The sequence below is a fragment of the Cololabis saira genome, chromosome 11, assembly GCF_033807715.1.
Source record: "Cololabis saira isolate AMF1-May2022 chromosome 11, fColSai1.1, whole genome shotgun sequence".
NCBI classification, from domain to species: domain Eukaryota; kingdom Metazoa; phylum Chordata; class Actinopteri; order Beloniformes; family Belonidae; genus Cololabis; species Cololabis saira.
In genome coordinates, this window is record NC_084597.1 from 45,427,696 (window position 1) to 45,499,784 (window position 72,089).

The following is a 72,089-nucleotide window of genomic DNA, read 5'->3' on the forward strand; positions in this document are numbered from 1 at the left end:
ATTTCCAGTGCTTGACGTGTGTCTCCATGTGTTCCTGCCATTTTCGAAGCATGCAAGTTTCCGTAGTGTAAAGTTATCAAGTTCGCCTAACACGCGAAAGGTCCCCTGTTCGAAACTGGGCGGAAACATGTATGACTTTGCAATAATATTATTTGGATCTTGGAAAACCACTCTAGTCCTCTTCTTGGTGCTCAGGACAGGAAGGTCGACCATCTCTTTCTCGCTTTGGGTCTTATGCAGAAATGAATTTCGTTGCAGTTCCACAACTGACCAAAAGCCAGTAGTTCTCCATTTACCTACACTTTAAAATGTCTAACTTTACAGGAAAAAAAGAAACATATTAGAGAGATTTTTTACAGGATTGTTCTCGTCATGCCCACCGTTTTCAAAACATGTCAGTCACTAGCTCCACGACCAGACCCCAGCAGCATTACCACCAGACCCCAGGAGCTTCCACCACCAGACCCCAGGAGCTTCCACCACCAGACCCCACTAGCTCCACCACCAGACCCCAGCAGCATCACCACCAGACGATTCAATTCAATTCAATTTTATTTATATAGCGTCTAATACAACAGAGTTGTCTCTAGACGCTTTCCAGAGACCCATACCCAGAACATGACCCCCGAGCAGTTATTACATAAACAATGGCAGGTAAAAACTCCCCTAGTGGGAGAAAAACCTTAAGCCAAACAGTGGCGAGGAAAAACACCCCTTTAGGAGGGAAGAAACCTTGAGCAGGACCAGGCTCATACGGGGGGACCCTCCTGCCGAGGGCCAGACTGGTGGGTCAGGGACGGCAACAGCACAGCAGGCAGGTGGAAGCAGCAACGGGATGACCAGGGGTGGGGACCGCAGGCCAGCACGCAGCTCCCGAAGCTCCGGCCCAATCAGCAAGTCCCAGGTTGGGGTGCAGGGTCAGGGAAAGACTTGTGCTCCGTAATGCAAGCTACAAGCCACCCACGACCACCTGCAGAGAGAGAAAAGGGAGGAGAAGGGGGGCCAGCAACGGGATGACCAGGGGTGGGGACCGCAGACCAGCACGCAGCTCCCGAAGCTCCGGCCCAATCAGCAAGTCCCAGGTTGGGGTGCAGGGTCAGGGAAAGACTTGTGCTCCGTAATGCAAGCTACAAGCCACCCACGACCACCTGCAGAGAGAGAAAAGGGAGGAGAAGGGGGGCCAGCAACGGGATGACCAGGGGTGGGGACCGCAGGCCAGCACGCAGCTCCCGAAGCTCCGGCCCAATCAGCAAGTCCCAGGTTGGGGTGCAGGGTCAGGGAAAGACTTGTGCTCCGTAATGCAAGCTACAAGCCACCCACGACCACCTGCAGGTTCCGGTGTCCGGCAAAGGATGCTGCAACATGGACAAAAGAGAGAAAAGGGAGGAGAAGGGGGGGGCAGCACAAGAAACTACAGGAGCGACTCTGACACACTAAAGTTTACACTACCTAGAGATTTACCAACACCAGCTAGAGGTTTACTAAACACTAACTATAGGCTTTACTAAACAGAAATGTTTTAAGTTTAGTTTTAAAGGTGGAGGTGGTGTCAGCCTCCTTAACCCAGATTGGAAGTTGGTTCCATAGTAGTGGTGCCTGATAGCAGAACGCCCGCCCTCCAAATCTACATTTAGATACTCTAGGAACTACGAGTAAACCTGCACTCTGAGAACGGAGAGCTCTGACAGGAACATAAGGCACTATCAGGTCTTGCAAATAATGCGGAGCTAAGCCGTTTTGGGCTTTATACGCAAGTAATACAATTTTAAATTGGATTCTGAATTTTACGGGTAACCAATGGAGCGACGCTAACACTGGAGAGACGTGGTCTCTCCTGCTAATTCCTGTCAGTACTCGTGCTGCTGCATTTTGGATCAGCTGGAGCCTATTCACCAAATTACTTGGACATCCTGCCAACAACACATTACAGTAATCTAGTCTAGAAGATACAAACGCATGAACTAGTTTTTCTGCATCACTCTGCGAGAGGATTTTCCTAATCTTTGCAATATTACGGAGATGGAAAAAGGCTATTTTACAAACCTGATTGACATATGGTTTAAACGACAAATCCTGATCGAAAATAACACCAAGGTTTCTCACAGTTGCACTGGAAGCCATCGCAACACCATCTAATCCCTTCCTAAGATGCTCTGGACCAAGAATGATAACCTCTGTTTTATCTGAATTTAGAAGCAGGAAATTTCTGGACATCTAGTCCTTGATGTCCCTAAGACATGTCTGAAGTTTAACTAACGGTTCTATTTCATCCGGCTTCATAGACAAGTAGAGCTGCGTATCATCAGCATAACAATGAAAGTGTATGCCGTGATTCTGGATTATACTTCCCAACGGCGGCATGTATAAACTGAACAAGATTGGCCCTAGCACTGAACCCTGCGGAACACCATAACAGACCCTTGACTGTTCTGAAGAAACCTCATGTACATGAACAAACTGGAACCTGTCAGATAGGTATGATTTAAACCAACATAGAGCTGTCCCTTTAATCCCAACAACATGCTCTAACCTGTGCAGTAAAATGCCATGATCTATAGTGTCAAAAGCAGCACTGAGGTCCAGTAGAACCAGTATGGACACTAATCCCTTATCTGAGGCCATAAGGAGGTCATTCGTGACTCGAACCAGTGCTGTCTCTGTGCTATGATGCATTCTGAACCCTGACTGAAAGACTTCAAACAGATCATTTCTATACAAATAGTCACATAACTGGCTTGAAACTGCCTTTTCCAGAATTTTAGACACAAATGGAAGGTTGGAAATTGGTCTATAATTAGCTAAGGTGTCTGGGTCAAGAGAAGGTTTTTTAAGTAAAGGTTTAATTACTGCGACTTTGAAAACCTGTGGTACATATCTAAACTTAGGGATAGGTTAATTTGGTCCAGTATTGTCGTACCAATAAGAGAAAAAATATGTTTGAATAGTCGAGTCGGGATGGGGTCTAACATACATGTGGTTGACTTAGCTCTATTGACGAGTGAGGTCATCTCAGGGAGGTCTATAGGATCAAAACAGTCTAGAGATAAGTCAGAGCGTAGGGAAGTCGCTAAAGCTGAAGAAACACCTACAACCGGCTGGTTGATTTCTTCTCTAATTCTCGCGATTTTACTGTTGAAGAAGCTCATAAAGTCCTCACTACTGAGAGCTGCAGGAATGCACGGCTCAACAGAGTTGTGACTCTTTGTCAGCCTGGCTACAGTGCTGAACAGAAAACGTGGGTTACTTTTGTTATCCTCTATCAACGTTGAATAATAAGCTGTTCTGGCTTTGCGAATGGCTTTTTTATATACTATTAGAATATCTTTCCATTCACGATAAGAGTCTACAGACCTACAAGAGTACCACTTCCTTTCCATTTTACGCACGTTTTGTTTCAACATGCGGATATCTGAATTATACCAGGGAGTTAAGCTCCTGTGGCTAGAAACCCTCCTTTTCAAAGGAGCAACTTCATCTAAAGCTGAATGCAACAAATCAGCAGTGTTACTAGCAAGGAAATCAACATCTGCAGAGGTAGAACCCAGGTCACTGGCCTCGACTACATCATTATTTCGCACTGTCGTAAGATAAGCAATGGCCTCCCTAAATTTAACAATAACTTCATCAGACAAACATCTGCTAAAATAATACCTCCTATTTTGCACTTCAACATCAACAAAATTAAATTCAAACGTTATTAAGTAATGGTCGGATAAAAGGGAGTTTACAGGTGACACCAACAGACCATCAGTTTCAACACCGTAGGTGAGAACGAGATCGAGAGTATGATTAAAACAGTGCGTCGGTTTATCCACTTTTTGTGAGATACCCATTGATTCTAGAAGAGAATCGAAGGCTAATTTAAGATTATCGCTTTCAACATCCATATGAATGTTAAAATCACCCACTATGATGAATTTATCTGTGCTGATCAATAATCCAGAAAGGAAATCTGAAAATTCAGACAAAAACTCTAGATAAGCACCAGCAGGGGGCCGAAACACTACCACTAACACAACTGGCTTCTCTGATTTCCAGCTCGGAAATTTCAGACCAAGCATGAGGCTTTCAAATGTATTATAGTTGCACTTAGGTTCAATTTTTGTTTGGAGACCGGAGTTATAAATTGCTGCGACTCAGACGACAGCAGCATCACCACCAGACCCCAGGAGCTTCCACCACCAGACCCCAGCAGCATCAGCTACAGACCCCAGCAACATCACCACCAGACCCCAGCAGCATCAGCAACAGACCCCAGCAACATCACCACCAGACCCCAGGAGCTTCCACCACCAGACCCCAGCAGCATCAGCTACAGATCCCAGCAACATCACCACCAGACCCCAGGAGCTTCCACCACCAGACCCCAGCAGCATCACCACCAAACTCCAGGAGCTTCCACCACCAGACTTCAGGAGCTTCCACCACCAGACCCCAGGAGCTTCCACCACCAGACCCCAGGAGCTTCCACCACCAGACCCCACTAGCTGCACCACCAGACCCCAGCAGCATCACAACCACACCTCAGGAGCTTCCACCACCAGACCCCAACAACAACTCAACAAACTCAACAACGCGGCTCACCTGGAGCCACCCAAAGACCCGGCTCACCGTCCGAACCCGGGCACCCGCTTTTAACAAGTTGTTGTGGCCGAGCGGTTAAGGCGATGGACTAGAGATCCATTGGGGATTCCCCGCGCAGGTTTGAGTCCTGCCAACAACGGGTAATGTTTGAATGTCCAAGATGACTGCCTAATTTACTGTTATTAAACATATCCAGTACTGTATTTCAAAAGTAATCAGTTGGATTCCCTTGTAGTACATTTTGTATTTTCTACCCAGCATGGTAATAACTATGGATGATTTTTAATTTTACCACAACAGGACAACTTATATGAAGTCATACATTTATTTCTAACATGAATGATTTGAAGATAGGATTTTTTTTTTCATTACGCCCGCCATTTTCAAAGCATGCAATTTTCCGTAGTGTAGTGGTTATCACGTTCGCCTAACACGGAAAAAGGTCCCCTGTTCGAAACTGGGCGGAAAACTGTATGACTTTGCAATAATATTATTTGCATCTTGGAAAACCACTCTAGTCCTCTTCTTGGTGCTCAGGACAGGAAGGTCGACCATCTCTTTCTCGCTTTGGGTCTCATGCAGAAATGAATTTCGTTGCAGTTCCACAACTGACCAAAAGCCAGTCATTCTCCATTTACCTACACTTTAAAATGTCCAACTTTACAGGAAAAAAAGAAACATATTAGAGAGATTTTTTACAGGATTTTTCTCAGCAGCATCACCACCAGACCCCAGGAGCTTCCACCACCAGACCCCAGCAGCATCAGCAACAGACCCCAGCAGCATCACCACCAGACCCCAGCAGCATCACCACCAGACCCCAGGAGCTTCCACCACCAGACCCCAGCAGCATCAGCAACAGACCCAAGCAGCATCATCACCAGGCCCCAGGAGCATCCACCACCAGACCCCAGCAGCATCACCACCAGACCCCAGGAGCTTCCACCACCAGACCCCAGGAGCTTCCCCCACCAGACCCCAGCAGCATCAGCAACAGACCCCAGCAGCATCACCACCAGACCCCAGGAGCTTCCACCACCAGACCCCAGGAGCTTCCACCACCAGACCCCAGCAGCATCCATCACCAGACCCCAGGAGCATCACCACCAGACCCCAGGAGCTTACATCACCAAACCCCAGGAGCTTCCACCACCAGACCCCAGCAGCATCACCACCACACCTCAGAAGCCTCCACCACCAGACCCCAACAACAACTCAACAACCTCAACAACGCGGCTCACCTGGAGTCACCCAAAGACCCGGCTCACCGTACGGACCCGGGCACCAGCTTTTAACAGGTTGTTGTGGCCGAGTGTTTAAGGCGATGGACTTGAAATCCGTTGGGGATTCCCCGCGCAGGTTCGAATCCTGCCAACAACGAGTAATGTTTGAATGTCCAAGACGACTGCCTAATTTGCACTTATTAACCACATCCAGTACTGTCTTTCAAAAGTAATCAGTTGGATTCCCTTGTGGTAAATTTTGTATTTTCTACCCAGCATGGTAATACCCATGGATGATTTTTAATTTCACCACAACAGGACAACTTATATGAAGTCATACATTTATTTCTAACATGAATGATTTGAAGATAGGATTTTTTTTTCATTACGCCCGCCATTTTAGAAGCATGCAAGTTTCCGTAGTGTAGTGGTTATCACGTTCGCCTAACACGGAAAAAGGTCCCCTGTTTGAAACTGGGCGGAAAAATGTATGACTTTGCAATAATATAATTTGGATCTTGGAAAACCACTCTAGTCCTCTTCTTGGTGCTCAGGACAGGAAGGTCGACCATCTCTTTCTCGCTTTGGGTCTTATGCAGAAATGAATTTCGTTGCAGTTCCACAACTGACCAAAAGCCAGTCATTCTCCATTTACCTACACTTTAAAATGTCCAACTTTATAGGAAAAAAAGAAACATATTAGAGAGATTTTTTACAGGATTTTTCTCAGCAGCATCACCACCAGACCGCAGGAGCTTCCACCACAAGACCCCAGGAGCTTCCCCCACCAGACCCCAGCAGCATCACCACCAGACCCCAGGAGCTTCCACCACCAGACCCCAGGAGCTTCCACCACCAGACCCCAGGAGTTTCCACCACCAGACCCCAGGAGCATCACCACCAGACCCCAGGAGCTTCCACCACAAGACCCCAGCAGCATCACCACCAGACCCCAGGAGCTTCCACCACAAGACCCCAGGAGCTTCCCCCACCAGACCCCAGCAGCATCACCACCAGACCCCAGGAGCTTCCACCACCAGACCCCAGGAGCTTCCACCACCAGACCCCACTAGCTCCACCACCAGACCCCAGCAGCATCACCACCAGAACCCACTAGCTCCACCACCAGACCCCAGGAGCTTCCACCACCAGACCCCAGGAGCTTCCACCACCAGACCCCAGCAGTATCACCACCAGACCCCAGGAGCTTCCACCACTTTACCTACACTTTAAAATGTCCAACTTTATAGGAAAAAAAGAAACATATTAGAGAGATTTTTTACAGGATTTTTCTCAGCAGCATCACCACCAGACCGCAGGAGCTTCCACCACAAGACCCCAGGAGCTTCCACCACCAGACCACAGGAGCTTCCACCACCAGACCCCAGGAGTTTCCACCACCAGACCCCAGGAGCATCACCACCAGACCCCAGGAGCTTCCACCACAAGACCCCAGCAGCATCACCACCAGACCCCAGCAGCATCACCACCAGACCCCAGGAGCTTCCACCACAAGACCCCAGGAGCTTCCCCCACCAGACCCCAGCAGCATCACCACCAGACCCCAGGATCTTCCACCACCAGACTCCAGGAGCTTCCACCACCAGACCCCACTAGCTCCACCACCAGACCCCAGCAGCATCACCACCAGAACCCACTAGCTCCACCACCAGACCCCAGGAGCTTCCACCACCAGACCCCAGCAGCATTACCACCAGACCCCAGGAGCTTCCAACACCAGACCCCAGCAGCATCACCACCAGACCCCAGAAGCTTCCACCACCAGACCCCACTAGCTCCACCACCAGACCCCAGCAGCATCACCACCACACCTCAGGAGCCTCCACCACCAGACCCCAACAACAACTCAACAACCTCAACAACGCGGCTCACCTGGAGTCACCCAAAGACCCGGCTCACCGTCCGAACCCGGGCACCCGCTTTTAACAGGTTGTTGTGGCCGAGTGGTTAAGGCGATGGACTTGAAATCCATTGGGGATTCCCCGCGCAGGTTCGAATCCTGACAACAACGAGTAATGTTTGAATGTCCCAGACGACTGCCTAATTTGCAGTGATTAACCATATCCAGTCCTGTCTTTCAAAAGTAATCAGTTGGATTCCCTTGTGGTACATTTTGTATTTTCTACCCTGCATGGTAATAACCATGGATGATTTTTAATTTTACCACAACAGGACAACTTATACGAAGTCATACATATATTTCTAACATGAATGATTTGAAGATAGGATTTTGTTTCTCGTTACGCCCGCCATTTTCAAAGCATGCAAGTTTCCGTAGTGTAGTGGTTATCACGTTTGCCTAACACGCAAAAGGTCCCCTGTTCGAAACTGGGCGGAAACATGTATGACTTTGCAATAATATTATTCGCATCTTGGAAAACCACTCTAGTCCACTTCTTGGTGCTCAGGACAGGAAGGCTGACCATCTCTTTCTCGCTCTGGGTCTTATGCAGAAATTAATTTCGTTGCAGTTCCACAACTGACCAAAAGCCAGTCATTCTCCATTTACCTACACTTTAAAATGTCCAACTTTATAGGAAAAAAAAAACATATTAGAGAGATTTTTTACAGGATTTTTCTCGTCACGCCTGCCGTTTTCAAAACATGTCAGTCACTAGCTCCACCACCAGACCCCAGCAGCATTACCACCAGACCCCAGGAGCTTCCAACACCAGACCCCAGCAGCATCACCACCAGACCCCAGCAGCATCACCACCAGACCCCAGGAGCTTCCACCACCAGACCCCATTAGCTGCACCACCAGAACCCAGGAACTTAGCCCCCGGGAGCTTCCACCACCAGACGACAGCAGCATCACCACCAGACCCCAGCAGAATCACCACCACACCTCAATTCAATTCAATTCAATTTTATTTATATAGCGTCTAATACAACAGAGTTGCCTCTAGACGCTTTCCAGAGACCCATACCCAGAACATGACCCCCGAGCAGTTATTACATAAACAATGGCAGGTAAAAACTCCCATAGTGGGAGAAAAACCTTAAGCCAAACAGTGGCAAGGAAAAACTCCCCTTTAGGAGGGAAGAAACCTTGAGCAGGACCAGGCTCGTAGGGGGGGACCCTCCTGCCGAGGGCCAGACTGGTGGGTCAGGGACGGCAACAGCACAGCAGGCAGGTGGAAGCAGCAACGGGATGACCAGGGGTGGGGACCGCAGGCCAGCACGCAGCTCCCGAAGCTCCGGCCCAATCATCAAGCCCCAGGTTGGGGTGCAGGGTCGGGGAAGGGTTGAAAAGGGGCAGGGCCAAGGAGAGGAGTCTTGAGGGACGAACCTTCTCCCCCGCCCAAAAGGGGCCGTTACCCTGCCCCCCTCACTCCCACACTGCAGGTTCCGGTGTCCGGCAAAGTCCGACCTCGGGAGCTTCCACCACCAGAACCCAACAACAACTCAACAACCTCAACAACCCGGCTCACCTGGAGCCACCCAAAGACCCGGCTCACCGTCCAAACCCGGGGACCCGCTTTTAAGCCCCCCAACGGCCGGCCACTGGAGGGAAAGATCCAGCCCAGTACCAGGGCCTGGAGGACCAGGGCCCTGGTACCCTAAACACCCAGATGCTCCTAGCACCATGGACAGCACTCTGTCAGATGCGCAGGCGCATATAACTTTTCACTTTTCAGGACCACAATAAAACCACAATAAAAGCTGAACAGGGTTCCATGGTGTAATGGTTAGCACTCTGGACTTTGACTCCAGTAATCTGAGTTCAAATCTCAGTGGAACCTGTCAGTCTTCCACACAACCAGGTACAAAGTTATCAAGGTTTTACCCACATGATGTTGTAGTATCAATCCACGAGGCTCCACCTCAAAAAACAACACGGGGAAATGGAAACATGGACGCCATTAGACCTGCTTTAGGGGGCTGGAGTTTCCCTAAGAACCCTTAAATATGTGATGAATGTATCTAATGTCATTAGTATGTTCTTGAATGATGTTTATACAGTTGTTTTCAGCTAGTGATGCTAATGATGTTCACTGATCAACACAAAGCCCTCCCACCCACTTTGTGGCGGAGTCACATCCTGGTTATACAGCAGAGTGGCGCAGCGGAAGCATGCTGGGCCCATAACCCAGAGGTCGATGGATCGAAACCATCCTCTGCTACTTAAGACTTCCTCTCATACATGAGATTCCTGTGAGAGATTAACTGAAATCTATCCAGAGCTTTTTGCAAACAAGAAAGTGGATGTATGAACATACTGCACTGACTGTTGATGAAAATGCATTGCATCAAAATGTTTTTAAGAAATTAGGAAAAAAATATGTCTCAAACTGATAAATTAAAACCAACCATTTTCAAATAAAGGCTCTAAATTGTCTTGTTCTGAAGATTCACACACACACACACACACACACACACACACACACACACACACACACACACACACACACACACACACAGCTGACAGGTTGTTGTGGCCGAGTGGTTAAGGCGATGGACTAGAAATCCATTGGGGATTCCCCGCGCAGGTTTGAATCCTGCCAACAACGAGTAATGTTTCAATGTGCAAGAGGACTGCCTAATCTTCAATTATTAACCATATCCAGTACTGTCTTTCTAAAGTAATCAGTTGGATTCCCTTGTGGTACATTGTGTATTTTCTACCCAGCATGGTAATACCCCCCCCCTAGTTCTCCTTGGATCGCCACCTTGTCATGGTGGAGAACCTTGCGTGTTCCAATGAACCTGAGAGCGATGCCGTCTGGAGCTCAGGCTCCTGGTAGGTCCAACCATGGTTGAAGGGGAGGTTCCAGACCAAGGGCGATCCAACCACTGTGCTCGGGGGCACACATAGGCAGCCTCTGGGTAACAGAGACACTGGCAGCGCCCTGCAACCTCACTCATCTGAAGGTCGTCTCGAGCTACTTGGAATGTCTGCACCCTCCTTGATGCTCAAGACGGGACGGAGAGACCTCGAAGACGGACTGCTCTCATTGCACATGAACTCAGGAGGTATAACATAGACATTGCGGCACTGAGTGAGACTCGGTTTTCTGGTGAAGACTCACTCACAGAAGTCGGTGAAGGCTACACCTTCTTCTGGAAGGGTCTCCCAGAGGGCGAACGTAGACTCCGCAGAGTTGGCTTTGCCGTGAAAAGCAAGCTACTCACTAACATCCCTGAGTCCCCTCAAGGCATCAGCGAACGGCTTATGACTTGGCGTATCCTCCTAGTGAAAGGTTGCTTTGCTTCCTTAATCAGTGCCTATGCCCCCACATTGGATGCTGACGAAAACACCAAAGATGCCTTCTATGAGTCCCTTGATGCCACACTGTCTAAAATCCCTGGCTCCGACAAACTTGTCCTAATGGGCGATTTCAATGCCCGTGTAGGCACTGACGACAAATTGTGGAAACAAGTCATCGGAAGACATGGGACGGGGAAAATAAATAGCAATGGTCTCCGACTCCTTTCTCTGTGCTCTGAGCATCAGCTGATCCTAACCAACACCATATTTCAGCTGAAACAGAAGTACATCACATCATGGATGCACCCCCGGTCAAAACATTGGCACTTACTGGATTACATCATCACTCGGCAACAGGACCAGAATGATGTCTGTATAACTCGGGCCATGCGTGGGGCTGAATGCTGGACTGATCACTGGCTGATTAGATCCAGTGTAAAGCTGAAAATTCGACCACCACACAAAAAACAGCAGCCCCAGAAGCGTCTCAACTGCAGGGCTCTCGACTCTTCACAGTGCGTTGACCGCTACCGCAGTAAGCTGGCAGAGAGGCTTGCCACCCTGGAGGAGGATGACAGTGTCCTTGATATTGAAAGCGAGTGGGCGAAACTGAAGTCAGCAATACATCAAGCTGCCTCAGAGACCATCGGTTTCACGCAAAAACAACATCAAGACTGGTTCGACAATAGCTCCACTGATATACAGGAGCTTCTTGGAGCCAAGCATAAAGCCCATGCTGCACTGCTCTCCAAGCCCCACTCTCCATTTCTCCTCTCTCACTACAAAGCCATCCGCAGTGAGACTCAGAAACAACTTTGAAGCATGGAGAATGAGTGGTGGCTCAGAAAAGCCCAAGAAATCCAAAGGCATGCAGACAATAACAACTCATTCGCTTTTTATGATGCTGTTAAGTCCCTGTATGGTCCACAAAGGCAAAATATCGCGCCAGTAAGATCCGCAGACGGTTCTGTTCTGCTCAAGGAGAAACAGCAGATCCTTGAACGATGGGCCGAACATTTCAACTCCCTGCTGAACAAAATAAATCCTTCGGATCCCTCTGTCCTCAATGCTCTCCCAGAACTTCCATCAGTTCCCTCTCTTGATGAACCACCCAAGTTCACTGAGATTCTCTCCGCAGTCAGGAGTCTCAAAAACAAGAAAAGCCCTGGCCCTGATGGACTTCCCGACAAGGTCCTCAAGAAAGGAGGTTACCTCTTACTGCGACAGCTCTACCATCTTATCTGCAAGATCTGGCAAAGTGAGACACTTCCCCAGGAATGGAAAGACAGCAACATCATCACCATTTATAAAAAGAAGGGAGACAGGTCATCCTGTGGTAACAGTCGTGGCATCTCTTTGCTCTCTATTGCTGGCAAGATCCTTGCAAAACTAATGCTGCTTCGCCTAACAACACATATCACAGAGGACATCCTCCCGGAGACCCAGTGTGGCTTCCGAAAGAACCGAAGCACACTGGATATGATTTTAACTGCACGTCAAGTCCAGGAGAAATGTAGGGAGCAGAACAAGGACCTCTTCATCACCTTCATAGACCTCACTAAGGCCTTTGATCCTCTGGACTATACTGCAGAAGTTTGGTGTTCCTCCCAAATTCCTCAGCATCCTGAAGCAGTTAAGATAAGATAAGATAAACCTTTAATAGTCCCACAGAGGGGAAATTTGCAGTTTACAGCAGCAAAGGGGATAGTGCAAAAACAAGAGGCAACAATAGAAAAAAGTAGTAACACAGTAATAATAATAACACACTATAAACACTATAAACAGTAAACTGGTATACAATAATAATAATAATAATAAGAAGAAGAATAAAGATAAATAATAAGATATTAGTATATGAAAAAGATAACAGACGGATATTTACAGATGGATATATATATACATAATTGCACGTTGCAGTGAGTGAAAGATTGCACATTATTTCCCTTATGTACATTTATTGTCAGGTTTGTATGTGGTCTACTGTGAGCAGTGCTGGTTGTGTAGTCTCACAGCTGCAGGGAGGAAGGACCTTCTGTAGCGCTCCTTCACACACCTAGGGTGAAGGAGCCTGTCGCTGAAGGAGCTCTCCAGTTCCACAGTGGCATGCAGGCATCTGTGCTTGTTGGCGGCCAGCAATCTCTCTCCTTCCCTGTAAACGTTGGAGTGAAGCAGGGCTGTGTGCTGGCCCCAGTGATTTTCAATCTCTTCCTGACGACAGCCACACTCCTCTTCCACAAATCCATCCAGGAAGAGGGTGGTGTGAAAATTCAGTTCCGCCTTGATGGTAGCCTGTTGTAAGACGAGACGCCTACAGGCCAAGACCAAGACCCTGGTTAGCAACATCTATGAGCTTCAATATGCAGACGATTGTGCTCTCCTGGCCCACAGCCCGGCTGCTATGCAACAAGCCCTGGACACCATGTCCTCTGTTTACGGCTCGCTTGGCCTTGTGATTAAGATCCACAAAACAGAGATCATGACACAAGACCGACCTCCACCCCCCGTATTTAACATCTACGGCACACCCCTCAAGACTGTCCAGCAGTTCTGCTACCTCGGAAGCATGCTGACCCCTTCCTGCCAAATAGATGATGACATCCAAGCACGCATCAACCAAGCCTCCAACTCCTGGCAGACTGCGCTCTCGCGTGTTTGAAAATAACCATCTACGAACACAGACGAAAGTTGCTGTCTACAGGGCAGTGTGTGTGTCTACACTGCTATATGGGTCAGAAGCTTGGACTGTTTACCGACGCCACGTCAGGCGCCTTGATGCATTCAACATTAGATGCCTACAGCGCATCCATGGCATCACTTGGCAGGACCGTGTCCCGCACACTGACATCCTCCACCGCACGGAGTCCATCAGTATAGAGGCAGCACTAGCCCTGAGGCAACTCCGATGGGTTGGTCATGTCATCCGGATGCCTGGATGCTGCTTGCCTCGTCAGGTGCTTTATGGACAGATTTTGTCAGCAAACAGGAAGCCCGGTGGCCCAAAGCTGCGGTACAAAGACCAGCTGAAACAGACCCTGAAGAGATGCAACATCAAACCCAGTGATCTGGAGTCAGTTGCAGCTCATCGGCCATTTTGGCGTTCTTTATGCCACGAAGGGGTCTCACAGCTTGAGGAGAGACTGACTGAAATGGGCATGACCAGTAAACCTGCCTGGCCTTGCCTTGCTGGGAGCTCCAGTTGGTCCGGCCTCTCGGCTCTCTTCCACTTCTCTCCTGCATCCAATCTCTGGATACAACATCCTGAGAAAACCACCTAATCTGCCTCCCGTATTCCTCCTCTGACTCCTGGGATGTATTTCCCCACAGTTTAACCTTGAGCTGATAAACCTTAGATTCTCTAGTGCAGATATAAAACTACTGCATTGAAATTTGCTTTGCCTCCCTCTCGTCCAGATTTTCCATTCTATTTTAACTTTTTAACTTTTAACTTTAACCTCTGGTGGATAAATAAAGCATTACATTTGAATTGATCTGGGCCCCTCTGGTGGCCAGTGAAACAAATTTAACAAAAATTGATCAAGAGCTTCCCTCTAGTGGAAGACTAAGGGCATTGCATGTTTGACACTGAGATAATAAAGGTGAATGGCCAGGGATCCCATTGAATGAATGTAACATCACAACTAAATACCAAAGGACCAGGTACCATTCAGAATGATATTAATAAACATAAAATAATAAATCTATAATATACAATAAAATAATAATTAAATAAATAATAAAAGAGATAATTGTAATAGCAAAGTGTAGTGCCTTTATCATTCATAGTGATGTGTACATAATTCACCTGCATAGAGATGTTAGTCACAGCATTACCATACAGCGTTTATTCAGGTTATGTTGTTACTAGTGTTTTGGTCTATGTGTTTAATGTGTTACGGTCCCTCTAAGTACGGTGACGTTTTTGGAGTCAGTTAGTTCTGTGATGGGAAGTGCAAGCTTCTTAACGTTTAGTTTCAGTTAACTGGTGGATTTAATAAAGGGACACACACTTCTGTGTCCGTAACGTGAGAAGTTGTCGGCTCGTCTATTTTCACGACTTCCACACCTTCATTTATAACTCCTTTGGCTTTGGTTATAATCTTAATTGGAAATTTCTCCGTGGATACTGTACATTAATGTTTTTATTTTTAATAACTATGTTTGTTTTTTGTTGCAGTTATTTTCAATAATCATTTTTAAAAACCTACAACAATGGCAGAGGACACATGAATGGAAAACAGAATAAAAAACATCTCACTGTACGACTTGGATCTGCTTCATTCTGGGTGAGATGTCAATAATGTTGTACACCTCATATATGACCTTATACTATATATACTATTGCACATGATTGGACGTTTTCATCCTGCCATCATTGTCACATGACTGTACACATCAATGATCAATACATGACTGTGACATCACTGTTGTCTGCGGCAGTTTCCAGACTTATCAGGTGAAATCACAGCTAAAAACCCTGTAAGATGTGTTTTATTACAGTCATCATTCTCTTATTCACTATTTTGTAATTTAAAGTAATTAAAAATCTGCTTTCTTTTTTTTCTATGACATCATCACTGTTATGAAGTAAAAACTAAACCAAAAAACCCCAAATAATATGGTCATTAATTCCATTGAAGAAGATATAATGTCATCAAGTTATGATGTCATTAATTCCATTGAAGAATATATGATGTCATCAAGTTATGATGTCATTAATTCCATTGAAGAATATATGATGTCATCAATTCCATTAACATTCCATTCCATCAACAAGCTTGTAACAGAGTTTATAAATAGAACTCCTTCTTACTAGTTCTCATCACATCTTTTGACAATGCCACGCAGACGCAGACAGAGCTCTCGCCCCGTCCGCAGGCGCCGGAGAGTCCGTAGGACCCGCGTCGCCCGCAGACGCAGGAGAGTTGTCCGACGCAGACGCTGAAGGTCAACAGATGATGGAGGGAATCCTGAATGAATCATTTGAAAAAGGAAAGAAATAACACAAAAACAAACCCAAACCCTGATCTTAGTCCCATTATTGACTAACATGACCTTCCAGTACGTAAATATGTGTAGCAGGTATATAAGACGGTAGCTAAACTGAAGTGACCTGTAAAGAGTGAATGTGAGGTAGGACACTAGAACTTACTGTCTCTAGTCTCTTTAACCACAGAGGGACTAAAACTCTCAACCTTCTTATCCAAAGTCAGATGCCTTGTCCTTTAGGACGTGTGGTCCACCAATGGTTCTGTTTCTCATTCCAGCATGTCACACCTCTAAAGGTCTTACTGTTTTGATGTCTGAGACGAGGTAAGTGAGAGGTTGTGGAGGCCCTGTGGCTTAGTTGGTCAAAGCACCTGTCTAGTAAACAGGAGATCCTGGGTTCAAATCCCAGCAGAGCCTCTAGACTCATCTGTCTTTGGATGAGAAAAAGATGATAGATGTCTCATTCATTCATGGTTCAACCATGGTGGTGAAATGGAAAAATGACATGTAGCTTAAAAATAAGAAAGGCACATTGAATGTTTCTAAACCAAAGTTAATTCACACATTCAAGTTCTTCTAAGAGATGTGGACTGCTTGAGAGGGAGGTAATGTCTGGTTCTTCTCCTTTTAGTCACTTTAATGCTTTGCTGTTCTTCACTTGTGCCACAAGGTGGGGTATTCCTCCAATTCTTCTTGACCAAATGTGTATTTCTTTACGTGTTGTTTCTGACAGTCAGTTACTTTCCAAGTTTGACCTCACTTAAAAAGGTCTCTACTTGGTTTGGGAGACTGTGCATGTAATTCAAGATGTTGTAAACCAGGCCTGGATCAAACATGCACATACATACATACGTACATACGTACATGCAAAAAAGAAACACTCACCACGAAGGCCGGTTAGCTCAGAATGTCAGATTCTGGTGCTAATAACCCCAAGGTCATGGGGTCAGTCCCCATACTGGCCAAACTGTTTACCACTGAAACTCTGGTTATTGTTGAAAGTTTCAGATTATAAAAATTGTATTTTGACCTGTCCAGGGGTCTGTCTCTCACCTGAAAATTAGCTGGGATAGGCTCCAGCAGACCCCTGTGACCCTGCAAAGAATGTAGCGGGTAAAGATAATGGATGGATGTACCATCAAGTACTTTCAGTACGAATCAGTTAGCTGGGCTAGAGCTGTGGTGGTTGAATGAAACTCTCTGTATGCATGCTGTGAACTTGTGATCAGATTATTTATGATCAAATAATTTTGGATTGGATTAAAAACTATCTTTTCTAATCATTTGCTTAAGACAGGAAGTATGCTTATTGGACGGCTGTTAGCATCTGTGAAGTTAGATTTATTGTCCTTTGGTATTGGAATTATCTTAGCCTCTTTCCAAATTCTTGATCAAACCCCGTTAGTAAAACATCTATTAAAGATGTGACAAATGGGAGTTGATATGTAAGCTGCAGCAAGTCGTAGCAGTTTACCATCTAGGTTGTCTGTTCCAGCAGGTTTTTCAATTGGCAGAGATAGTAATAGTTTATTTATGTCAGGGATAGCAAACAAAGTCAAACTTACAGTTCTTATGTGGTAACCGTGACCACTCAGATCTTACAGGTTTTTGAACGCGCTTATGGCACTCTAACAAATAAGCGCTTTTACAGTATTGTCATCAACAAATCAATCGCTTGCATTCAACTCTCACGCACAACGTTCTATACCGATTCTACAAATTAAACCTTTTGCAATTTTTCCTTATTGTTTTTTAAATCCAGCAGGTGTGCCTGATGCCTTTTACTCCAACAAAGCCACCTCCCACGCCTGTGCTCCAGGAAGACTCTCACTGACACTGAGTCCAGTTGAATAAAGCTTTTGTTGCACATCATCAGCTGTTGTGCCAACGACAGTCCAGTCAGTGATCCAGTCAGATTTCACAGTTTCAAGCTTCCTCCTTCAGACCGGGATGCAATGAAGACGGCAGACATCTGAGAGCACCAGGGCAGATCTTGTAACAGAGTCAGACAGTATGCATCATCTTTTACACTCAGTAGAATTACATGCAGCTCAACAAGCAGTATGCTAGTTATTGCATATTGGGCTGGCAGTGTGAACACAGCTATAGAGACCAATGCATGTGTAAGGGACTCAGAAAATGTGTTTTAATATAAAACAGTTGCCCCCCCCCATTTTTGTTTTTGGTTTTGGTTGTTTTGTTGAGAGCTGAACTGGCTGGACGGACTCGCATATGGCGGGAAGTTACCCTTCCAAGTCAGTAGATGGCGCTCGAGCGCTGCTGTGGGTCATACCGAGAGAAGAATTCCACAAGCCAACGGAGCGCCAGAAATAAAATGGCGTTGGCTTTGTGAAGAAGTTAACCCGTTGTTTCTCTCATTATTAATCCACAGGTACGTAAAGTTACAGTTTAGTTGGTTATCTTTCACATTGAATGGTTTATTCATTTGGAAACGGGAGCTTATATTGTTTAAATGTGAGCTTATATGGTTTAAATGTGAGTTTATATTGAAACGTGAGATTATATTGTTTAAATGTGAGCTTATATTCTTTAAATGTGAGTTTATATTGAAACGTGAGATTATATTGTTTAAATGTGAGTTTATATTCTTTAAATGTGAGTTTATATTGAAACGTGAGCTTATATTGTTTAAATGTGAGCTTATATCCTTTAAATGTGAGTTTATATTGTGTAAATGTGAGTTTATATTGTTTAAATGTGAGTTTATATTGTTTAAATGTGAGTTTATATTGTTTAAATATGTGTTTTAGTCATGGGACAAAGCCAGTTTATTACTTTTTGTGAATTATTTATTTTATTTTGCACATTTTCATTTAATTTACTTTTGATGAACATTATTTACTGATTGAATAAGAGAAATAAAATGGCGTTGGCTTTGTGAAGACGTTAACCCGTTGTTTCTCTCATTATTAATCCACAGTGATATCCATCCTGTGAATTACATGAACCGGTCCAGATACCCCTAGATCTGGAGCCGGTTACATTTGGGGGCTCGTCCGGGATTGGATTCTGATACTACATCACTGCGAGTGTGTGCTTATTGTGACAACGTGATTCTGCGCTGAACGCTTCAGGGAAGGCTGCTGTGAGTGCGTCATCCAGAGAGCAAGAACAGCAGGTGTTACATCACGATGACCACGGTACCTCCACGGCGAGTGCTGATCGTCCAGATCCAAAAAAGACTTTCTGATTTGAGTCTCACCCAGTTGCAGACTGTTGCCAGTTCGATTGATGACGGCACACAGACTGAAAATGTCGAAAACCTAACTGAACCAGAACTTTATGACCTGATAGTCGAGTACATTCGAGGTGACAAGTTGAGAGCGCTCGAAGATCAAGGCTTGAGTCAACTCCTCCATTTGGAAGACCTGCTCACTGACCTGCGATACAACCCAGATGCTGGTGGAACTGCAGGAGGTGACACAGCGCCTCGTTGGGTAGAGAAATCACCAGCCCAGCAGCTTGAAGACACTTCACCAACTGCCGATTTGGACAAACAATCAACAGCAACCACCCGAGGTAAAGACATTGTTGCCCACCCACACACCACCTACAGTGACCTTTCCACCAAAACTTTCATGGAGGACAGAGACACCTACGCACCAGCCAACGACCTTACCACATCGATGCCGGCCAAATCCAGCCTCGCGGCCACAGGTGGTGCACCTTCGGGTAGGATGAGTACTTCCTCCACTGATCAAGTGATGAAATTGACTGATGTAGCTGCTCTGTTGCCACGTAGAGAGTTTAAGTTGCATGGAGGTCAAATCTCTGATGTTGGTTCAGATATGTCATACAGTTGTCTTTGTAGACAGATTGATGATGGGTTACAAGAGGGTTACAGTGAATCTGAGGTTATGAGAACAGTACTTAAAATCACTAAACCTGGTACATTCAGGGATATGTTAACGAGTAGAGATGATCTTACAGTTGATGGTTTAAAGAGGTTTCTCCGCTCCCACATTAGGGACAAAAATGCCACTGAGCTCTTCCAAGAGTTGAGCAGCGCCAGACAGCAAGACAGAGAGAGCCCGCAGCAGTTTCTCTACAGAGTTATGGGTTTAAAGCAGAGAGTTCTTTTTGAGTCACAACAATCTGATGCAGGTTTTACTTATGAAAGGAAGCTGGTCCAGGGTACTTTTCTTCACACCCTCTACCAAGGGTTAAATGAAAGAAATAGTCATGTTAGACGCGACCTTAAGCCCTTCCTCGCAGACAAACAGGTCAGTGATGATCTCCTCTTAGAACAGATCACTAAATCCACGAGTGAGGAGGAAGGGAGGTTAAAGCGTCTGAGCACAGGAGTTAAAAGCAGACCAGTAACTGTGAGTGCAGCCCAACATGACGGTACTGACCAGTCTAACCTGACCATACAGACTAAAGTTGACAGTGAGTTACAAGCCAATCGTGCTGCTATTAACGAGCTGACTGCACAAGTGTCCTCGCTAACGAAGCACCTGGCCCAGATGGTAAAACCTAGTGAAAGCACGACAGCTGGAGGTCTTAAGGCGCCCATCACTCATCCCCAGCCACCATCCACTCAGATAAGGGGCAGGTGTAATGACTGTGTACAAAGTGGCAATGTGAATTGCCCCCACTGCTTTAATTGCGGCCAGGCGGGACACAGAGCCATTGGCTGCCTGCAGAAAAAGTTGTCGGGAAACGGGAAGAGGTTACTGGAAAGGGGCAGCCAGTGACCTCCCACAGTGAGAAGCCCTGTGTGAAGACCAAAGCCGTAAAGGACTTTCAGTCCAACACACCACGTCATCCAATTACAAAAACACGGGTGGCCCAGCTTATTGGGAAGCGTTGTATGGTTTCCTGCTCAGTCAATGGCGTTCCGCACCGAATGCTGCTAGATTCAGGGGCAATGGTGACGATGGTGGGTAGAGCGTGGCTTGAGGAAGCACTACCTAATGTTGAAATTCAGCCGCTTGATTCTTTACTTGATCAACGCTTCCTTGAAATATCTGCAGCTAATGGTACTGAAGTCCCGTATGATGGATGGGCTGAATTAGATCTCCAGATCGGTAGCACTAATCAGGGACAGGTGACTATTAAAGTGCCAGCTCTGGTCAGTCAAAGTTGTACTTGTTCTTTACTAGGTAGTAATGTCATTGTAGAGATCATTAAAGAAAATAAAGAACAGGGTGGTTTACATCAGTGATTCTTAACCATAGGGCCGCGGCCCAAGTGTGGGCCATCTAGTGGGCCGCGAAAAAAATTCAGTTTTGTACATGTGGGCCGCGGGGGCCGCGGGACTGCATAGCAACTCCCAACCAAATGAGGAGAAGAAGACCCTCAGCTAGCTCTAGGTGTAATAGTAAGAGAAATGGTGTGTATTTACAGAGTAAATCCTTCATTTTGCACAGAGGAGGTTTAGATCCGCCAGGATCAGGGATCGATTACTTGGGTCTGCGCCCAGAGCGAGCGAGCGCGGCGTGATCATTTATCCTGACGCGTCCCCGCGGCCGGGGAGGTCGGTGCCGCTCGGGCGGTGGGCTCCATCGTTACTGCTGAAGGATTGTACATGTAGATGTGTCTGCTGGACTGGACTGTTGTTGGGCTCGCAAAAGCATCGGAAAGTGACTCTGCTGCAGCGGCCAGAGAGCTGCGGGTTCTGCCCGGCCGTCTCAGCTGATCAGGCTCGGATGAAATCCGACACGCGCAGTCCTGACAACTTATTAATGTAAATAAAACTTAGTAAGTAATTAGCTTGACTCTTACAGAGATGAGAAGCCTAACAAGTGGAAAGGGAAGTTCAACCCGGAATGGACAGATTCATCCTGTTCAGTCTTCCCACTGGGACAAAACCAGTGTCTCATACGTTCAGAGACCGTGGCGTTCAAAGTGCGAAAGTGAAACGCCACTGAAACAAAACACAAAGTTTTTCATCAAACATATCCACTCAAGTCTGAACTGAAGTCACAGACAATAAGCTGACCATCTTAAACATGTTTGGGTCCACATACAGCTGTGAAGCAGCTTTCTCCACAATGAACATAATTAAAACTAAATATCGTTCCAGGTTCATCAATGAGCACCTTCTCATGTGCATGAGAACCTGACACCATCCAGCCCAGATTTAAAGTCCTGGCAGGAGAAATTAGAGCTCAGTTCTCTCACTGAACGACAGAAAGTGAGGGCATAAGATTAAGGGGAAGAAAGAAAAACTGCAAAACTTTTAAATTGCTAAAATGTGTTTATATTAATTTATTATAAAAATGTGTTGAGACAATTAACAAAGAAAAGGGGAAATTCAAACTGCTGGTAAAGAAATAAAATAAGATAGCATTTGAAAAATAAAATAAAATCTTATTTATTTATTTTATTTTTAAGAGAAAAAAATGTGTAATTGAAGTTACACATGTTAATGGGCAAATATGTACTTTTTTAATATAACAGTCAGATGCAGATGTTGATACAACTATGAGGCTACTTGAATATATATATATATATATATATATATATATATATATATATATATATATATATATATATATATATATATACTTATTATGATGTTCTGGACCTTCGCTGCTATACAGTGTTAATATTTAACGGGCCTCGGGCCACTCTGTACTGAAAAAATTGGGCCCCAAGGTCAGAAAGGTTAAGAACCCCTGGTTTACATGATATTACTGCAATCTTAAAAGAGGCTTTGAGTGTTTCAGAGAGCACAGTAGAAACACTAGTTTCAGTCCTCACGATAATGTCAGCTGATGAGACATCATCCCAGTGCAAGGTGAAAGTTGGAAAGAAAGGCATAACCATCCCTGCGGGACAAATTTGTGAAGTTAGGTGCATGGTCAGGGGTTGGCCAGGGGGTGGTACATTGTTGTTTGAGCCCAGTCCAGAGAATAAGTGCCCAGAGGGGTTAGAGCTCTTTTCAGCACTTGTAGACGTTCCTAGTGGGTCATCAAAATGTGCTAAAATTCCTATCCAAAACCCCACCAAACATGATATCTATCTAACACAGCGAACAGTTCTTGGCACCGTGGTGGAGGTTATGGAGGTAAAACCAGTTAAGTGTCCTCCTTGGAGACCTGATTCTACGTCCCCACCATCTGCCCAAGCATGCTCAGTTCAGTTAAGTACAGACAAACAGACTGATGCAGAAAAAAGGAAAGATGGGGACACAGAACCACAAACAGCAAAATGTAAATGGCATCCCCCTGTTGACTTATCACATCTCAGTGAAGACGAACAGCAGATAGCCAAAGACATGTTGTTCAGTGAGTCAGAGGTGTTTGCAAAGGATGACACAGACATAGGTTGCATCCCAAACCTGCAACTAAAGATCCACTTAACAGACGAAATACCAGTTCAAAAGTCCTACATTGCCATTCCGAAGCCTCTTTACAGAGAAGTAAAGGAATATGTGCAAAAACTGCTCGACCATGGATGGATCAGAAAATCCACATCACCATATTCGTCCTCTGTGGTCTGTGTTAGAAAAAAAGACATGAGTTTACGATTATGTGTTGACTTTCGTGGAGTGAACAGTAAAACAGTCCCTGATCGCCACCCCCTTCCCCGCATACAGAACCTGCTGGATAATCTTGGGGGCTACTCATGGTTCTCCATACTCGACCAAGGTAGTGCATACCACCAGGGCTTTGTCGATGAGTCTTCCAGACATCTGACGGCTTTTAGCACTCCTTGGGGGCTGTATGAGTGGAACCGCCTCCCATTTGGCCTGACCAACGCCCCAGCAGCCTTTCAGAGATGCATGGAGGGTGTCCTTGATGGTCTGAGGGATGAATGTTGTTCCCCATATTTGGACGACATACTCTGTTTTTCCAAAACATTCCAGGAACATGTTGCAGATCTTAGAAGGGTTTTCCGTCGCTTGCAGGAGCATGGTGTTAAGCTACGCCCAAAAAAGTGTGAGCTATTCAGGCGTCAAGTTAGATATGTTGGGCGCCTAGTCACAAGTGAGGGGGTTCGGATAGATCCTAAAGATCTAGAGGCAGTGCTCCAGTTGAAGGAGAGACAACCAAAAAATGTTGGGGAGGTTCGTGCTCTTCTAGGGTTCTTGGGGTACTATCGATCGTTCATTCAGGACTTCTCCCGGATAGCCCGACCGTTGTTTAAACTCCAAGAGAGTCCTGTGGCGTGCGATGAAAAACCTATGACACCTCGGACCACCAAAACCACTCAAAAAAACAATAAATCTGGCCAGGTGCCATCTCGGACACCCGTCCAATGGACTCCCGAACATAGTGCTATAGTATCTCGCCTTGTTGACATGTTGACCAACCCACCCATTTTGGCCTACCCTAACTTTAATTTGCCGTTCACATTACACACCGACGCATCTAAAGATGGCCTAGGGGCGGTGCTTTATCAGGAACAGGGGAGTAAGCTACGTGTTATCGCTTACGGTTCGAGGACGCTCACGCCGGCTGAAAAAAATTATCACCTTCATTCAAGCAAGCTTGAATTCCTCGCATTAAAATGGGCAATTTGCGATAAGTTTAGGGATTATCTTTACTATGCGCCCACGTTTACTGTTTATACAGACAATAATCCCTTGACTTATGTTTTGTCCACGGCCAAATTGAATGCAGTCGGCCACCGCTGGGTTGGCGAGTTAGCTGATTTTCATTTCAATATCAGATACCGGCCAGGCAAGGCGAATATTGATGCTGACCACCTGTCGCGTTATCCAATGAGGCTCCATGAGCACATTCAGGAGTATACGGAGGTTATGCCCCCCGATGTTGTCTCCGCCATATGGCAGGGGGACAAGGCGATGAGAGATGAAGATGTGCCATGGTTGGCAGCATTGCAGCTGGGTACCAGTGACGACAACTCACCTTCCATTAGTACACCTCTGTTCACTCCAGAGGACATACAGTCCGCCCAGGAAGGGGATACATCTATCTGTGAGGTGATGAAACTGAAACGGGAGGGATGGAAACCTAATAATAAAGACAAGAGACAAATGGGACCAGAAACACGGAGACTGATACATGAGTGGAGCAGACTCAGGTTGGACAAGGACATTCTGTACAGGCAGACAGGACAACATAAACAACTTGTTCTCCCCAGCACACTTAAGTCGACTGTGCTCAAACATCTGCATAATGACATGGGGCATTAGGGGGCAGATAAAGTAATTCACCTGGCGAGACAGAGGTTTTACTGGCCCTTCATGCAGCGAGAAATTGAAGACTATGTTATTAGTCAGTGCGCGTGCATTAAGCAGAAACGACCCACCATCTCAGAGAAAGCACCGATGGGTTCGATTACAACAAGTGCCCCTTTTGAACTCATCTCTGTGGACTACTTGCACCTCGAACCGAGTAAAGGAGGTTACGAATACATTTTAGTACTTGTAGATCACTTTACTTGTTTCGCGCAAGCTTATCCAACTAAGAACAAATCAGGCAAAACAGCAGCTGAGAAAATTTTCTCTGACTTTATCCCGCGCTTCGGGTACCCCCAAAAATTACATCATGATCAGGGCCGGGAGTTTGAAAACACCTTATTCCAACGACTCCAACAGCTGGCGGGGATTAGCCATTCTCGAACAACCCCCTATCATCCACAGGGGAACCCTGTTGAGCGCCTGAACAGAACCCTTCTCCAGATGCTCCGCACACTGCAGGAGGAGAAGAAAGTAGAATGGAAAGACCACCTTCCCCATATAGTCCATGCTTATAATGTTACCAAACACGAAGCAACAGGCTATTCACCTTTCTTCCTCCTTTTTGGCAGAGCCCCGCGGTTGCCTATCGATTTGTTGTTTAATCTGGAACCTGAGCAGCAGTCGCAGACTGGACAGGAATATGCTAGAAAATGGGCTTCTCGGATGCAGGAGGCATATAAGATTGCCTCAGACAATAGCAAAAACAGCTCCCTGAAAGGAAAAGAACGCTATGATCGAGGTGTTAAGGGGATCGCGTTGCAACCTGGTGATCATGTTCTCATCAGAAACTTGTCTGAGAGGGGTGGCCCGGGAAAACTTTGCGCGTACTGGGAAAACAAGATTCACCGTGTTATCGAGAGACTGGGAGATGGGCCTGTATACAGAGTTCAAGCTGATACAGGAGACCGAACCCTTCGAGTACTGCACCGTAATCTCCTCCTACCTGTGAACGACCTACCATTGGAACATAATGAAAAGACCAGTCATACACACAAGACACGAACTAGACAGAGGAACCCTCACACACACACACAAATGGCTGAACAAGATGCCAGTGACTCTGCTGAGGAGGAGGAGGAGAATTATTCATATAGCTTCCGACACTTACCTGTGTATGGCAGGGGAGCAGTCAAACCGCGACCACCTCCACTGGAGCCACACAGTCGGCTGAGTGCTGTGGCACCTGAATACCAACCCAGGGGTCAAGACCCCAACCAGCAACAAAATGAACCTGTTGTGATGCCAGAATTGGTACATGCACCGACAGAAGCTCAGGTGCCCTCATTGGAGGAATCTCAGGAACTATTACAGCAAAATGATGCTGGGGCTTATGAGAGTATGGAGGAGTGCAGGGCTACTGAACAGATCTCAGAGTCAGAGGAGGAACTGTCGTTGAGACGGTCTACTCGAGCAGCAAAACCCAGAGCTGTGTTCACATATGAACATTTAGGGCAGCCCACTTACCAACCATGGGTCCCGGGAGCACATGGGATGTTTGCATGTGTGCCTTACCCCATCCCGGCTTATCCAGCAACCCCTGGAGCCTGTTACTTCCCCCCCCCAAGCAGTGTGGACGCGTTAGGTACATGACATAGACTGGACTGGCCAAACGACTTTTCGAGTTTTTTATGAGGCAGTTCCCAGACTATGTTGCTTTTTCTCATTTGACTATTGGACATTCTGTTAGTTTCGCTGTTGATGTCCGGAGACATCTTTTGAAGCGGGGGAGAGTGTAAGGGACTCAGAAAATGTGTTTTAATATAAAACAGTTGCCCCCCCCCCCATTTTTGTTTTTGGTTTTGGTTGTTTTGTTGAGAGCTGAACTGGCTGGACGGACTCGCATATGGCGGGAAGTTACCCTTCCAAGTCAGTAGATGGCGCTCGAGCGCTGCTGTGGGTCATACCGAGAGAAGAATTCCACAAGCCAACGGAGCGCCAGAAATAAAATGGCGTTGGCTTTGTGAAGACGTTAACCCGTTGTTTCTCTCATTATTAATCCACAGGTACGTAAAGTTACAGTTTAGTTGGTTATCTTTCACATTGAATGGTTTATTCATTTGGAAACAGGAGCTTATATTGTTTAAATGTGAGCTTATATGGTTTAAATGTGAGTTTATATTGAAACGTGAGATTATATTGTTTAAATGTGAGTTTATATTCTTTAAATGTGAGTTTATATTGAAACGTGAGCTTATATTGTTTAAATGTGAGCTTATATCCTTTAAATGTGAGTTTATATTGTGTAAATGTGAGTTTATATTGTTTAAATGTGAGTTTATATTGTTTAAATGTGAGTTTATATTGTTTAAATATGTGTTTTAGTCATGGGACAAAGCCAGTTTATTACTTTTTGTGAATTATTTATTTTATTTTGCACATTTTCATTTAATTTACTTTTGATGAACATTATTTACTGATTGAATAAGAGAAATAAAATGGCGTTGGCTTTGTGAAGACGTTAACCCGTTGTTTCTCTCATTATTAATCCACAGTGATATCCATCCTGTGAATTACATGAACCGGTCCAGATACCCCTAGATCTGGAGCCGGTTACACATGTGTTAAATCAATATCACTGAAAGTAATTGGAACTCATTCGTACAAGAAGAAAAGCTGGCGTTTGTTTTTTTTGGTCATGACAAAACTTTAAATACAGTGTCATCCACGACAACTTCTGTGTGCTAAAATGTAATGATTAGATAGCAAGATCATGTGTTATTGGATTGGTATTAGAGTCTTAAAATCAGTGGGAATAACTCATAAGAATGCTTGGTAAAATGTTTCTTCCTGAGCTGGAAGACATCTTCACATCAACTCAATGCATAATGTGTTGTTTTTGATAATACACAAGCTTGTTTTTTAACCTCTCATTCAGCACCCGGGTATTGTAAGTGTTGTTTTTTGAAGCTTTGCACATGTAAAATAAAGTGTTGAACGCAGCTCCCTGTCGGACCACTTTTTTTGGAACCAGCATGAGTTGGAAATGTCTTCAAATTCCCTCACATGGCCTTTTTTGTTGTTAGATTGCCATTACAGTTATAATATGTTCATGGTCCTGTGGCAAAATAATTCCACTACTTCTGCTGTGCTTTTAAACAGCTGTGTGTGTCTGGTTTTCTGGTGTTTATAATAACAAGAAAAGAAATACATCTTCACTCTAATGTGTGCTATTACGTGTGCTTCCTCTTCCACTATTCTTCGTGACGTCATCAAAGACATCACATTCTTTGATGACGTTCCAAGGCTCCATGAAAGAGCATTTGAACGCTACGCGTCTGAAGCTGGAGCTGATTTGCTGCAAACGAGGATGAATGTGCACATGTTCCCAAACGTAGCAACAGCGCCCTCTGCTGGTTCATGGCGGTATGGTCGTAAGCGGCAGCTGCGGCTTCACAACTGTCTTCTATACGCACTTACCGAGTGTACTGTCACGTTTGTGTTTGTTTCATCATAACTGAACAACACAAACATCCGTATGCTGTCCTTTGACGACCGAGTTACTCCTTCAAATAAATGGATGGCGCTCCTATACTTTATTTCTTTAGTTCAGCCACTTATAGGCTCTGCAAAGCGATTTAGTCTTTTTCCTATTCACCCGTTCACAGCCTCTTATTTTAGACACTCACAATGTGACAACAACCCCCGGTGAACATGTGGGAGTGAAGTGGGGCGTCTCTAATATGACGTAGGTTTGATATGACGTAGGTTGATATGGCGGTGGAATTCTTGCCTCCTTTGATCCTTTATGACGTCACCAGCAGTATATTTATCTGTAAATATTCCTCTGGACCGAGTCAGTTAGTTATTCACCTTCAGCTTGGTATCTTCTCACTAAGGATGTGGTGGAAACAGTTCTCATTGAGGTTGGTCGTGTTTCTTTTGGTTATTTGCTGGTATTTGGTGGTTTGTCCAGCGCAACATCAGTCCGTCTCCCTGTGTTTGAGTTTTATGTAAAAGTTCTGTCAAATTAGCTTTTTTTTTTTTGTTTCTTTTCTTGTTTTTTTTGTCAATAGTCATTTAAAAAAGTACATGGCATAATTACTGCAACTGGTAGATTTAACAACAGCGGCTGGATATATTTTTTTCCTTTTTTTATAAAGTCATTTAAAATATGATTTAAATTTTACATGAATTCAATCTTGTAATTATTATTTAGTATTGTTTCCCCCATAAGAGCCACTTGTTTAGCTTCGGCTGCAGTGGTTTGCAGGTGGAAGATGAAATGTGTTATTGTGGACAGATTAGTTTGGTGATTTTAGGTTGGAAGCGCTGACTTAAAACCTTTGTAGTGTATATCATTGTTACATAATTGGCACATATATGTCATTATTTGATGTGAATATTTGCCACCTGCATGCTTTTGTTCAGAAGTATTTACTGCTAATAACTGCCCAAGGCATCACAGGAAGATGTGTCTTTCTGTTTAACTCCTTTAGCTGTGTGCTTTTTTTTATGGCTCACTTGAAAGTAGAGATCAGAGTTTTCATAATCTTCACTTCTGATTGAGGGTCATTATAGATCGTTATTCATGAGTGTGACTGCAATAAGTTACTGAATTTCTAAATGTTTTCTTAGCAATGTCTTTGCTCTGTGATAATAACCTTCTGCAGCATTCATACGTAGACAGCTGTGAATTAGTTTCCCAGGAAAGTCAGTCTTGTTTGTGCATTTTAACTGTTGTTCTTTGTCTAATTGTTGCGGGTGAAAGGTTAGTCCAGCATGTAACATCATCTTGTTTTTTTCTAAAGTAGGGGGCATGAAGTTATGATTGAAAAACTCTGGCACCCTGGGGGAAATATTGATATCCAGATCTATTATTGATATGAATTGGGAGTGTTAGGTAGAAGAATCACATGAATCTTCAGACTGTGATATTATTCTGGATTTGTTCCAGCTTGGTGTTATACTTAATGTCCTTTCTTGATATTGAAAGTTACCTGTAGAATTACTAGTAAGTTATGAGGATGGACGGATCAATAGCAAAGTATCAATATTTCAGGCCTTATTTTTCAGTTTTAAGGATCTATTTTTGTGTAAAAAAAAACAACCCAAAACAAACAACAATGCTTTAAATGTTTGGTTTCTTTGATTTTAATTCCTACCCAAACCCTGATCTCAGTCGGTTACAAACCTTGTATGTGAATGTTTTCCATCAAACGTTTACTGACTGAAATGGGCTTGACCAGTAAACCTGCCTGGCCTTGCCTTGCTGGGAGCTCCACTTGGTCCGGCCTCTCGGCTCTCTTCCACTTCTCTCCTGCATCCAATCTCTGGATACAACATCCTGAGAAAACCACCTAATCTGCCTCCCGTATTCCTCCTCTGACTCCTGGGATGTATTTCCCCACAGTTTCACCTTGAGCTGATAAACCTTAGATTCTCTAGTGGCAAGTCTATAATTTGTATATAGTTTGTTTTTATTTTGTATATAAATGTATATATTTGTTTATCATGTGTGTATAGTTTGTCTTTTTGTATGAATAAATGTGGCTTGTTTCTCTTTCAACTTTGAAGCTTTGTCTCGTTGTTAAATTATACATAGTTTGATTATCCACTTGAAATGATTGTTAAATATATGACTGGAACAGATAAGAACAGATACGATTGATAAAAACCTCAGGGAATACCTTTAATTATAAATAACAAGAAGAACTGGAGTAAGTAGCCAAAACCAAATGAGCAGAATGACTGAGTGGAAGCAGGATCTGGTTTATTTTTGGGGCTTTAAGTATCCAGAGAGGACAGATTCTTGGCAGGTACGTCGTCTAGTTCTCCGGGTCCACGTATCTGAAAGAGAAACACATTTAATATGGTTTCTGGTTTGATCTGACTGGAACGTGTTTCCTCCTCTCCGTTTGTTGTTGCAGTGCGCCTGTTCGTCCAGCAGATGGCGACATTTCCCGGATCGTCCGCCGCTCTCCAACCTGTAGCGGTATCAAATCTGAAAATGGTTGTATTTGGAACATTTGCATTTTAAAATGAAACAGAGCAAAGTTAACAGACAACACACCTCTCAAATGTCATGGAGATGAACTCTATCTGTGGAGTCCAAAACTATTTTTTGGACCAGACTGTAAATATGTTCATCTCTGCTGTAAAGTTGGACATTTTTAACATGTGAGTCAGTGAATATTGACACGTTACTAGATTCAGCCTCCAGCCGTCAGCCAAAGAACTTCAACTTCTTTTTAGTTGCACGTGCAAAGTAGTCCGAAACGACAATTTAAAATAACGAAAATTAAACTTTATAACCTGTTTCTTGGAGTGTCAGTAGAAAAAAATAAGACTTCATTATATCTGTTGCAATAGTACATTTGATATATGACGTAGCTTGATATGACGTAGGTTGATGTGGCGGTGGAATTCTTGCCTCCTTTGATCCTTTATGACGTCACCAGCAGTATATTTATCTGTAAATATTCCTCTGGACCGAGTCAGTTAGTTCTTCACCTTCAGCTTGGTATCTTCTCACTAAGGATGTGGTGGAAACAGTTCTCATTGAGGTTGCTCGTGTTTCTTTTGGTTATTTGCTGGTATTTGGTGGTTTGTCCAGCGCAACATCAGTCCGTCTCCCTGTGTTTGAGTTTTATGTAAAAGTCCGGTTAATGTAGCTTTTTTTTTCGTTTCTTTTTCTTCTTTATTGTCAATAATAATTTAAAAAAGTACATGGCATACTGTAACTGGTCGATTTAACAACAGCGGCTGGATATATTTTTCCAGTTTTTCCTCCATCCAGTTTCATCTCATTTTTCCGAATATTCGTCAGTCCACGTCCTCCTCCGAGAGGCCTCCGCACCAGGAACCGGCGCGTCCAGAACCGCCGCTTATTCCACTTTATCATCAATCGACGCTTCATTTTATTTGGCCGAATTTGTCGTCCAACCAAGCCTCATGTCATTTTTACACTTCACCATCAATCGACACTTTGTTTAATTTCGCTGATTTTCACAATCCAGGTTTTATATTACTTTTTCATTTCTGCGTCAATTAATTACGGTGCAGCTTCAGTGATGCAAATTTCAATGCAGTAGTTTTATTAGATTTAGATGTGATGAGAACTAGTAAGAAGGAGTTCTGGTTATAAACTCTGTTACAAGCTTGTTGATGGAATGGAATGGTTAATGGAATTGATGACATCATATCTTCTTCAATGGAATTAATGACATCATAACTTGATGACATCATATCTTCTTCAATGGAATTAATGACCATATTATTTGGGGTTTTTTGGTTTAGTTTTTACTTCATAACAATGATGGTGTCATAGAAAAAAAAGAAAGCAGACTTTTAATTACTTTAAATTACAAAGTAGTGAATAAGAGAATGATGACTGTAATAAAACACATCTTACAGGGTTTTTAGCTGTGATTTCACCTGATAAGTCTGGAAACCGCCGCAGACAACAGTGATGTCACAGTCATGTATTGATCATTGATGTGTACAGTCATCTGACAATGATGGCAGGATGAAAACGTCCAATCATGTGCTAACAGTGGAATGATGATCTTCAGCAGTTTCTATTCTGGCTCAGAGGCCAGGGCTTTATGCTCTTATACACTTTCTAAACCCACGCTGACATTTGTGGAAATGCCTGTAAAACCCTTCGTGAAGCTTCCTTAAAACAAGTCCAGAAAAAGCCATTAAAGGTAAAACAGAGACTTGCTTGGGTAAATGAAATCAGACTTAACTCTAGCAGTTAAATATAAAAACACACCAGCTCAGGAGAGCAGTATTATATATGTAGTGGATAGGGCTGAGCGATATATCGAGATTTTAATATATATCGATATATTTTCAAACGCGATATGCTACGAGACAATATCGTTTATATCGATTTCTAAAAAAAAAAAAAAAAAAAAAAATTTAAACGATTTTGATATAGCTTATTTTGTGACAAATTGACTTGAATGTTTTATTTGAGATTTGCACAACTGTCAACCTCAGTGGAAAAGTCTGCCTGTTACTGTCTACATTGTATTAATTGCACAGTGTGTTTTAATTTAATTGTTATGCAGGAAAGGGATATTTGTTTTATTTTATTCAAGAAGCATTTTTGTTAATAAAGGAACCAGTGTGACATTTGGCACGAGGCTTTGTATTAAAACTGAAGGTTTTTTTAACGGTTTGCCTCAGAAAAAAATGAAGCTAACAGAGATGCTAACAGAGATGCTATGCTATAATGCTTTGGGGGAAACCCCAATTAAGGCACAGAAAAAATATCGAGATATATATCGAGTATCAACATTCAGCTAGAAAATATCGAGATATGACTTTTGGTCCATATCGCCCAGCCCTAGTAGTGGATATGGGTAAATGAAACAGTATGTATGGATATGAATGAAAAGAAAAAAGTATATATGGTATTATAATAGTATATATAGTATAAGGTCATATATGAGGTGTACAACATTATTGACATCTCACCCAGAATGAAGCAGATCCAAGTCGTACAGTGAGATGTTTTTTATTCTGTTTTCCATTCATGTGTCCTCTGCCATTGTTGTAGGTTTTTAAAAATGATTATTGAAAATAACTGCAACAAAAAACAAACATAGTTATTAAAAATAAAAACATTAATGTACAGTATCCAGGGAGAAATGTCCAATTAAGATTATAACCAAAGCACAAAGGAGTTATAAATGAAGGTTTAATTTAGCCTCATGGATAGTGTTTGGCAGGGTATTATCTGTGGATCAGTGTGATGCAGGTGATACCCTCTGATTTAGAATTTAATTCTTAGATAAACTAGTTTCAACATCTGGGAGCTAATTTGGGGTTAATGGTATTTGGCTGTGAATTATTACTTGCTATTACAATTATCTCTTTTAATATTTATTTAATTATTATTTTATTGTATTCATTCCTTTATAATCCATATTTTTAAATTACAAATGTTTGCCATTGTATATTGTTACAAATCATTCTGAGTCACTAGTCTTTAAAAATGATCAAAGTAATTCATCTATTCATCTATATCACACTTTTCACTAAAAGATCAGTTAAATTTGACTAAAAGTCTTTAAATGATAATCTAACACCAGCAGAAATTGATATAAATGGATTCAGAAAACTCTGCACCAGTGAAACGTCCTGTACATTTGTGAATATTGACATTATTCTAGCTCCACGGACAGGGATCAGTAATTACGGTGCAGCTTCAGTGATGCCTTCAGGTCGCCTCGGAAAACAAAAGTCCAACATCGTGACTTCTCCAGTCCCAGTGTGCTCTTACACTGAATAAAGATTTATCAGTAAAAACATGTTCTGCTGGTGACTGGTTACTCTCAGCTAAGAATTTCCATCACAGTTGTTAATTTAACATGAATTTCTGGTCAACAGAGTTGATATTTATACAGGTTTTAACCCCTGCAAGACCAACTATCTATCTGACTCTAAAAGCAACTTAAAATTGAGCTTTTCAAAATCGAGACTGTAACATCAGAGACAAACACAGATTACAGAGTTCTGCTTTATTCAGGAGAAAATTCAACAATCCAGCAGTTTTCACTCGTTCCATCATCAGATATTGTAGGATCATTCAGACTTTAGATAGATGTTACAATTAGATCACATGATGTTACATTTGACTGGAAAATCTCAAACGTTCCTTTAAAAAGAGGAGGAACAAAAAACAGGTAAAAGATATAAGTACAACATACAAATGTAATAATATGATCCAGGGTTGGTTCTAGGATCAGAGCTTTAGGCGTGCTGAGCACTCAGAGTTCACTGGCCGGCGAGGCAAAATAAACTTCACTGTTTTGTACATTTTAACACAAGTTTGAACCATCATTCACACATTTGTGAAAGAAAAGCAGAGAGAGATAGATAGAAACTTTTTTTCAAATTATTATCGTTTCATTGTCCATTGCTTATCACCATATAAAAAAAAGAAACATCTACCTTAATTTCAGGATCCTGTCAATGGAAATGATAATAACGTCTCCATGACAACGGGCAATGAAAATATGACTTCACAACAAAAGTTGTCTTGTGGATCAACTTGCCCCAGTTTAGGGTAAGTTGATCTGCATCTGGGGGTAAATTGATTCATTTTCTATTTTCCAGTTTAAATCTGAAGAATAATTTGTCTAAATCTTAAATGGTAACTTAACAACATGTAACAAACCAAATTCAAGTGTATTATTCAGAATATGTTGAAAGAAAAGGTGAAATAACTCCACATTACACATTACAGACAGAAAAATATAATTTAACTGAAACCTACAAGATTATTAACGTATTATCAAAGAATAATTGGACCAGAGCGTGATTTTGATCAAATTTAAGTGTAATTCATGGTGGATGACCCTTGACACCACACAAGTAGGTGCATTCTCATTTTATTTTTTTTACCTTGTCTGCACACATATTAATGGTTGATACCATGCTGGTAAAAAACCTAAGGCATATATATGTGCATTGTTACTAATATATACATATATATACATACGCATACACATACATATATGTACACATACAAACCCAGTGGTCTTTTTTTTGGGGGGGGGGTGACATCTGCTATGTGGCTATAGTAGCTGTCTATACACACACACACACACACACACACACACACACACACACACACACACACACACACACACACACACACACACACACACACACACACACACACACACACACACACACACACACACATTCATTACATCAAAGATCAGACAGTTTGATTGACAGGGCAGATGATCAGAGGAGCAGAGTTTTTACCTCCACCATTGAGGTCAGGATTGAAGTACGGGTGTAGTTTCTCCCTGAAGGAGCAGCCAGTAAAGGAGTAGAGAAGTGCTGCAGCATCTACATCATGAAAGGAGACCAGACCCTCCTCATAATCCACAAACACCCCCAACTTCTCAGGAGGAGAACTGGGATGGAGACGGACTGGAGGACCTGCAAGAGCTGCATACTCATTTCCATTTCTCAGAATAACAGTCCAGTAACCATTCTGAGGACTCGCTGTGATGCCTCCCTTCCTGTTGATCGACTCTCTGGCCACTCCTAAAGTCCAGTCAGTCTTTCCTTTAACCTGAACCTCAAAGTAAAATCTGCCTGAAGAGAAACTCTGTTTTCCTAAAACAGAATGACATGTAGAGAATCTCTCTGGATTATCTGGGAGATTCTTCTTCACGCCACCATCATACACTTGTTTTCCATCATCAGACAGGACGAGTTCAGGATGTGCTGTATCAGGATCAAGAGTCACATCAGCTTCAAGCAGCTTCTTCATCTTCTCTCTGAGGTTCTTCTCCAGCTGCTCCACAGCTCTCACCACAGTCCCCTCATATGAAGGTGGGTGGACTCTGACCTCTGTCCAGTTCTTGGTGGGTGGAGCATCTTCCAGGGATGAGAATCTTTGGAGGAGGTGCAGGTGATCTTCAGAGCGTGAGAGCTGCTCCACCTCAGAGCTCCTCTTCTTCAGCTCACAGATTTCCTGTTCCAGATCTTTGATGAAGTCTTCAGCCTGTTTCTCTGTAGTTTTCTGTTTGTCTTCCACCTCCTTCATGAACTCCTTCAGACGTCTCTCAACAGACTCCTTCAGATCAGTGAAGACCTGAACACCTTCTGCTTTCTCTCTGTCTGCAGCATCGTTACTGATCTTCAGAGACGCTCTGATCTCCTGAATCTTCAGTCGTCTCTTCTGGATCATCTGCTGAATCTCAGCCTCTGTCTTCTGCAGCTCTGCCTTCTTTCCTTCATATTCTTCTCTCAGAGGAACAAACTCATGATTCTTGTGGTCTAAAACAGGGCAGAGCGTGCAGACACATGTCTGGTCGGTCTTACAGAACAGCTCCAGAGGTTTATTGTGCTTCGTACAAATCCTGTCCTCCAGGTTCTCCACAGGCTCCACCAGCTGATGTCTTTTCAGACGTGAAGCTGTCAGATGAGGCTCCAGGTGAGTCTCACAGTAGGACAGCAGACACACCAGGCAGGACTTCAGGGCCTTCAGTCTGGTTCCAGTGCAGACGTCACAGGGAACTTCTCCTGGTTCTGCAGCTTGTTGCTCTGAGCTGCTGCTGCTGGATTTCTGTTGAGCTTCACGTCTGAACTCAGAAACCATCTCTCTGATGAAGGTGTTGACTTTCAGCTGAGGTCTGGTGTAGAACATCTCCTGACAGATGGGACACTTGTAGAGAACATTATCATCCCAGTGATGAGTGATGCAGGTTTTACAGAAGTTGTGTCCACATGGTGTGCTGACTGGATCAGTGAACACGTCCAGACAGATGGAGCACAGGAACTGATCTGCAGATCTCAGGTTGCTGCCAGCAGACATGGTGGTTCTCTGGAAACAAAAGTGAAAGTGTGAAACATCAAAGCTGCAATAATGAAATGAAGAAGTGAAAAACAACGAGAGAGAAGGAAACAGAACAAAGAATGTCATGAATCCTCAGAGAAAACACCCGTCTGACAGTAAAAGGAGGAACATTTCATCAACACAAGTTTAGATTATTAATGTCACGACTCCACAATAATGAACTATTTCATGTGAATCATTTTCCTCTAAACGTTCCTGTTCTTTGACCAGAGTCAGTTTGAGTTTTCCAGAATAACATTTAGTAAACAGAGTTGAAGTTTTGTCGTCCCGCTGACAGAAACACAGTAAATGTTTTCTTCTGGACTCACCAGTGTCTCCAGACTCTCTGCTGAGTTGTTGAGAACAAACGTTGAAGTCTGAATTTACTCAGAAACCCAGAATCAGACAGGTTTAGTCTCTGCTGCAGCTCTTCTGTCGCTCTGACAAACATTCTGATTCACTCAACCATGTGACGTTGAAGTTTTCCTGTATTTCCAGTTCTGCTGCTCCTCCTACAGTTCTGCTCTTTCCACCTGATTACTGTCACGTGACTTTCATTATGCCTGTTTTACCTGATGTTATCTGTCGTTGCCACCTGAAAACTCTTTACTAACTCACATCAGTCACTTTTTGTAGATAAACACTAAACTCTTCACCTTCAGCTGTTCGACATCTCTGTTTGTGCTGGAATCTCAACTCTTCATGGCTGTTTTTAGGATCTAATCAGGAAGTTTTTATATTTTAGTTATGCAAAAGTGTCAGCAGGAACTAAACATAATCCAGAAGCTTGGTCGGGTTTTATTTAAGATTTTAGATATTTGAACCATCTCTGACTATAAACTGTATTTGGGCAGCGTCCAGGTAGTTATGTCAACAAAAAGATTTGTGTTCTATGTCTAAAACTGAGATATGAACCAGAAAAAAAGAGACTTTCATACACCTGAAGCTCCTGAATGGAACTCAGAAAATGTCCAGAATAATTGTGGAAAATGGGCATGTTTCCATTTCCTTTTGAAGCAGGAAATGTGATGAGCTGGACTCACCAGTGTTTCAGAGACTCTGCTGTGTTGTGGAGGAAAACCTGATGGACTCGCTTGGACCTTCTTTCAGAGACGAACAGGAATCTTCTGGACTGGATTTCTGCTCCGTCACACTTGAACTTTCCTCCTTCCTCCCTCTGCTCTGGTTCTTCCTCTTATTTACAGGATTATTGTCAAACAGCAGAGTTGATGTGATGACTAAGATGAAGTGAAGCTTCGTCTGCAGCTCGTTGTTCAAACATTCACCTTTACAATGTTGTCTATCTTAAATTAACTAGAACATGTTCAAAGTTCAGATCATGACTGGGCGGTACGGACAATAAAACTATATTCCTCCTCATTCCTGCTGCTTTAAAGTTCAGACACTTCCTCTGCTTGCTCTCTGCTTGATTTACTTATGTTATTGATTTTATGCTGATTTTCCCCGGATTTTTTCCTTCTTTCCATGTGAGATTACCTGCGATAGCTTCTGGACAATGAGCAAGCGAACACACAGCAAAGTCTGTGCATTATAACAAATCATGGAGTGATAATCCTCCCTGGAACTGTCTCGGTGCAAAACCAAAGAGTAAATCCTGTCTCCTGAAACAGGGAGGACGTATCACGGGCAGGGCCGGGGGACCTGAGGGGTTGCAGACTTATTAAATTAATCATTTCAATGTCAAGAGTTGACACCTTGAAGGTTTCAGTCTTTTGAATACGTGGCTGTACAGCTGCAGGCCTCATCCAGAGTCCTGTTTGTGAAGGTTTAAAGGCCCCCAAATACTTTGCAGACTTTTTTGATGACCTCAGTGAACTGCTGTCTGTGATCTGTGTTGATTTTGAAATGTTGCTGACCATTAAATGTGAGGACCTGGAGGTCAGAGCCAGGAGCAACAACGTACGGCTGGTAGGTGGAGGGGCTGAAGGTGTGGCCCAACTGAATTTGTTGCGTCCCTCTAGTGGAAGACTAAGGGCATTGCATGTTTGACACTGAGATAATAAAGATGAATGGCCAGGGATCCCATTGAATGAATGTAACATCACAACTAAATACCAAAGGACCAGGTACCATTCAGAATGATATGAATAAACATAAAATAATAAATGTATAATATACAATAAAATAATAATTAAATAAATAATAAAAGAGATAATTGTAATAGCAAGGAATAATTCACAGCCAAATACCATTAACCCCAAATTAGCTCCCAGATGTTGAAACTAGTTTATCTAAGAATTAAATTCAAAATCAGAGGGTATCACCTGCATCACACTGATCCACAGATAATACCCTGCCAAACACTATCCATGAGGCTAAAGTAAACCTTCATTTATAACTCCTTTGTGCTTTGGTTATAATCTTAATTGGACATTTCTCCCTGGATACTGTACATTAATGTTTTTATTTTTAATAACTATGTTTGTTTTTTGTTGCACTTATTTTCAATAATCATTTTTAAAAACCTACAACAATGGCAGAGGACACATGAATGGAAAACAGAATAAAAAACATCTCACTGTACGACTTGGATCTGCTTCATTCTGGGTGAGATGTCAATAATGTTGTACACCTCATATATGACCTTATACTATATATACTATTATAATACCATATATACTTTTTTCTTTTCATTCATATCCATACATACTGTTTCATTGACCCATATCCACTACATATATAATACTGCTCTCCTGAGCTGGTGTGTTTTTATATTTAACTGCTAGAGTTAAGTCTGATTTCATTTACCCAAGCAAGTCTCTGTTTTACCTTTAATGGCTTTTTCTGGACTTGTTTTAAGGAAGCTTCACGAAGGGTTTTACAGGCATTTCCACAAATGTCAGCGTGGGTTTAGAAAGTGTATAAGAGCATAAAGCCCTGGCCTCTGAGCCAGAATAGAAACTGCTGAAGATCATCATTCCACTGTTAGCACATGATTGGACGTTTTCATCCTGCCATCATTGTCAGATGACTGTACACATCAATGATCAATACATGACTGTGACATCACTGTTGTCTGCAGCGGTTTCCAGACTTATCAGGTGAAATCACAGCTAAAAACCCTGTAAGATGTGTTTTATTACAGTCATCATTCTCTTATTCACTATTTTGTAATTTAAAGTAATTAAAAGTCTGCTTTCTTTTATTCCTATGACATCATCACTGTTATAAAGTAAAGACTAAACCAAAAACCCAAAATAATATGGTCATCAATTCCATTGAAGAAGATATGATGTCATCAAGTTATGATGTCATTAATTCCATTGAAGAAGATATGATGTCATCAAGTTATGATGTCATTAATTCCATTGAAGAATATATGATGTCATCAATTCCATTAACATTCCATTCCATCAACAAGTTGTAACAGAGTTTATAAATAGAACTCCTTCTTACTAGTTCTCATCACATCTTTTGACAATGCCACGCAGACGCAGACAGAGCTCTCGCCCCGTCCGCAGGCGCCGGAGAGTCCGTAGGACCCGCGTCGCCCGCAGACGCAGGAGAGTTGTCCGACGCAGACGCTGAAGGTCAACAGATGATGGAGGGAATCCTGAATGAATGATTTAAAAAAGGAAAAAATACATAAAAATAAATCATGAAAAAAAAAATAACGTAAAAAAAAAACAAAAAACAAACACAAACCCTGATCTTAGTCACTTGAACCTGTTTTGTATTGGTTCAAGTGACCTGTAAAAAGTGAATGTGAGGTAGGACACTAGAACTCACTATTCTAGAGGTTGTGGAGGCCCTGTGGCTTAGTTGGTCAAAGCACCTGTCTAGTAAACAGGAGGTCCTGGGTTCAAATCCCAGCAGAGCCTCTAGACTCATCTGTGTATTGATGAGAAAAAGATTATAGATGTCTCATTCATTCATGGTTCAACCATATGGTGAAATGAAAAAATGACATGTAGCTTAAACAAAATAAAGGCACATTGAATGTTTCTTACCCAAAGTTAATTCGCACATTCAAGTTCTTCTAAGAGATGTGGACTGCTTGAGAGGGAGGTAATGTCTGGTTCTTCTCCTTTTAGTCACTTTAATGCTTTGCTGTTCTTCACTCGTGCCACAAGGTGGGGTACTCCTCCAATTCTTCTTGACCAAATGTGTATTTCTTTACGTGGTGTTTCTGACAGTCAGTTACTTTCCAAGTTTGACCTCACTTAAAAAGGTCAAGGACAAGTTTCACAAATACACAGAACAATTCACACGTGCGTAGGACAAGATATACAAATGTATTTTCTATGCGCACACAAATATAACCTGATTTACAAAAGTTTTTTTGTCTGTGAGCTGCGCTGGATTTGCGTGGGACTTTTAAGACTTCCCTGACGTGATCAATCCAAAAATACGTTTTTTTTTTAACACAGAAGGATCTTCAACCAATCAGATGTCTTCCTTTGTTTCAGCCAATCATAAGAGCGCACCCCACGTGGGGGACGCAGAGCAGTGGATAAAACACGACTTACTCTAAACCAATCAGATTAAAGGGGCTGATACACCTGCCGTTTGAACTGCGTTAGCGCCGTTCGGTTAGAAAAGTGATTCAATATATGGAGTTAGTGGAGTAAAGATAAATAAACAAGACAGCAAACAGGATGGAGAGGAGATCACTCTTCTGCTTTTCTTGTGATCTCGGTAAAGAAAACAGCGCGATCAGAGATGGTTTGTCCGGCCGTTCAACCATAGCCGTCGGGAGAGCTCTTCGTTCTGCCGATGCAGCAACCGATGACAAAAATACATTGGTGTATCTTGTCTTACGCACGTGTGAATTGTCCTGTGCATTTGTGAAACGGTGTGTGCATTTGTGAAACGGTGTGTGCATTTGCGGATCGGTGTGTGCATTTGTGCATTTTGTCCTGTGCATTTGTGAAATGGTGTGTGCATTTGCGAATTATGAGACCGTTCTAGCTCCATACTGTTTTGATGTCTGAGACGAGGTAAGTGAGAGGTTGTGGAGGCCCTGTGGCTTAGTTGGTCAAAGCACCTGTCTAGTAAACAGGAGATCCTGGGTTCAAATCCCAGCAGAGCCTCTAGACTCGTCTGTGTTTGGATGAGAAAAAGATGATAGACGTCTCATTCATCCATGGTGGTGAAATGGAAAAATGACATGTAGCTTCAAAATAAAGAAAGGCATATTGAAGGTTTCTTAACCAAAGTTAATTCACACATTCCAGTCTTAAAGTTCTTCTAAGAGAAGTGGACTGCTTGAGAGGGAGGTAATGTCTGGTTCTTCTCCTTTAAAGGGGACATATTATGGCATTTAATGTATATTTTAAATAGGCTTTGAATGTCTTAAAAACAATTTTAAGCTTGTTTTTTCTACATAAATCAGAAATTCAGCCTGTGGGCCGTGTCTATAGTTTTACCGCTTCTAACCCCTTTTTCTGTGCTCCATTCTAAGGGAAGGGGGGGGGTATGATAATGAGGCTCTGCGCTGATTGGCTGCTTGAATGACGTGTAGGAGGGGAGGAGACAAAGCGTTGCTCCGGGCAGCGGCTGCGTAGCAAAGCGTGTCCACGGTTCTGCGTTAAATCGACGTGTACCCTACGCCGTAGGCTCTGTGTTGGTGTAACGCGGAACCATAAATCAGCCTTTAGTTCCCTGAAGAGGGAACGGGTCACCTCGTCTTCACACTAATTCACACAGGAAGACTGAATTTAATTTTAAACCCCCTCTTTCCTGGTTTAAATCGTTGGACTCATATGTTTCAAAATTTCTGTGGAAAAATAAAACTCCACGTATTAGTTTAAAGACATTGCAAAAATCCAAAGAATATGGAGGTTTAGAGTTACCTAATTTTCAGTATTACTTCATAGCCAATAAATTACAGTATATTGTAAAATGGTCAAAAGATCATCCTTTAGATAGTCAATGGCTGGACTCAGAGCAAGTGTTTTGTAATGAACTAGAAATCTCAGAGTTACCATTCATTAGTCAAAGTATCAAACATCATCAATGTTTCAAAAGCATTAATATTAGCACAACTTTATCAGCTTGGTGGGAATTTCTTAAAGTAGCTAAAATTTCACTTTTTCCATGTGACCGTACACCCATATGGAACAACCCAGACATCGTGAAAAATGATAAAAAGATGGTTAACTTCGTTCAATGGAGAGATCAAGGAATACGGTATTTACAGCACGTAATTGTAGGAGGACAGTTTGTACCTTTCAATACACTTATTGTTCAATACGGAGTTAGCAGGAATACATTTTTAGAGTATCAACAACTTAAGGCCATAATAAATAAAACATACAAAATTAGCCAATTAGATTTACAACTTCCCCCTAAGATAACAGATTTATTGAATCTAAGCACTTTAAAGTTGTTATCAAAACTCTACAGGTTAGTGTCTAAACTGGACGATTCAGTCTCTCTCCCGATCTCCAAGTGGGAGGCGGATCTCTCTCTTAATACCGACCAGTTTTCTTGGTCACAAATATGCTTAAATACGTTTACTATGACTAAAAACCCAAACTTACAACTTATACAGTACAAAGTTCTTCATAGAATACATTATACTGGACAAAGGATGTTCCAGATGGGCTTTGTCACCTCTAATATCTGTTCACAGTGCACAGAGAACACCCCAGATAATTATATGCATGCTTTATGGTTCTGTACACCGGTACAGAGGTTCTGGAAGGAGATTTGTGAGGATTTATCCATATGGATCAACCACAGAATCCCAGTGTGCCCCACGGTATGTATATTAGGTCACCTGGGAGACACTCAAATAGAACCTAATTGGACACACCGGGTTCTCACTGCCTTATGTATTGCAAAGAAAACCATTCTAGTAAATTGGAAACAAAAATCCAGGTTATGTATCAACCATTTTAGGAATCTTTTATCAGATCATATTAGTAGTGAGATAATGTCTGCCTCCACTGAACAACATTCGGCTGAATTACACTCTCTGTGGTCCCCTATTATTGGCTTCGTTACCTAGTGGGGGCGGGGGGGGTGGTGATCTCGTAGCCCTTGGGGTTGGGGGTCGGCTTGGGGGGTCTGGGGCGCGGGCCTCCGGTGGCCCCTGCGGGGCGGTGGGGGGGGCCGCGGGGCCCTGTCCCTGGCCGGTGGGGGCCTTGGGGGCCTGTGGGGGGGGTTGCCTCATGGCGGTGGGGGGGGTGGCTGGGGGGGCTCGGGCGGGGGGCTGTGGCTTGGGCGTCTCCGGGTCTCTTTCTTTTTTTTCTATGACATCATCACTGTTATGAAGTAAAAACTAAACCAAAAACCCCAAATAATATGGTCATTAATTCCATTGAAGAAGATATGATGTCATCAAGTTATGATGTCATTAATTCCATTTAAGAATATATGATGTCATCAAGTTATGATGTCAATAATTCCATTGAAGAAGAAATGATGTCATCAATTCCATGAACCATTCCATTCCATCAACAAGCTTGTAACAGAGTTTATAAATAGAGCTACTTCTTACTAGTTCTCATCACATCTTTTGACAATGCCACGCAGACGCAGACAGAGCTCTCGCCCCGTCCGCAGGCGCCGGAGAGTCCGTAGGACCCGCGTCGCCCGCAGACGCAGGAGAGTTGTCCGACGCAGACGCTGAAGGTCAACAGATGATGGAGGGAATCCTGAATGAATGATTTAAAAAAGGAAAAAAATACATAAAAATAAATCATGAAAAAAAAAATAACGTAAAAAAAAACAAAAAACAAACACAAACCCTGATCTTAGTCACTTGAACCTGTTTTGTATTGGTTCAAGTGACCTGTAAAAAGTGAATGTGAGGTAGGACACTAGAACTCACTGTTCTAGAGGTTGTGGAGGCCCTGTGGCTTAGTTGGTCAAAGCACCTGTCTAGTAAACAGGAGATCCTGGGTTCAAATTCCAGCAGAGCCTCTAGACTCATCTGTGTATTGGTGAGAAAAAGATGATAGACGTCTCATTCATTCATGGTTCAACCATGGTGGTGAAATGAAAAAATGACATGTAGCTTAAACAAAATAAAGGCACATTGAAGGCACATTGAAGACACATTCCAGTCTTAAACCTCTTCTAAGAGATGTGGACTGCTTGAGAGTAGGGATGTTAATAATTAATCGATTTTCGATTAATTGCCGTTATGAAATTACCCGATTACAATTAATCTATTTATTTATTTTTTTCACATGTAGCTCAGTGCTTAACTTTTATTTTTAATCCACTCTATATTCTTCTGGTTGTTCTCCGATATGTTCCCCTAAAGCCTGAATTATGGTTCCGCCTTAAATCGACGCAGAGCCGCCGCCGTAGCCCACGGCGTACGCTCTGCGTCGTTGTAACGTGGAACCATAAATCAGCCTTCACCCGGTACATACATAGGTTTCTCTAAACATCAGTCCCCGCTACAGTTTTAACTAAAAGAAAATGTGCTCCAATACAGCAGGTCTCATAATTTTATTTTGAACACTGCCAAAACTCTAACTTAAAACGTAACTAGAACTTAAAATTTGCTTGACACAAATGACACTATTATGGCTGCTGCTACTACTAAATAGCCTTGAAGTGCACCTTATATTATATTCCTTGTGGTACAAAAATGTCTTTTTGTTACTTTTGTATCAAATAAATATTTGATTAAGGAATACATTAAAATGTCCTTTGTATTTTATATAAGCAAAAAAAATTATGTTTATCTCAGATGGGGGAAAAACGCCGCTTATCAACTAATCGATGATCGATCGATAAGGTTATCAACTGTCAATTAATGAAATAATCGATAATTTGCATCCCTACTTGAGAGGGAGGTAATGTCTGGTTCTTCTCCTTTTAGTCACTTTAATGCTTTGCTGTTCTTCACTCGTGCCACAAGGTGGGGTACTCCTCCAATTCTTCTTGACCAAATGTGTATTTCTTTACGTGGTGTTTCTGACAGTCAGTTACTTTCCAAGTTTGACCTCGCTTAAAAAGGTCAAGGACAAGTTTCACAAATGCACAGAACAATTCACACGTGCGTAGGACAAGATATACAAATTTATTTTTGATGCGCACACAAATATAACCTGATTTACAAACGTTTTTTTGTCTGTGAACTGCGCTGGATTTGCGTGGGACTTTTAAGACTTCCCTGACGTGATCAATCCAAAAATACGTTTTTTTTTAACACAGAAGGATCTGCAACCAATCAGATGTCTTCCTTTGTTTCAGCCAATCATAAGAGCGCACCCCACGTGGGGGACGCAGAGCAGTGGATAAAACACGACTTACTCTAAACCAATCAGATTAAAGGGGCGGATACACCTGCCGTTTGAACTGCGTTGGCGCCGTTCGGTTAGAAAAGTGATTCAATATATGGAGTTGGTGGAGTAAAGATAAATAAACAAGAACGCAAACAGGATGGAGAGGAGATCACTCTTCTGCTTTTCTTGTGATCTCGGTAAAGAAAACAGCGCGATCAGAGATGGTTTGTCCGGCCGTTCAACCAGAGCCGCCGGGAGAGCTCTTCGTTCTGCCGATGCAGCAACCGATGACAAAAATACATTTGTGTATCTTGTCTTACGCACGCGTGAATTGTCCTGTGCATTTGTGAAACGGTGTGTGTATTTGTGAAACGGTGTGTGCATTTGTGAAACGGTGTGTGCATTTGCGGATCGGTGTGTGCATTTGTGCATTTTGTCCTGTGCATTTGTGAAACGGTGTGTGCATTTGCGGATCGGTGTGTGCATTTGTGCATTTTGTCCTGTGCATTTGTGAAATGGTGTGTGCATTTGCGAATTATGAGACCGTTCTAGCTCCATACTGTTTTGATGTCTGAGACGAGGTAAGTGAGAGCTTGTGGAGGCCCTGTGGCTTAGTTGGTCAAAGCACCTGTCTAGTAAACAGGAGATCCTGGGTTCAAATCCCAGCAGAGCCTCTAGACTCATCTGTGTTTGGATGAGAAAAAGATGATAGACGTCTCATTCATCCATGGTGGTGAAATGGAAAAATGACATGTAGCTTCAAAATAAAGAAAGGCATATTGAAGGTTTCTCAACCAAAGTTAATTCACACATTCCAGTCTCAAAGTTCTTCTAAGAGAAGTGGACTGCTTGAGAGGGAGGTAATGTCTGGTTCTTCTCCTTTAAAGGGGAAATATTATGGCATTTAATGTATATTTTAAATAGGCTTTGAATGTCTTAAAAACAATTTTAAGCTTGTTTTTTCTACATAAATCAGAAATTCAGCCTGTGGGCCGTGTCTATAGTTTTACCGCTTCTAACCCCTTTTTCTGTGCTCCATTCTAAGGGAAGGGGGGGGGTATGATAATGAGGCTCTGCGCTGATTGGCTGCTTGAATGACGTGTAGGAGGGGAGGAGACAAAGCGTTGCTCCGGGCAGCGGCTGCGTAGCAAAGCGTGTCCACGGTTCTGCGTTAAATCGACGTGTACCCTACGCCGTAGGCTCTGTGTTGGTGTAACGCGGAACCATAAATCACCCTTTAGTTCCCTGAAGAGGGAACGGGTCACCTCATCTTCACACTAATGAAGACGTAGTTTTTACCTGCCATTGTTTATGTAATAACTGCTCGGGGGTCATGTTCTGGGTGTGGGTCTCTGTAAAGCGTCTAGAGACAACTCTGTTGTATTAGACGCTATATAAATAAAATTGAATTGAATTGAATTGAACTAATTCACACAGGAAGACTGAATTTCATTCTAAACAGGTACACCACGGTTATTTACTCCGATTCCTCATCATTTCACTTCTTATGTTACAAGACAAATGAATCATGTTAACTGTAAAGAAATCACAACACTGAATTTTCACAAATGACAACTTTATTGTTAAAATATATAAGTAAAATGTATGCACTATTGCTGGCTCAGGAAGGACCGCGCGTCTTCTGAATGTGAACAGCTCCAGCTGCTTGAAAGATCTGAAACCACAGAAGAAAAATGTATTACGGTACTGCGCCGCCGGCTCCCCCGAGCAGGGGCGGATCTAGGGGTGGGGCCATGGGGGCCGAGGCCCCGCCTGTAATCTGATTGGCCCCTGAAGTGCCCCTGTTCTGTCAATCAACGGGCAAGCTGAGAATTTGATGATCATTGCTGCAGTTCCACCCCCAAACTGGTGGTGACGCCTGTTGCGTCAATACAAGTGAATAGAAGAAGAAACAGCTCGGTGCTCTAGGTGGGACAAACCAAACATGTGTGTGCTGCTGCGGCACAAGAGACTCGCGGTCCACTCTTTTAAGAGCGGACCGCTCTGCCGCCGAGCTCCGCGGCGCGCAAGAGGGCGCCTGCCACGGGGTTTGTGTTGCACCTGCCTGCCCGAATTGAACATTTTTTGATTTCACCGCTTAAAGCTGCTTTGTTTGCGCCGCGCACACGGCCGGGTGGGCGCAGAATCAACACAGAGTTGGCGCAGAGCAAGGCGTGCATATTTGTTGCCAGTACTCGAGTTTTAAAAAACAATCAGGGGGGATGGTGGATTTTATCATATGGGGACAGATAATTTGTGCTGATTACAAATAATATATTACAAACAATAGCAGTGACCAAAACAGCTGCAGAAATACTGCAGGAATGACATAGCAGCAGTTAAATGCAGCCTTCTGTAAGCTTTAAATATCCACTGGGCTTACATCAAATACATCAAAACACAACAATAAAAAACTGTTTTCTGAACTTATCAATATGACTCTGTCCTTCACAGGATAAGTAAAATGGATCACTGCAAAAACTCAAAATCTTAACAAGAATATTTGTCTTATTTCTAGTTAAAATGTCTCAATTTAGTGAAAAAAATCTCATTACACTTAAAACAAGACTCATCACTGGAAAAAACTACAATTTTCTCCTGTTTGAAGTAGATTTTCACTTGAAATAAGTAGAAAAATCTGCCTGTGGAAATCTGCTTGTTCCACTGGCAGATTTTCCTACTTATTTCAAGTGAAAATTTACTTGAAACAGGTGAAACTTGTCAAATAAGTTATTTTTCTGGTGTTATTTTTCTGGTGATGACTCTAAATGTTGAAATAGCAGTAAAACCACATTCATTGATGAAATGACATAAGGGATGGAAAGGGGGGATGGCAGTTTTACAGGGGGGATGATTTTGACCGTTTTTATTTCAGGGGGGGATGATTTGGACCGTTTTTATTTCAGGAGGGATGCCATCCCCCCTCATCCCCTTTCAACTCCAGTAGGCTACTGTTTGTTGCTAGGCGACCGAAAAAAGTTTTTCCGATCTGGCGCCCTTTTCCCACTGGTTTGGACGTACAGCAGCTACAGCTCAATTTGCAAAATGTATTTGTCCCTGCTTCAAAGACAAGCCCTGGCTTTAGTTCTTCTGAGGAGGAGACGAGCAGCAGCAGCAAGGAGGGTCCATGAAATCCTCATGAGAAGACAGGATTCGGGGGAATCCAGGCTTGTTGGAGCTACAGCTCCATGATGACCAGGTCTACTTCAGATTGAACAGGGAGCAGTTTGAGCCTGTTGGGGAGTGGGTCCTCAGCAGGATCACAACCACCTTCTCTCCTATTGGACGCACCGAGATGCCCTCACAGCGCGGTGAAATTAAAAAATGTTCAATTCAGGCGCAGGCAGGTGAAACGCCCGTGGCAGGTGGCCTCTCGCGCGCCGCCAAGCTCGCCAGCAGAGCGGTCCACTCTTGTGCCGCGGTAGCACATACACAATGAATGGGAAAGCCAGCGGCGGCCGCCGCTTTGCGCCCTCTATGTGAAAGGGGCTTAATACTGTTGGCCCCTGAAGGTTACATTTGGCCCCATAATGGCCCCGGTTTCAGAAAAATCCTAGAACCGCCAGTGCCCCCGAGCCCAGAGCCGGCCCCCCAGAGCCCCCGGGCTCGGATCTCTGGACTCGGAGCTCCGGGTTTGGAGCTCCGAAGCGGGGGGCCGGCTCCCCCGGGTTCGGAGCCCCGGGTTCGGAGCTCCGAACCTGGGGCTCCTCGACGGTCCGGTCCGTATGCGGCACCGGGGCTCCAGAGCTAAGCTAAATACTTAGCCCATGCAAAGATCATACAAATATAAATAACATAAAAAAGGAACTTACCGCTGACTCGTGTGCAGTTACCGGGTCCGTGCTTTGGGATCTGATCCTTTTATGAGGGTAAATGTTGATGCAAAATCTCATTTCTACTCTCCCTCGCTGTTCAAACAGCCACCGCTAAACAAATGGCGGACGCTCCGGCTGAGCTGGTTGTGGGCGTGGTTTCAGCAGCGGAGGAGACCGAGGGCGTGGTTTGCATTTTGCTTACGTAAAGAAAATGCACAAATCTAAATGGCCCGTAGAAACCACATGACACTGGGGGACTCTGTAAGGCGGGGGGGAGCAGACCTTGCAGATTTTCATGGTATATCATCTTTTCTTTGTTGGCAGGGTGAGGGGAGACCACTTTATATATGTTAAAACAAGAAACAACTTGTTTTTCATAATAGGTCCCCTTTAAGTCACTTTACTGCATTGCTGTTCTTCACTCGTGCCACAAGGTGGGGTACTCCTCCAATTCTTCTTGACCAAATGTGTATTTCTTTACGTGGTGTGTCTGACAGTCAGTTACTTTCCAAGTTTGACCTCACTTAAAAAGGTCTGTACTTGGTTTGGGAGACTGTACATGTAATTCAAGATGTTGTAAACCAGGCCTGGATCAAACATGCACATACGTACATACGTACATACATACATACGAAAAAGAAACACTCACCATGAAGGCCGGTTAGCTCAGAATGTTATATTCTGGTGCTAATAACACCAAGGTCATGGGGTCAGTCCCCATACTGGCCAAACTGTTTACCACTAAAACTCGGGTTGTCGTTGAAAGTTTCAGATTATAAAAATTTTATTTTGACCTGTCCAGGGGTCTGTCTCTCACCTGGAAATTAGCTGGGATAGGCTCCAGCAGACCCCCGTGACCCTGCAAAGAATATAGCGGGTAAAGATAATGGATGGATATACCATCAAGTACTTTCAGTACTAATCAGTTAGCTGGGCTAGAGCTGTGGTGGTTGAATGACACTCTCTGTATGCATGCTGTGAACTTGTCATCAGATTATTTATGATCAAATAATTTTGGATTGGATTAAAAACTATCTTTTCTAATAATTTGCTTAAGACAGGAAGTATGCTTATTGGACGGCTGTTAGCATCTGTGAAGTTAGATTTATTGTCCTTTGGTATTGGAATTATCTTAGCCTCTTTCCAAATCCTTGATCAAACCCCGTTAGTAAAACATCTATTAAAGATGTGACAAATGGGAGTTGATATGTAAGCTGCAGCAAGTCGTAGCAGTTTACCATCTAGGTTGTCTGTTCCAGCAGGTTTTTCAATTGGCAGAGATAGTAATAGTTTATTTATGTCAGGGACAGCAATCTGGACAAAGTCAAACTTACAGTTCTTATGTGGTAACAGTGACCACTCAGATCCTACAGCTTTTTGCACGGGCTTAGGGCACTTCAACTCTAACAAATAAGCGCTTTTACAGTATTGTCATCAACAAATCAATCGCTTGCATTCAACTCTCACGCACAACGTTCTATACCGATTCTACAAATTAAACCTTTTGCAATTTTTCCTTATTGTTTTTTAAATCCAGCAGGTGTGCCTGATGCCTTTTACTCCAACAAAGCCACCTCCCACGCCTGTGCTCCAGGAAGACACTCACTGACACTGAGTCCAGTTGAATAAAGCTTTTGTTGCACATCATCAGCTGTTGTGCCAACGACAGTCCAGTCAGTGATCCAGTCAGATTTCACAGTTTCAAGCTTCCTCCTTCAGACCGGGATGCAATGAAGACGGCAGACATCTGAGAGCACCAGGGCAGATCTTGTAACAGAGTCAGACAGTATGCATCATCTTTTACACTCAGTAGAATTACATGCAGCTCAACAAGCGGTATGCTAGTTATTGCATATTGGGCTGGCAGTGTGAACACAGCTATAGAGACCAATGCATGTGTTAAATCAATATCACTGAAAGCAATTGGAACTCATTCGTACAAGAAGAAAAGCTGGCGTTTGTTTTTTGGTCATGACAAAACTTTAAATACAGTGTCATCCACGACAACTTATGTGTGCTAAAATGTAACGATTAGATAGCAAGATCATGTTTTATTGGATTGGTATTAGAGTCTTAAAATCAGGGGGAATAACTCATAAGAATGGTTGGTAAAATGTTTCTTCCTGAGCTGGAAGACATCTTCACATCAACTCAATGCATAATGTGTTGTTTTTGATAATACACAAGCTTGTTTTTTAACCTCTCATTCAGCACCCGGGTATTGTAGGTGTTGTTTTTTGAAGCTTTGCACATGTAAAATAAAGTGTTGAACGCAGCTCCCTGTCGGACCACTTTTTTTGGAACCAGCATGAGTTGGAAATGTCTTCAAATTCCCTCACATGGCCTTTTTTGTTGTTAGATTGCCATTACAGTTATAATATGTTCATGGTCCTGTGGCAAAATAATTTCACTACTTCTGCTGTGCTTTTAAACAGCTGTGTGTGTCTGGTTTTCTGGTGTTGTTTATAATAACAAGAAAAGAAATACATCTTCACTCTAATGTGTGCTATTACGTGTGCTTCCTCTTCCACTATTCTTCGTGACGTCATCAAAGACATCACATTCTTTGATGACGTTCCAAGGCTCCATGAAAGAGCATTTGAACGCTACGCGTCTGAAGCTGGAGCTGATTTGCTGCAAACGAGGATGAATGTGCACATGTTCCCAAACGTAGCAACAGCGCCCTCTGCTGGTTCATGGCGGTATGGTCGTAAGCGGCAGCTGCGGCTTCACAACTGTCTTCTATACGCACTTACCGAGTGTACTGTCACGTTTGTGTTTGTTTCATCAGAACTGAACAACACAAACATCCGTATGCTGTCCTTTGACGACCGAGTTTCTCCTTCAAATAAATGGATGGCGCTCTTATACTTTATTTCTTTAGTTCAGCCACTTATAGGCTCTGCAAAGAGATTTAGTCTTTTTCCTATTCACCCGTTCACAGCCTCTTATTTTAGACACTCACAATGTGACAACAACCCCCGGTGAACATGTGGGAGTGAAGTGGGGCGTCTCTAATATGACGTAGGTTTGATATGACGTAGGTTGATATGGCGGTGGAATTCTTGCCTCCTTTGATCCTTTATGACGTCCCCAGCAGTATATTTATCTGTAAATATTCCTCTGGACCGAGTCAGTTAGTTCTTCACCTTCAGCTTGGTATCTTCTCACTAAGGATGTGGTGGAAACAGTTCTCATTGAGGTTGCTCGTGTTTCTTTTGGTTATTTGCTGGTATTTGGTGGTTTGTCCAGCGCAACATCAGTCCGTCTCCCTGTGTTTGAGTTTTATGTAAAAGTTCTGTCAAATTAACTTTCTTTTTTGGTTTCTTTTCTTGTTTTTTGTCAATAGTCATTTAAAAAAGTACATGGCATAATTACTGCAACTGGTAGATTTAACAACAGCGGCTGGATATATATTTTTCCTTTTTTTATAAAGTCATTTAAAATATGATTTAAATTTGACATGAATTAAATCTTGTAATTATTATTTAGTATTGTTTCCCCCATAAGACCCACTTGTTTAGCTTCGGCTGCAGTGGTTTGCAGGTGGAAGATGAAATGTGTTATTGTGGACAGATTAGTTTGGTGATTTTAGGTTGGAAGCGCTGACTTAAAACCTTTGTAGTGTATATCATTGTTACATAATTGGCACATATATGCCATTATTTGACGTGAATATTTGCCACCTGCATGCTTTTGTTCAGAAGTATTTACTGCTAATAACTGCCCAAGGCATCACAGGAACATGTGTCTTTCTGTTTAACTCCTTTAGCTGTGTGCTTTTTTTTATGGGTCACTTGAAAGTAGAGATCAGAGTTTTCATAATCTTCACTTCTGATTGAGGGTCATTATAGATCGTTATTCATGAGTGTGACTGCAATAAGTTACTGAATTTCAAAATGTTTTCTTAGCAATTTCTTTGCTCTGTGATAATAACCTTCTGCAGCATTCATACGTAGACAGCTGTGAATTAGTTTCCCAGGAAAGCCAGTCTTGTTTGTGCAGAATAAACAGAATAAAAAACATCTCACTGTACGACTTGGATCTGCTTCATTTTTTTGCAATCAATACTGGCCCACAGACTATAGGGTGAGACAACTACATAATTATACATTTTGAGTGAACTATTCCTTATTCCTTAGTCAATCCACACATGAAAATTTGACAACTATTCTCTCACCTTTCAAGTAGTTTCTTTTGTAAACTGTCTCTTGGAACAGCTGATTTGCAACAGATAGTGTAGGCCAGAGTATGCCACTATTATAAAATTAACATTATTTGTCAAGGATCAGTTTGCAGATATTACTAGTCCTACACAGGCGGCCTAATGCATGAATATAACATATATTTAACATGAGGCAAACATGGTGTTTCAGTCAGATATTAGTTTATTCTTAACATTCAAATAATTCAACAATATATTCAAAACAATGTTACAAAATAACAATATTTAGTTAACAATGAACACAAATATATACATTTTACAACATATTCATGAAAACCACAGTGAAATACTCTCTCAATCCAATGCTGGGTTTCTAAATAAGTGTTCACAGTTGGTTCAAGGCACTTCAGGTAAGAACTTAGGTAAGTAGTTCAATATACTTATGAACTGTAAACATCAAATAACTGATTTTGAACACAAGATTTATTGTCAGTGCAGGTTTTTAAACCTGTTAACAGCCTGTCTACCCCTGTACTACAGTATATTCCAGACAGACTTGCTTTCTGCAGGGGTTTTCACACTGCACTGTCTAGAACGCACAGAAGAGGCAGCACGGTGGCTCTTCAACCAGGTCCTTGTATACTTTCTGGGATCAAACTTGGAAGTAGGGGGGCCATTGATGTTAATCATCATTAAGTTTGATATGTGATATGAGTTTTCATAATCTTCACTTCTGATTGAGGGTCATTATAGATCGTTATTCATGAGTGTGACTGCAATAAATCAGCCAAATACCATTAACCCCAAATTAGCTCCAATTCCTTTGTGCTTTGTGCTTTTTCAATAATCATTTTTAAAAACCTACAACAATGGCAGAGGAAACATGAATGGAAAACAGAATAAAAAACATCTCACTGTACGACTTGGATCTGCTTCATTCTGGGTGAGATGTCAATAATGTTGTACACCTCATATATGACCTTATACTATATATACTATTATAATACCATATATACTTTTTTCTTTTCATTCATATCCATACATACTGTTTCATTGACCCATATCCACTACATATATAATACTGCTCTCCTGAGCTGGTGTGTTTTTATATTTAACTGCTAGAGTTAAGTCTGATTTCATTTACCCAAGCAAGTCTCTGTTTTACCTTTAATGGCTTTTTCTGGACTTGTTTTAAGGAAGCTTCACGAAGGGTTTTACAGGCATTTCCACAAATGTCAGCGTGGGTTTAGAAAGTGTATAAGAGCATAAAGCCCTGGCCTCTGAGCCAGAATAGAAACTGCTGAAGATCATCATTCCACTGTTAGCACATGATTGGACGTTTTCATCCTGCCATCATTGTCAGATGACTGTACACATCAATGATCAATACATGACTGTGACATCACTGTTGTCTGCGGCGGTTTCCAGACTTATCAGGTGAAATCACAGCTAAAAACCCTGTAAGATGTTTTATTACAGTCATCATTCTCTTATTCACTATTTTGTAATTTAAAGTAATTAAAAATCTGCTTTCTTTTTTTTCTATGACATCATCACTGTTATGAAGTAAAAACTAAACCAAAAAACCCCAAATGATATGATGTCATCAATTCCATTGAAGAAGATATGATGTCATCAAGTTATGATGTCATTAATTCCATTGAAGAATATATGATGTCATCAATTCCATTAACATTCCATTCCATCAACAAGCTTGTAACAGAGTTTATAAATAGAACTCCTTCTTACTAGTTCTCATCACATCTTTTGACAATGCCACGCAGACGCAGACAGAGCTCTCGCCCCGTCCGCAGGCGCCGGAGAGTCCGTAGGACCCGCGTCGCCCGCAGACGCAGGAGAGTTGTCCGACGCAGACGCTGAAGGTCAACAGATGATGGAGGGATTTTAAAAAAAGGAAATTTAAAAAAGGAAAAAATACAGAAAAATAAATAATGGAAAAAAGAAGGTAAAAAAACCAAAAAAAAATCCCTGATCTTAGTCACTTGAACCTGTTTTGTATTGGTTCAAGTGACCTGTAAAAAGTGAATGTGAGGTAGGACACTAGAACTCACTGTTCTAGAGGTTGTGGAGGCCCTGTGGCTTAGTTGGTCAAAGCACCTGTCTAGTAAACAGGAGAGGAAAAATGACATGTAGCTTAAACAAAATAAATACATAGCCTGTGGCTAATAACCCCAAGGTCATGGGGTCAGTCCCCATACTGGCCAAACTGTTTACCACTGAAACTCGGGTTATCGTTGAAAGTTTCAGATTATAAAAATTGTATTTTGACCTGTCCAGGGGTCTGTCTCTCACCTGAAAATGAGCTGGGATAGGCTCCAGCAGACCCCCGTGACCCTGCAAAGAATATAGCGGGTAAAGATAATGGATGGATGTACCATCAAGTACTTTCAGTACTAATCAGTTAGCTGGGCTAGAGCTGTGGTGGTTGAATGACACTCTCTGTATGCATGCTGTGAACTTGTGATCAGATTATTTATGATCAGAGGTGTCTTCAGTATTCACATTCATTACTCAGGTAGAAGTATAGATACTAGAGTTTAAAGATACTCCTGTAGAAGTTGAAGTATCAACTCAAGTTTTTTACTCAAGTAAAAGTATAAAAGTACTGGTTTCAAAACTACTTAAAGTATAAAAGTAAAAGTAATGTAAGGGGGAAAAAAGCCATAAAGGACAAAAGCCATTGAAAATGACTTTTTGACTTTTGACTTTTTGAGTGGTGTAGTGGTCCCTGAAGAAGTGGGTATACTCTCAATTTATGCCCCAATTTTTAATTTTTTTTAAACGGCCTGTCCAGCAAATATATGTGTACTATTGAGCATTAACATGGGTTTCAGAGAGCAGGAGATATGATGACTAGTTGCCTATAAGTATTGTAATGGTGCAAAAAGTCAAACTTCAGAGGCATGTTATCATTTATCCTGAACTTTATTGGAATGTACATCCAAGTTTAGTTGCAGGAATCTGAGGGAACGGATGTAAGAACAAAACTGGACAAGAACATCTGAAACAACCACAACCAAATTCACTCTATCTGGATGGAGCAATTTAACTGGATAGTTTTTTTTTAGTAAAAAGTACAGATAATTTCGTGAAAATGTAAGGAGTAAAAGTAAAAAGTCGTCTGAAAAATAATTACTCCAGTGAAGTATAGATAACCAAAATTTCTACTTAAGTAAGGTAACAAAGTATTTGTACTTCATTACTTGACACCTCTGTTTATGATCAAATAATTTTGGATTGGATTAAAAACTATCTTTTCTAATCATTTGCTTAAGACAGGAAGTATGCTTATTGGACGGCTGTTAGCATCTGTGAAGTTAGATTTATTGACCTTTGGTATTGGAATTATCTTAGCCTCTTTCCAAATCCTTGGGCAAACCCCGTTAGTAAAACATCTATTAAAGATGTGACACATCGGAGTTGATATGTAAGCTGCAGCAAGTCGTAGCAGTTTACCATCTAGCTTGTCTGTTCCAGCAGGTTTTTCAATTGGCAGAGATAGTAATAGTTTATTTATGTCAGGGACAGCAATCTGGACAAAGTCAGACTTACAGTTCTTATGTGGTAACAGTGACCACTCAGATACTACAGCTTTTTGCACGCGCTTAGGGCACTTCAACTCTAACAAATAAGCGCTTTTACAGTATTGTCATCAACAAATCAATCGCTTGCATTCAAATCTCACGCACAGCGTTCTATACCGATTCTACAAATTAAACCTTTTGCAATTTTTCCTTTTTGTTTTTTAAATCCAGCAGGTGTGCCTGATGCCTTTTACTCCAACAAAGCCACCTCCCACGCCTGTGCTCCAGGAAGACACTCACTGACACTGAGTCCAGTTGAATAAAGCTTTTGTTGCACATCATCAGCTGTTGTGCCAACGACAGTCCAGTCAGTGATCCAGTCAGATTTCACAGTTTCAAGCTTCCTCCTTCAGACCGGGATGCAATGAAGACGGCAGACATCTGAGAGCACCAGGGCAGATCTTGTAACAGAGTCAGACAGTATGCATCATCTTTTACACTCAGTAGAATTACATGCAGCTCAACAAGCAGTATGCTAGTTATTGCATATTGGGCTGGCAGTGTGAACACAGCTATGGAGACCAATGCATGTGTTAAATCAATATCACTGAAAGCAATTGGAACTCATTCATACAAGAAGAAAAGCTGGCGTTTGTTTTTTTTGGTCATGACAAAACTTTAAATACAGTGTCATCCACGACAACTTGTGTGTGCTAAAATGTAACGATTAGATTAGCAAGGTCATGTGTTATTGGATTGGTATTAGAGCCTTAAAATCAATTGGAATAACTCATAAGAATAAGAATGCTTTGTAAAATGATCATAAACGAAGATCTGCGTTTTCGACCACATTCATAAGCATTCCAAACCTGTAGATCATCTGGTCTTCCGGCCTCCGGGCCGCCTCCGCGGCGCAGTTTTCCCGGGAGCCGCGTCTCCTTCTCGGGTAACGAGAGTCCCCCCCGTGTCCCACCACGGAGCTGCCTCGTTAATCGACGCAGCCCCGCGTCGGTGTAACGCAGTAAACGGCTGTCCAGAGCAAAGACCATTTATTTAATAAATAGCTTGGAGGACAGATGGTGGATCATCTGCAGTTCTGGGTCGCACGTTAGATGTCAGACTCAGAGCAGATTTGTTGTTGTTTTGGAGCATAATGTGACGTTCGAAAACGCAGAACTGCTCTCTGTCTCTGTCTACACCAGGTCTAGATGCATCTACATAAACGGAGTTTTCAAAAATCTTCACTTTGCCCAGAGTTTTTTTTAAACATTCGTTTATTTGCGTTTTCATGTGGATGACAGGTCCAAACGTAGGAAAATATCTTCGGTTTAGCAGATACCCGGCTACGTGTGTACGGGGTCTTGGCAGTAAGATGGGGCAGAGCTGTGGAGACGTCTCCCCAGTGCTGCGTCATATGACGCGGTGTTCGAAAAAAAAAAGCGTTTGTAGGAGCTTTGCTAAAATCAGCCACTTTTTCCTCTGAATACGTGCCCTTATGTCTTGTAAAACATATTAAATCCTACATTAACTTCTCACATAGTCATTTTCACATAAGGTCAGGTATAATTTTTGAAAAAATTCTAACCTGCAATATGCTTTTTAAATGTAACGATTAGATAGCAAGATCATGTGTTATTGGATTGGTATGAGAGTCTTAAAATCAGTGGGAATAACTCATAAGAATGCTTGGTAAAATGTTTCTTCCTGAGCTGGAAGACATCTTCACATCAACTCAATGCATAATGTGTTGTTTTTGATAATACACAAGCTTGTTTTTTAACCTCTCATTCAGCACCCGTGTATTGTAGGTGTTGTTTTTTGAAGCTTTGCACATGTAAAATAAAGTGTTGAACGCAGCTCCCTGTCGGACCACTTTTTTTGGAACCAGCATGAGTTGGAAATGTCTTCAAATTCCCTCACATGGCATTTTTTGTTGTTAGATTGCCATTACAGTTATAATATTTTCATGGTCCTGTGGCAAAACAATTTCACTACTTCTGCTGTGCTTTTAAACAGCTGTGTGTAATTACTTAATGGCGCTTGCTTCTTGGACATTTTGACGAGACGTGTCGGGGTTTGTTCAGTAAAGCTGCTTGTGAGATCCTTACCTCTCTTCCTGCCCAACGAGCATGGAGGGGGAGTAAGGACGCGCTGTGATTGGCCAGTACCAACTTTGAGTGGCAGTTCTGGGGAAAAGCTCTCGCAATAGATTTTTTAATATTAGTATTCTGGTCTGGCCACAACCAATAATATGAGCCCCAGCTGTTGGTACGCAAAAGCGCTTCGCAGCACAAGATTGACAGCGCACTGTGGATTTTAACGGCGCATGCGCTCTGGCGGCCCACTTATGTGCAGCCCTGCTTATAGGCAACTAGTCATCATATCTCCTGCTCTCTGAAACACGTTAATGCTCAATAGTACACATATATGGTTCTTTAATATATTTGCATTATACTAAGATATATTCATTTTCAATGGCTTTTGTCCTTAATGGCTTTTTCCCCCTTACATTACTTTTACTTTTATACTTTAAGTAGTTTTGAAACCAGTACTTTTATACTTTTACTTGATTAAAAAACTTGAGTTGATACTTCAACTTCTACAGGAGTATTTTTAAACTCTAGTATCTATACTTCTACCTGAGTAATGAATGTGAATACTGAAGACACCTCTGATCATAAATAATCTGATCACAAGTTCACAGCATGCATACAGAGAGTGTCATTCAACCACCACAGCTCTAGCCCAGCTAACTGATTAGTACTGAAAGTACTTGATGGTACATCCATCCATTATCTTTACCCGCTATATTCTTTGCAGGGTCACGGGGGTCTGCTGGAGCCTATCCCAGCTAATTTTCAGGTGAGAGACAGACCCCTGGACAGGTCAAAACACAATTTTTATAATCTGAAACTTTCAACGATAACCCGAGTTTCAGTGGTAAACAGTTTGGCCAGTATGGGGACTGAACCCATGACCTTGGGGTTATTAGCACCAGAATCTGACGTTCTGAGCTAACCGGCCTTTGTGGTGAGTGTTTCTTTTTCGTATGTACGTATGTATGTGCATGTTTGATCCAGGCCTGGTTTACAACATCTTGAATTACATGCACAGTCTCCCAAACCAAGTAGAGATCTTTTTAAGTGAGGACAAACTTGGAAAGTAACTGACTGTCAGAAACGCCACGTAAAGAAATACACATTTGGTCAAGAAGAATTGGAGGATCTTGCACCTTGTGGCACGAGTGAAGAACAGCAAAGCATTAAAGTGACTAAAAGGAGAAGAACCAGACATTACCTCCCTCTCAAGCAGTCCACATCTCTTAGAAGAACTTGAATGTGTGAATTAACTTTGGTTAAGAAACATTCAACGTGCCTTTCTTTTTTTTAAGCTACATGTCATTTTTCCATTTCACCACCATAGTTAAACCATGAATGAATGAGAGATCTATAATCTTCTTCTCATCCAAAGACAGATGAGTTTAGAGGCTCTGCTGGGATTTGAACCCAGGATCTCCTGTTTACTAGACAGGTGCTTTGACCAACTAAGCCACAGGGCCTCCACAACCTCTCACTTACCTCGTCTCAGACATCAAAACAGTAAGACCTTTAGAGGTGTGACATGCTGGAATGAGAAACAGAAGCCATTGGTGGACCACACGTCCTAAAGGACAAGGCATCTGACTTTGGATAAGAAGGTTGAGAGTTTTAGTCCCTCTGTGGTTAAAGAGACTTGAGACAGTAAGTTCTAGTGTCCTACCTCATATTCATATTCATATTTTTTACGTTTTTTTTTTCATTATTTATTTTTATGTATTTTTTTCCTTTTTTAAATCATTCATTCAGGATTCCCTCCATCATCTGTTGACCTTCAGCGTCTGCGTCGGACAACTCTCCTGCGTCTGCGGGCGACGCGGGTCCTACGGACTCTCCGGCGCCTGCGGACGGGGCGAGAGCTCTGTCTGCGTCTGCGTGGCATTGTCAAAAGATGTGATGAGAACTAGTAAGAAGGAGTTCTATTTATAAACTCTGTTACAAGCTTGTTGATGGAATGGAATGTTAATGGAATTGATGACATCATATATTCTTCAATGGAATTAATGACATCATAATTTGATGACATCATATCTTCTTCAATGGAATGAATGACCATATTATTTGGGGTTTTTTGGTTTAGTTTTTACTTCATAACAGTGATGATGTCATAGAAAAAAAAGAAAGCAGACTTTTAATTACTTTAAATTACAAAATAGTGAATAAGAGAATGATGACTGTAATAAAACACATCTTACAGGGTTTTTAGCTGTGATTTCACCTGATAAGTCTGGAAACCGCCGCAGACAACAGTGATGTCACAGTCATGTATTGATCATTGATGTGTACAGTCATCTGACAATGATGGCAGGATGAAAACGTCCAATCATGTGCTAACAGTGGAATGATGATCTTCAGCAGTTTCTATTCTGGCTCAGAGGCCAGGGCTTTATGCTCTTATACACTTTCTAAACCCACGCTGACATTTGTGGAAATGCCTGTAAAACCCTTCGTGAAGCTTCCTTAAAACAAGTCCAGAAAAAGCCATTAAAGGTAAAACAGAGACTTGCTTGGGTAAATGAAATCAGACTTAACTCTAGCAGTTAAATATAAAAACACACCAGCTCAGGAGAGCAGTATTATATATGTAGTGGATATGGGTCAATGAAACAGTATGTATGGATATGAATGAAAAGAAAAAAGTATATATGGTATTATAATAGTATATATAGTATAAGGTCATATATGAGGTGTACAACATTATTGACATCTCACCCAGAATGAAGCAGATCCAAGTCGTACAGTGAGATGTTTTTTATTCTGTTTTCCATTCATGTGTCCTCTGCCATTGTTGTAGGTTTTTAAAAATGATTATTGAAAATAACTGCAACAAAAAACAAACATAGTTATTAAAAATAAAAACATTAATGTACAGTATCCACGGAGAAATGTCCAGTTAAGATTATAACCAAAGCACAAAGGAGTTATAAATGAAGGTTTACTTTAGCCTCATGGATAGTGTTTGGCAGGGTATTATCTGTGGATCAGTGTGATGCAGGTGATACCCTCTGATTTTGAATTTAATTCTTAGATAAACTAGTTTCAACATCTGGGAGCTAATTTGGGGTTCATGGTATTTGGCTGTGAATTATTCCTTGCTATTACAATTATCTCTTTTATTATTTATTTAATTGTTATTTTATTGTATATCATACATTTATTATTTTATGTTTATTCATATCATTCTGAATGGTACCTGGTCCTTTGGTATTTAGTTGTGATGTTACATTCATTCAATGGGATCCCTGGCCATTCACCTTTATTATCTCAGTGACATCTGGTTTGTCTCAACCTTAGTTACTTGAACATACTTTTCACATGACGGTAGATCCTTTTTTTTATTTTCGAATATTGTTATTATTGCATCATTTTCTGAATGGATCTTTTTCAATTTGAGCTTAAGCACAACTCTATCATAATATATGATGTCATCTTGTCTCAAACTCCTGTCATCCTCCAAATGTCGAATTAGAGCATTTTTTGTTTCCAGCTTAGACTCAAGCTCAGCCAATTTCAATTTCATGCTTTCATTTTCCTTTTGTTCCCTGGCAAATTTCTCCTCTACTTTATTCAGCATGATTTCTAGGTAATTTAAGACTTCCCGATGAGTATGAACCATAGGCTCATACTCATCAGTATCCTTAGTAAGGATACTTTCACCAATTAATCTCGACTGTTTGTGAATCCAACTACTCAATGTTCAGCATTTAACCTTCGTGACGTGACGTCATCACTACTCCTTTGATGCGCAGGAAGGTCGGCCCGCGGATGACGTCAAATGACGTCATTCCATTCTGGAACGCCAAACATGGCAGGTCTTTTTTTTTACTTTTCTTTTTTCGTTTTTGAGAAATGACCATGTCACAATGTTATTATTATTAATATTATTTTTAATTATCATGTTATATTAACAACGCATCTATAGACCCCTTTCCAGCCTACGTCATCACAGGATGCGCGCGCATTGTTGCGGCGGAAGTGCTGAAGAAGTTGCATGAGTTTGAATAGAGCGAGGGAAGATTTGTTTCTTAAGTTGCGTTTTTGGAGTTGCAGTAACGTTATAGAAGAACAAAATGCCCACCAGCTGTTGTGTGTACGGGTGTACAAATCGAAATCCCGAGGAACATAATTTTTTTGCAATTCCCAGAGGAAACAGGCCATTTCAAAAGCACCGTAGGAGCTGTAGCTGCAAGCGTCAGAAGAACCGACTGGACCGAGGATCATCAAGAATCATATCTGGTGAGTTATCATGGCTATCTGGTTTAGCTTTACTTGAATGCCTTTAATTGAGTAACTGTAAGTAGAGTAAGTGTATTGTAAGTGTTTGCTACCATAGACTGTAAGTTTACTACTAGTACTAACTCATACAGCTGAGAGCTTCAGTGTGGTGTACATAATAATTATTAATATTATTAATATTATAGATCCATGGGTGTACAGCAGCTCCACGTAACTTAACAGCTTTAACGCTCTAGCAGCATTGTTGTTTAGGATGTGTGCCCTGGTTGTCTTTTCTCTGATTTGAGCATCTCAGAACACTTAAGAAACTTGAAAAGTGGTTATCTGGTGTTATTTGGCTAATGTGTATCTTTCTTTTTACAGGTGAGATGTCATTGGACCACGAGAGTCCTGATTTTGTGCCCTCTATTTTTTCATACACTAAACAAAACCAAAACCCTGATGCAAAGATCAAAAGGTAAAATACAATAAATGAGACCTAGCTGTTTGTGTTTTTAGCTTAACCTAATGACATGATTAACTCATGAATATTAAGGGTTTACTTATTTTGGTATTAAGCAAACCATAACCGATAATTAAGATGGGAATGTATTGTATTACAGCTTGAGATCAGTATTTTTGTTCATTTGAGTTTTTTTATGTGAAGGTACCAAAGAAAAAAGAAATGGAGTGAAAGACTTCTGGTTGCTCCACCAAACCAACCTGCTCCTGCTCCTGGAGCTCCAGAGGAATCACCAGCATGGATCACAGTCCTAGTAACTCCAGAGGAATCACCAGCATGGATCACAGTCCTAGTAAGTGTAGCCACTGTTGTCATTTCATGTCTCATTGCTTTGTATAATGGTTGAACCATGTTGAGTATTCTCCCCCTATGCTGATCTCCACATCCATTCTTTTCTTTACAACCCATATTTATGCACAGTGTAGACTAACACAGTTGCAATTAATCTTAGGTCTATGTATGTGACAAATAAAATCTCCTTGTCCCTGTCCTTTTCTCCTCTCCTATTCACAACTGTCCTCTACTGATTCCAATGCCCCTCTTATGTTCTCTATACACCTCTCCCTCCATCCATCCATCCATCCATCTCGTCTTCAATTCTCAACTGTTTTCTTTTCTGCTAAAGCTGAAGAGGACATCCCAGTCACGAGGACAGAATACAATGACCTGAACCTGAGGTACACCGAGCTGAAGAGAGACCACGTCAACCTGCAGGAAAAGTATCAACAGCTGCGAGATGAAAATGAGAGACTTAAAGAGGAGCTGAAGAAGTCTACATTTTCATACTCAAATATTAAGTGCAACATGGTACAACTGTTGTTTATCACTAGAATAAGATCTGTGCTCTTTGACTGGTTGTGCACCAAAATTGCAGGAAGTGTAAAAATATTCAGCAAGAAGCTCTCTCTACAGGATCATCTTTTGATAGTGTTAATGAAATTAAGGTTGCAGCTCATGGTGCCACCCTTCGCATTCCAGCTTTCACCAAAGTCAAACGGCAACTTTCTGCACAGGAGGTCGACACATCAAGACAACTGTCACGTGTCAGGATACATGTCGAACGTGTTATAGGGAGATGGAAGAACTTCAGAATTTTGCAGACAAGAATTCCACTGTCACAGGCTGACCTTCTAGATGATATTGTTATTGTGTGTGCTAGTCTCACAAACCTTAGCAAAAGTGTTGTTCTGAAAAAACCTAAGAAATAAGGGTTCTGGATAATAACATCAAGTCTTGACATTTTTTTATTTTCTCATCAGTGATTTGGAGCTGTGACTATGAATTGAATATCAGCCATTAATGATTTACTTGACTATTAAAGTTTTGCTAATAAACTACCGGAGTTATTTGTTTTTTCTCACTGATTGTGTAAATGTATTGATTATTTTCTCTTTTTAAAGCTACAAACATCCAACTTCCACAGCTGTAAATATGCTGCACAAATATACATATATTCACTATATGTGTTGTATATCAAACTCAGGTATATTATAGATATATTCATCCCCACAAACCATCAAATAAAAATAATGAATTTACCTGAAAATAAAGAACTAAGTTTTAAAAAACAGTATTTTGCATTATATGCAGGATGGACTATAAAGCTCATATACATTTTTTTTTTTTTTTAAATAACTATCAACTTCATTCAGCACAGACAAAGGTACACATGACATGACTTTCATTCAAAGGCAATGCTTAATGAAACTCATTAAGAAACAAAGGGGACACAGTAAATTAACAAAAATAATAAGATAAATTAAATAAATATGAAATCATAAAATAACTTGTCTAGTGTATAAAATACATTCAGTTGACTTGTCATAATTCTTTACAAACTTCAGCTGTGACAGCTGCTGACAGCTGCTATTCACCCGTTCACAGCCTCTTATTTTAGACACTCACAATGTGACAACAACCCCCGGTGAACATGTGGGAGTGAAGTGGGGCGTCTCTAATATGACGTAGGTTTGATATGACGTAGGTTGATGTGGCGGTGGAATTCTTGCCTCCTTTGATCCTTTATGACGTCACCAGCAGTATATTTATCTGTAAATATTCCTCTGGACCGAGTCAGTTAGTTCTTCACCTTCAGCTTGGTATCTTCTCACTAAGGATGTGGTGGAAACAGTTCTCATTGAGGTTGCTCGTGTTTCTTTTGGTTATTTGCTGGTATTTGGTGGTTTGTCCAGCGCAACATCAGTCCGTCTCCCTGTGTTTGAGTTTTATGTCAAAGTTCTGTCAAATTAGCTTTTTTTTTGGTTTCTTTTCTTGTTTTTTGTCAATAGTCATTTAAAAAAGTACATGGCATAATTACTGCAACTGGTAGATTTAACAACAGCAGCTGGATATATATTTTTCCTTTTTTTATAAAGTCATTTAAAATATGATTTAAATTTGACATGAATTCAATCTTGTAATTATTATTTAGTATTGTTTCCCCCATAAGAGCCACTTGTTTAGCTTCGGCTGCAGTGGTTTGCAGGTGGAAGATGAAATGTGTTATTGTGGACAGATTAGTTTGGTGATTTTAGGTTGGAAGCGCTGACTTAAAACCTTTGTAGTGTATATCATTGTTACATAATTGGCACATATATGCCATTATTTGACGTGAATATTTGCCACCTGCATGCTTTTGTTCAGAAGTATTTACTGCTAATAACTGCCCAAGGCATCACAGGAAGATGTGTCTTTCTGTTTAACTCCTTTAGCTGTGTGCTTTTTTTATGGCTCACTTGAAAGTAGAGATCAGAGTTTTCATAATCTTCACTTCTGATTGAGGGTCATTATAGATCGTTATTCATGAGTGTGACTGCAATAAGTTACTGAATTTCAAAATGTTTTCTTAGCAATTTCTTTGCTCTGTGATAATAACCTTCTGCAGCATTCATACGTAGACAGCTGTGAATTAGTTTCCCAGGAAAGTCAGTCTTGTTTGTGCATTTTAACTGTTGTTCTTTGTCTAATTGTTGCGGGTGAAAGGTTATTCCAGCATGTAACATCATCTTGTTTTTTTCTAAAGTAGGGGGCATGAAGTTATGATTGAAAAACTCTGGCACCCTGGGGGAAATATTGATATCCAGATATATTATTGATATGAATTGGGAGTGTTAGGTAGAAGAATCACATGAATCTTCAGACTGTGATATTATTCTGGATTTGTTCCAGCTTGGTGTTATACTTAATGTCATTTCTTGATATTGAAAGTTACCTGTAGAATTACTAGTAAGTTATGAGGATGGACGGATCAATAGCAAAGTATCAATATTTCAGGCCTTATTTTTCAGTTTTAAGGATCTATTTTTGTGTAAAAAAAAAAAGAAAACCCAAAACAAACAACAATGCTTTAAATGTTTGGTTTCATTGATTTTAATTCCTACCCAAACCCTGATCTCAGTGGGTTACAAACCTTGTATGTCAATGTTTTCCATCAAACGTTTACTGACTGAAATGGGCTTGACCAGTAAACCTGCCTGGCCTTGCCTTGCTGGGAGCTCCACTTGGTCCGGCCTCTCGGCTCTCTTCCACTTCTCTCCTGCATCCAATCTCTGGATACAACATCCTGAGAAAACCACCTAATCTGCCTCCCGTATTCCTCCTCTGACTCCTGGGATGTATTTCCCCACAGTTTCACCTTGAGCTGATAAACCTTAGATTCTCTAGTGCAGTTATAAAACTACTGCATTGAAATTTGCTTTGCCTCCCTCTCGTCCAGATTTTCCATTCTATTTTAACTTTTTAACTTTAACCTCTGGTGGAGAAATAAAGCATTACATTTGAATTGATCTGGGCCCCTCTGGTGGCCAGTGAAACAAATTTAACAAAAATTTATCAAGAGCTTCCCTCTAGTGGAAGACTAAGGGCATTGCATGTTTGACACTGAGATAATAAAGGTGAATGGCCAGGGATCCCATTGAATGAATGTAACATCACAACTAAATACCGAAGAACCAGGTACCATTCAGAATGATATTAATAAACATAAAATAATACATGTATAATATACAATAAAATAATAATTAAATAAATAATAAAACAGATAATTGTAATAGCAAGGAATAATTCACAGCCAAATACCATTAACCCCAAATTAGCTCCCAGATGTTGAAACTAGTTTATGTAAGAATTAAATTCAAAATCAGAGGGTATCACCTGCATCACACTGATCCACAGATAATACCCTGCCAAACACTATCCATGAGGCTAAATTAAACCTTCATTTATAACTCCTTTGTGCTTTGGTTATAATCTTAATTGGACATTTCTCCGTGGATACTGTACATTAATGTTTTTATTTTTAATAACTATGTTTGTTTTTTGTTGTAGTTATTTTCAATAATCATTTTTAAAAACCTACAACAATGGCAGAGGACACATGAATGGAAAACAGAATAAAAAACATCTCACTGTACGACTTGGATCTGCTTCATTCTGGGTGAGATGTCAATAATGTTGTACACCTCATATATGACCTTATACTATATATACTATTATAATACCATATATACTTTTTTCTTTTCATTCATATCCATACATACTGTTTCATTGACCCATATCCACTACATATATAATACTGCTCTCCTGAGCTGCTGTGTTTTTATATTTAACTGCTAGAGTTAAGTCTGATTTCATTTACCCAAGCAAGTCTCTGTTTTACCTTTAATGGCTTTTTCTGGACTTGTTTTAAGGAAGCTTCACGAAGGGTTTTACAGGCATTTCCACAAATGTCAGCGTGGGTTTAGAAAGTGTATAAGAGCATAAAGCCCTGGCCTCTGAGCCAGAATAGAAACTGCTGAAGATCATCATTCCACTGTTAGCACATGATTGGACGTTTTCATCCTGCCATCATTGTCAGATGACTGTACACATCAATGATCAATACATGACTGTGACATCACTGTTGTCTGCGGCGGTTTCCAGACTTATCAGGTGAAATCACAGCTAAAAACCCTGTAAGATGTGTTTTATTACAGTCATCATTCTCTTATTCACTATTTTGTAATTTTAAGTAATTAAAAGTCTGCTTTCTTTTTTTTCTATGACATCATCACTGTTATGAAGTAAAAACTAAACCAAAAAACCCCAAATAATATGGTCATCAATTCCATTGAAGAAGATATGATGTCATCAAGTTATGATGTCATTAATTCCATTGAAGAAGATATGATGTCATCAAGTTATGATGTCATTAATTCCATTTAAGAATATATGATGTCATCAATTCCATGAACCATTCCATTCCATCAACAAGCTTGTAACAGAGTTTATAAATAGAACTCCTTCTTACTAGTTCTCATCACATCTTTTGACAATGCCACGCAGACGCAGACAGAGCTCTCGCCCCGTCCGCAGGCGCCGGAGAGTCCGTAGGACCCGCGTCGCCCGCAGACGCAGGAGAGTTGTCCGACGCAGACGCTGAAGGTCAACAGATGATGGAGGGAATCCTGAATGAATGATTTAAAAAAGGAAAAAAATTCAATAAATATATAATGAAAAAAAAAATATGTAAAAAAACAAAAAAAAAAAAAAACAAAACCCAAACCCTGATCTCAATCCCATTATTGACTAACATGACCTTCCAGTACGTAAATATGTGTAGCAAGAATATAAGACGGTAGCTAAACTGAAGTGACCTGTAAAGAGTGAATGTGAGGTAGGACACTAGAACTTACTGTCTCAAGTCTCTTTAACCACAGAGGGACTAAAACTCTCAACCTTCTTATCCAAAGTCAGATGCCTTGTCCTTTAGGACGTGTGGTCCACCAATGGGTTCTGTTTCTCATTCCAGCATGTCACACCTCTAAAGGTCTCACTGTTTTGATGTCTGAGACGAGGTAAGTGAGAGGTTGTGGAGGCCCTGTGGCTTAGTTGGTCAAAGCACCTGTCTAGTAAACAGGAGATCCTGGGTTCAAATCCCAGCAGAGCCTCTAGACTCATCTGTCTTTGGATGAGAAAAAGATGATAGATGTCTCATTCATTCATGGTTCAACCATGGTGGTGAAATGGAAAAATGACATGTTGCTTAAAAATAAGAAAGTTAATTCACACATTCAAGTTCTTCTAAGAGATGTGGACTGCTTGAGAGGGAGGTAATGTCTGGTTCTTCTCCTTTTAGTCACTTTAATGCTTTGCTGTTCTTCACTCGTGCCACAAGGTGGGGTACTCCTCCAATTCTTCTTGACCAAATGTGTATTTCTTTACGTGGTGTTTCTGACAGTCAGTTACTTTCCAAGTTTGACCTCACTTAAAAAGATCTCTACTTGGTTTGGGAGACTGTGCATGTAATTCAAGATGTTGTAAACCAGGCCTGGATCAAACATGCACATACATACGTACATAAGAAAAAGAAACACTCACCATGAAGGCCAGTTAGCACAGAATGTCAGATTCTGGTGCTAATAACACCAAGGTCATGGGGTCAGTCCCCATACTGGCCAAACTGTTTACCACTGAAACTCAGGTTATCGTTGGAAGTTTCAGATTATAAAATTGTGTTTTGACCTGTCCAGGGGTCTGTGTCTCACCTGAAAATTAGCTGGGATAGGCGCCAGCAGACCCCCGTGACCCTGCAAAGAATATAGCGGGTAAAGATAATGGATGGATATACCATCAAGTACTTTCAGTACTAATCAGTTAGCTGGGCTAGAGCTGTGGTGGTTGAATGACACTCTCTGTATGCATGCTGTGAACTTGTGATCAGATTATTTATGATGAAATAATTTTGGATTGGATTAAAAACTATCTTTTCTAATCATTTGCTTAAGACAGGAAGTATGCTTATTGGACGGCTGTTAGCATCTGTGAAGTTAGATTTATTGACCTTTGGTATTGGAATTATCTTAGCCTCTTTCCAAATTCTTGATCAAACCCCGTTAGTAAAACATCTATTAAAGATGTGACAAATGGGAGTTGATATGTAAGCTGCAGCAAGTCGTAGCAGTTTACCATCTAGGTTGTCTGTTCCAGCAGGTTTTTCAATTGGCAGAGATAGTAATAGTTTATTT

General features: G+C 41.8%; 1 protein-coding gene, 1 long non-coding RNA gene and 12 other non-coding genes across 15 annotated transcripts; 12 read left to right on the forward strand and 2 right to left on the reverse strand.

The window, feature by feature from the left end:
* The first annotated feature begins 5,882 nt into the window (after positions 1 to 5,882).
* Positions 5,883 to 5,964, forward strand: trnas-uga (transfer RNA serine (anticodon UGA)). Its single transcript has one exon. It is a non-coding gene; the product is annotated as a tRNA-Ser (tRNA).
* Positions 5,965 to 7,757: 1,793 nt separating this feature from the next.
* Positions 7,758 to 7,839, forward strand: trnas-uga (transfer RNA serine (anticodon UGA)). The gene has a single exon. It is a non-coding gene; the product is annotated as a tRNA-Ser (tRNA).
* A 257-nt stretch (positions 7,840 to 8,096) lies between these two features.
* On the forward strand, positions 8,097 to 8,169 carry trnav-aac (transfer RNA valine (anticodon AAC)). The gene has a single exon. It is a non-coding gene; the product is annotated as a tRNA-Val (tRNA).
* Positions 8,170 to 9,502: 1,333 nt separating this feature from the next.
* Positions 9,503 to 9,574, forward strand: trnaq-uug (transfer RNA glutamine (anticodon UUG)). The gene has a single exon. It is a non-coding gene; the product is annotated as a tRNA-Gln (tRNA).
* A 686-nt stretch (positions 9,575 to 10,260) lies between these two features.
* Positions 10,261 to 10,342, forward strand: trnas-aga (transfer RNA serine (anticodon AGA)). Its single transcript has one exon. It is a non-coding gene; the product is annotated as a tRNA-Ser (tRNA).
* A 6,027-nt stretch (positions 10,343 to 16,369) lies between these two features.
* Positions 16,370 to 16,443, forward strand: trnat-agu (transfer RNA threonine (anticodon AGU)). The gene has a single exon. It is a non-coding gene; the product is annotated as a tRNA-Thr (tRNA).
* Positions 16,444 to 35,879: 19,436 nt separating this feature from the next.
* LOC133454812 (E3 ubiquitin-protein ligase TRIM21-like) lies at positions 35,880 to 38,778 on the reverse strand. 2 transcript variants are annotated; one of them, XM_061733537.1, is made up of 2 exons: positions 38,558 to 38,778; positions 35,880 to 37,502 (listed from the first exon to the last, which is right to left on the reverse strand). In XM_061733537.1, the coding sequence occupies exon 2, from the start codon at positions 37,491 to 37,493 to the stop codon at positions 35,880 to 35,882; it is 1,614 nt and encodes a 537-aa protein (XP_061589521.1). In that variant the 5' UTR covers positions 37,494 to 37,502; positions 38,558 to 38,778. The 2 variants fall into 2 exon arrangements, with proteins under 2 accessions (XP_061589521.1, XP_061589520.1); XM_061733536.1 differs by lacking the exon at positions 38,558 to 38,778 and adding an exon at positions 37,844 to 37,958.
* A 2,504-nt stretch (positions 38,779 to 41,282) lies between these two features.
* trnat-agu (transfer RNA threonine (anticodon AGU)) lies at positions 41,283 to 41,356 on the forward strand. The gene has a single exon. It is a non-coding gene; the product is annotated as a tRNA-Thr (tRNA).
* A 1,138-nt stretch (positions 41,357 to 42,494) lies between these two features.
* Positions 42,495 to 42,568, forward strand: trnat-agu (transfer RNA threonine (anticodon AGU)). Its single transcript has one exon. It is a non-coding gene; the product is annotated as a tRNA-Thr (tRNA).
* A 2,765-nt stretch (positions 42,569 to 45,333) lies between these two features.
* On the forward strand, positions 45,334 to 45,407 carry trnat-agu (transfer RNA threonine (anticodon AGU)). Its single transcript has one exon. It is a non-coding gene; the product is annotated as a tRNA-Thr (tRNA).
* A 1,919-nt stretch (positions 45,408 to 47,326) lies between these two features.
* On the forward strand, positions 47,327 to 47,400 carry trnat-agu (transfer RNA threonine (anticodon AGU)). Its single transcript has one exon. It is a non-coding gene; the product is annotated as a tRNA-Thr (tRNA).
* A 14,336-nt stretch (positions 47,401 to 61,736) lies between these two features.
* trnat-agu (transfer RNA threonine (anticodon AGU)) lies at positions 61,737 to 61,810 on the reverse strand. Its single transcript has one exon. It is a non-coding gene; the product is annotated as a tRNA-Thr (tRNA).
* Positions 61,811 to 64,947: 3,137 nt separating this feature from the next.
* On the forward strand, positions 64,948 to 66,255 carry LOC133455522 (uncharacterized). The gene is made up of 3 exons (XR_009783504.1): positions 64,948 to 65,040; positions 65,230 to 65,338; positions 65,711 to 66,255. It is a non-coding gene; the product is annotated as an uncharacterized LOC133455522 (long non-coding RNA).
* Positions 66,256 to 70,938: 4,683 nt separating this feature from the next.
* Positions 70,939 to 71,012, forward strand: trnat-agu (transfer RNA threonine (anticodon AGU)). Its single transcript has one exon. It is a non-coding gene; the product is annotated as a tRNA-Thr (tRNA).
* Positions 71,013 to 72,089: the final 1,077 nt, after the last annotated feature.

Bases quoted from the DNA above. Each gene is read 5' to 3' on its own strand.
- LOC133454812 (XM_061733537.1), bottom strand. From the start codon at position 37,493: ATGTCTGCTGGCAGCAACCTGAGATCTGCAGATCAGTTCCTGTGCTCC.